The sequence below is a fragment of the Prionailurus viverrinus genome, unplaced genomic scaffold (genome assembly GCF_022837055.1).
Source record: "Prionailurus viverrinus isolate Anna unplaced genomic scaffold, UM_Priviv_1.0 scaffold_49, whole genome shotgun sequence".
NCBI classification, from domain to species: domain Eukaryota; kingdom Metazoa; phylum Chordata; class Mammalia; order Carnivora; family Felidae; genus Prionailurus; species Prionailurus viverrinus.
Window position 1 is genome coordinate 266,161 of NW_025927612.1, and position 71,210 is coordinate 337,370.

At 46.6% G+C, this 71,210-nt stretch overlaps 3 protein-coding genes and 1 long non-coding RNA gene across 9 annotated transcripts in view; 1 reads left to right on the top strand and 3 right to left on the bottom strand.

Annotated features, from left to right (window-relative positions):
* The window catches only part of LOC125159380 (paraneoplastic antigen Ma6F-like), a 3,995-nt gene extending 3,188 nt beyond the window's left edge, over positions 1-807 (bottom strand). The window contains 2 exon segments of the mRNA XM_047847723.1: positions 42-590; positions 730-807. Coding sequence (XP_047703679.1) covers positions 42-590; positions 730-807 — 627 coding nt within the window.
* Positions 808-16,354: 15,547 nt separating this feature from the next.
* Positions 16,355-34,136, top strand: ZNF275 (zinc finger protein 275). Of its 6 annotated transcripts, none has more exons than XM_047847494.1 (6): positions 16,371-16,491; positions 26,192-26,284; positions 26,749-26,857; positions 27,324-27,394; positions 27,615-27,706; positions 28,019-34,136. In XM_047847494.1, exon 6 carries the CDS (start codon positions 28,077-28,079, stop codon positions 29,193-29,195), a length of 1,119 nt encoding a protein of 372 aa, XP_047703450.1. In that variant the 5' UTR covers positions 16,371-16,491; positions 26,192-26,284; positions 26,749-26,857; positions 27,324-27,394; positions 27,615-27,706; positions 28,019-28,076; the 3' UTR covers positions 29,196-34,136. The 6 variants fall into 6 exon arrangements, with proteins under 6 accessions (XP_047703449.1, XP_047703450.1, XP_047703445.1 ...); XM_047847489.1 differs by having other exon boundaries at positions 27,618-27,706; XM_047847492.1 differs by having other exon boundaries at positions 26,210-26,284; positions 27,618-27,706.
* Positions 27,165-52,510, bottom strand: LOC125159307 (uncharacterized). The gene is made up of 3 exons (XR_007149747.1): positions 52,352-52,510; positions 40,689-40,696; positions 27,165-27,175 (listed from the first exon to the last, which is right to left on the bottom strand). It is a non-coding gene; the product is annotated as an uncharacterized LOC125159307 (long non-coding RNA).
* Positions 52,511-66,760: 14,250 nt separating this feature from the next.
* Positions 66,761-71,210, bottom strand: part of LOC125159381 (paraneoplastic antigen Ma6E-like) — a 6,810-nt gene continuing 2,360 nt past the window's right edge. The window contains exons 2-4 of the mRNA XM_047847724.1: positions 69,733-70,183; positions 68,323-69,522; positions 66,761-67,318 (exon numbers count right to left, since the gene is read on the bottom strand). Coding sequence (XP_047703680.1) covers positions 67,127-67,318; positions 68,323-69,522; positions 69,733-70,173 — 1,833 coding nt within the window. The 5' untranslated portion in view covers positions 70,174-70,183 and the 3' untranslated portion in view covers positions 66,761-67,126. The remainder of the gene's footprint in view (positions 67,319-68,322; positions 69,523-69,732; positions 70,184-71,210) is intronic.

Consider the following 71,210-nt stretch of genomic DNA (forward strand, 5'->3'; position numbering starts at 1 on the left):
GCTGCCCCGCCTCCAGACGCTGCCCCGCCTCCAGACGCTGCCCCGCCTCCAGCTCCCTCCTGGCCTCCAGCTCCTGCCCCGCCTCCAGCCCCTTCCTTGCCTCCAGAAGCTGCCTTGCCTCCAGCTCCTGCCCCATCCCCAGCTCCTGCCTCGCCTGCCAAGGCAACCCCTGCTTGCCTCTGGGTCTGTGCAAGGAAATTGGGTGTATCCTGTGACTCTGATTCTGGGGCCTGGGGCAGGAAGACCACAGTCCAGGGTCCTCCCATGCCTGGTATTTGTCGGGGGATCACACTTCGGTTTAAATACTGAGCCATCTCCACCAAGGCGACCTTGGATCTGAACTCCTTTCTGAACACCTTGCCCAGTACTCGGTATCTTCCCAGGGGCTGGAGGGCAGCCTGCGCGGCCTCCTGGAATTCCTGGTCCTCACAGTCGTGGGGAGTGCCCAGGATGAGCAGCGAGCGCTGAGCATCCATGCCCATCCACCTGCACCAGCCACGAAGCATAGCCAGTGCCATCGCGGATACCTGCGGGGGAGGGGCACGATCGCACAGGGGCGCGCCGACTGTCGCAGGCTCTGCAGTGGAGGCCTGTGGGTGCAAAGGGGAGAGAGGGACACTGGTGCCAGACAGCCCACCGCACCGCCCCCCACACCGACCTGGATCTCCTCCCTGGCCAGTTCACGTCTTCCAGGCCACGACTCAGAACCCCCACCATGCAGCCCTTCACCTCTGCAAGGAGAAGGTCCCCTTTCGCCTTGTCCGACACCCCTGCTGGGGCCACTGCAGCCGGAGCCCCTCCCACCATCGTCTGCAACCCCGCAGCAGCCGGGAGCCCTCTCTTCCTGATCCCCACAGCCAGGAGCCCTCCCATCCTCTCTTTCTTAGGGCTGGACCCAGGGCACCCCTGCTCTGCCTGGGCAACCTAGACACCGGGTCCCGCCCTCTCCCACCAGCACCTGCCCCTCTGCAACTGGAGCCGCCCTCCGCTCTTCCCACCCCTCCCCTCCAGCGCCGACTGGGTTCCGCCTCCTGCCCCCACTGCCTGCCTTGGCAGAGATCCAGCCCTTACCCAAGGCGCTCGGTACTTCCAGGGTCCCGTTGGAGCAAAGCCCCTGGTCTCCGGCTCACTTTCTCTGACTCTGCAGGCGCTGCTGGGCAGGGACACGCCACCTGCGAGCTGTGGGGCGACTCTGGAGGCCACCTCAAAGCCCTGGAGCGACAGGATCAGAAGAATGCACCTCAGCTGCACTGCCCAGGACTGCACAGTCCAGCAGGTCTCCCAAGTCCTCGGTACTAAGGCCACGTGGGCTTCCCGGTGTTCCCAGAATCCCCAGGTGGATGAGGGAACAAGATCTCGGTATCTCAGTGCAGGGCAAATGCCAGGATCAGGAGAGCAGGAGAAGAGGCATCCGTGTTGCCGTGACAACGGGACCTGCTTGGTTAGGGCTTGATGTGACAAGCCTTGGAGCCTCCAGAAGCAACAGGCACACCCTTTGGCCCTCCAGCTACAAAATAGACCCATCAATAATTGTGGCCAATGTGTGGGGGCTGCAAACTAAGGGTAGGGGACAGAGGAAACTAAGAACAGGTCCCCATTACCACTCTGTACTCACAGCCTTCCCTCATTAAGCCTGGAATTTCCACAGCAGACACAGGTCATGTGTTCCAGGTTAGGAGCCCCGCCACAACTTTTTGCATTGTAAAGCCAGCTCTCAACCACCCAGGCTGCCATTCTGTAGGAAAGTGTGTGGGCATTGTGTCATGTAAATTATAGATTCACCTAACAGCTGAGTGGCGAGTCACTGAACACCTGTGCCATGAATCCATAAATAGGCAATAGAAAAACTCCTTTTATATAGTGCTGGATTTGATTTGTTGATAGTAAAAGATTTTTGCTATATTGTTCTTGAGGGTTGTTTTTCTGTACTTCTTTTTACATAATATTTTATCAAGATTTATCACAGCTTCACAAAAATGACTTGGGAAGTGTTCCCTGCTCTTCTATCTTCTGAAAGTGGTTGTGTGAGATTGATGATGTTCATTCCTTAAGTATTTGCTAGAATTCACCATGAAATCATCTGGGCCTGGATTGTTCCTTTGTCGTGTTTGTTATGCTTTTAGGGAAGTTTTTGATAGAAAATTAAATGTATTTATAAGAAATTGAGCTATTCCTATTTCCTATGCAATCTGTCGTCACTTTCAGTAAATTGTTTGGTTCCAAGGAATGTGTCACTTTTGTCAAAGTTATCAAAGTTATTGGCATAAGGACCATCCTAATAGTTGCTCATTATTCTTTTAATACCTATATGATCTATTTGCTATCCCTATTTCGTTCCCGATATTGACTAGTATTCGTTCTCTTTTTTCTTAATTAATCTTGCTAAGGGTTATATAATTCATTCTTCTTTTAAAAATGTATGGCTTTATTCTTATTCAACATAGTATTGGAAGTCTTATCCTCAGCAATCAGACAACACAAAGAAATAAAAGGCATCCAAATCGGCCAGGAGGAGATCAAACTTTCACTCTTCGCAGATGACATGATACCCTATATGGAAAACCCAAAAGATTCCACCAAAAAACTGCTAGAACTGACCCATGAATTCAGCAAAGTTGCAGCATATAAAATCAATGCACAGAAATCGGTTGCATTCCTATACACCAACAATAGAGCAACAGAAAGAGAAATCAAGGAATTGATCCCATTTACAATTGCACCAAAAACCATAAAATACCTAGGAATAAATCTAACCAAATAGGTGAAAAATCTATACACTGAAAACTATAGAAAGCTTATGAAAGAAATTGAAGAAGACACAAAAAAAATGGAAAAGAATTCCATGCTCCTGGATAGGAAGAACAAATATTGTTAAAATGTCAATACTACCCAGAGCAATCTACATATTCAGTGCAATCCCTATCAAAATAACACCAGCATTCTTCACAGAACTAGAACAAATAATCCTAAAATTTGTATGAAACCACAAAAGACCCTGAATAGCCAAAGCAATCTTGAAAAAGAAAACCAAAGCAGGAAGCATCACAATCCCAGGCATCAAGCTACACTACAAAGCTGTAATCATCAAGACAGTATGGTACTCGCACAAGAACAGACACTAGGTCAATGGAACAGAATAGAGAACTCAGAAATGTACCCACAAATGTATGGCCAACTAATCTTTGACAAAGCAGGAAAGAATATCCAGTGGAATAAAGACAGCCTCTTCAGAAAGTGGTGCTGGGAAAACTAGACAGCGACATGCAGAAGAATGAACCTGGACCACTTTCTTACACCATACACAAAAATAAACTCAAAATGGATGAAAGACCTCAATGTAAGACAGGAAGCCATCGAAATCCCCCAGAAGAAAGCAGGCAAAAACCTCTTTGCTCTTGGCCACAGCAATTTCTTACTCAACACATCTCCAGAGGCAAGGGAAAGAAAAGCAAAAATGAACTACTGGGACCTCACTGACAGAATGGGAGAATGTATTTGCAAATGACATATCTGATAAAGGGTTAGTATCCAAAATCTATAAAGAACTTATAAAACTCAACACCCAAAAAACAAATAATACAGTGAAGAAATGGGCAAAAGACATGAATACACACTTCTCCAAAGAAGACACCAGCTGGCCAACCGACACATGAAAAAATGCTCAACTTCACTCATCATCAGGGAAATACAAATCAAAACCACAGTGAGATACCACCTCACACATGTCAGAATGACTAACATTAACAACTCAGGCAACAACTGATGTTGGCAAGGATGCAGAGAAAGAGGATCTCCTTTGCACTGCTGGTGGGAAGGCAAACTGGTGCAGCCACTCTGGAAAACAGTATGGAGGTTCCTCAAAATATTAAAAATAGAATTACCCTATGACCCAGCAATTGTACTACTAGGCATTTATCCAAGGGATACAGGTGTGTTGTTTCAAAGAGGCACATGCACCCCAATGTTTATAGCAGCAGTATCAACAATAGCCAAAGTATGGAAAGAGCCCAAATGTCCATTGATGCATGAATGGATAAAGAAGATGTGGTATCCATACACAATGGAGTACTACTCAGCAATCAAAAAGAATGAAATCTTGTCATTTGCAACTACATGGATAGAACTAGAGGATATTATGCTAAGCGAAATTAGTCAGAGAAACAAATATCATATGACTTCACTCATATGAAGACTTTAAGAGACAAAACAGATGAACATAAGGGACGGGAAGCAAAAGTAATATAAAAACAGAGGGGGAAAAACATAAGAGACTCTTAAATATGGAGAACAGAGGATTACTGGAGAGGTTGTGGGAGGGGGAATGGGCTAAATGGGTAAAGGACATTAAGGAATCTACTCCTGAAATCATTGTTGCACTGTATGCTAACTTGTATGTAAATTTAAAAAATAAATTAAATAAAAATTTTTAAATAAATAAATAAATAAATAAATAAGGCTTTGCTAATTTTCATCATAGTTTTTTATTTCATTTATTTCTGCTCTTATCACTATTATTTCCTTTTCTGAAACTTATTTTGGATTTACCTTGCTTCTTTTCTAGCTTCTTTAGATGAAGCATTAAGGCATTGATTTTATGCCTTTCTTCTTTTCTAATATAAACATTTAAAGCAATAAATCATCCTCTAATCACTTTGCTACCTGCCGGCCACTAATTTTGATGTTTTATTTTTATTGTTATTCTATATGAAATATTTTCTATGTTCCTTTGTGTTTCCTTCTTTGACCCATGGGTTTTTGTAGAAATGTAATGTGAAATCCAGATATTTGGAGATATATTATTGCTATTAATTTATAATAGAACTCCATTGGGGACTCAAATAACTTATTTTGTAAAATTTCAGATTTTCAGATTTGAGACTTGTTTTACGGCCCAGCATTTGCTATATCCAGGTGAATGTACAATGTGCCGATGTAAAGAATATATTCTGCCATTGTTGGGTATGATGTTTTATAAATATCAATTAAGTAAAGATGGTTAGTAATGTCATACAGATATTCTATATATTTAATTATTCCTTGTCTATCTATATCAACTGCTGAGGGAAGGGTGTTAAAATCTCCAAATATAATTTGGAAATATCGATTTCTCTCCCTGTTCTGTCAAATTTTACATATTTTGAAGCTCTGTTGTTGGGTGCATACAAATTTATGAATTCTTTGTGGTTCTGATTGACCCTTATATTTTTGCCTTTTATCTCAGGTAATAATCTTTGTCTTTAATTCTACTTTGTCTAGTATTAATATAGTCATTATCACTTTTTATGCTTACTCGTTGCATGATATATCATTTTGCATCATCTTACTATCAACCATCTGTGTCTTATATTAAAATTGCATCTCTTGTAGACAACAATAGCCTTGCCCATTTATCTGTTCTAACAAGTTCTGCTGTTAAGTGTTTAACCCATTTACACTGAATATAATTTTTGTATGGTTGGACCTAAATTGGTCCTTTTACTATATGTGCCCTCTATTTTGTTCCTACGTTCCCTCTTTCCTGCCTGAGTTAATCAAAATCTTTTTAGATTTCCATTCATCTGTTATATTTTTGGCTACACCTTCTTGCATGGTTTTCTAGTTGTTGCTCTAGATATTAATATATATCCTTAATTTTCACTATCTACTTAGAGCTAATATTGTACATAAATGTAAGAATCTTTCTACCAAACAGATTAAATTCCCCTTCTAATGCATCCTTTATGCTATAGTTGCCATATGTATTACATCTAAATATGTTATAAAACCTATAATGCACTATTACAGTTTTATTTTTAAAAGCCATATGTACTATAAAGAAATTAAGAGAAAACATTCCTTAATATTTACTCAAAATTTTGCCATTTCTGGTGTTCTTTATCTCTACCCAAAGATCAAGATTTCCTTCTACTATTATGTTTCTTCAAATTGAAAGACTCCCTTTATCATTGCTGTTAGTGCAGGCTGTTGATTAATTCTCTTAGCTTTCACTTATCTCAAAATATTCTTATTTCACCTTCATTTCTGAAGAATATTTTCTCAGATATAGAGTTCTGGGTTGAAAGTGGTTTTTTTTCTTTATTACTTTAAATATGTTGTTCCAAATAATCCTAAAATTTGTATGGAACCACAGAAGACCTTGAATAGCCAAAGTTATGTTGAAAAAGAAAACCAAGGCGGGAGGCATCACAATCCCAGACTTTAGCCTCTATTACAAAACCAAGAGAATATAGTATTGGCACAAAAACAGACATATAGACCAATGGAATAGAATAGAGAACCCAGAATTGGACCCATAAATGTATGACAAAGCAGGAAAGAGTATCGAATGGAAAAAAGACAGTCTCTTCAACAAATTCTGCTGGAAGAACTGGACAGCAACATGCAGAAGAATGAAACTGGACCACTTTCTTACACCATACACAAAAATAAACTCAAAATGGATGAAATACCTAAATGTGAGACAGGAAACCATCAAAACCCTAGAGGAGAAAGCAGGAAAAAACCTCTTTGACCTCAGCCACAGCAATTTCTTGCTTGACACATCTCCAAAGGGCAGGGAAATAAAAGCAAAAATGAACTATTGGGACCTCATCAATATAAAAAGCTTCTGCACTGCAAAGAAAACAATCAACAAAACTAAAAGGCAACCGACAGAATGGGAAAAGATATTTACAAATGACATATTGGATAAAGTATCCAAAATCTATAAAGATCTCACCAAACTCCACACCCATAAAACAAATAATCCAGTGAAGAAATGGGCAGAAGACATGAATAGACACTTTTCCAAAGAAGACCTCTAGATGGCCAACAGACACACTAAAAGATGCTCAACATCGCTCATCATCAGGGAAATAAAAATCAAAACCACACTGAGATACCACCTCACACCAGTCAGAGTGGTTAAAATTAACAACTCAGGAAACAACAGATGCTGGCATGGCTGGCATGACTGTTGCACTGTTGGTGGGAATGAAAACTGGTGCAGCCACTCTGGAAAATGGTGTGGAGGTTCCTCAAAAAATTAAAAATAAAATTACCCTATGACCCAGCAATAGCACTACTAGGAATTTATCCAAAGAATACCGGAGCGCTGATTCATAGGGGCACATGTACCCCATTGTTTATAGCAGTGCTATCAACAATAGCCAAATTATGAAAAAAGCCTAAATGTCCATCAACTGATGAATGGATAAAGAAGATGTGGTTTATATGCACAATGGAATACTACTTGGCAATGAGGAAGAATGAAATCTTGCCATTTGCAGCAACGTGGATGGAACTGGAAGGTATTATGCTGAGTGAAATAAGTCAGGCAGAGAAAGAGAGATACCATATGTTTTCACTCATATGTGGATCTTGAGAAAGTTAACATAAGACCGTGGGGGGAGGGAAGGAAAAAAATAGTTACAAACAGAGAGGGAGGGAGGCAAACCATAAGATACTCTTAAATACAGAGAACAAACAGAGGGTTGATGTGGGGGCAGGGAAGGGAAAATGAGTGATGGGCATTGAGGAGGGCACTTGTTGGGATGAGCACTGGGTGTTGTATGTAAGCAATGAATTACAGGAATCTACCACCAAAACCAAGAGCACACTGTATGTTAGCCAACTTGACAATAAATTATATTAAAAATTAAAAATAAATAAAAATAAAAATAAAGATGTTGTTCCACTGTTTCCTGGCTTCAACTGTTTCTAAGGGCAGTGCGGAGAAAAGTCTTGTCAATGTACTCCCATATGTAATGCTTCATTTTACTCTGACTTCTATTAAGATATCTGCCCTGGCCACACTGCCATAGTGATGGTCTGGGATTTAAGTCCTCTCACACTGTGACCCAGCTATTAGAAGTTATTAATATACATTGAGCTCTGGCTGTGCATATGCGTTCAGCAATTGAATGTGACCTCAAAACTCAGTTGTGTATGTCTGCCTTCATTGAAATAGAAAAGATTTTTCTGTTGTTTTCTGATGTATGCATGTGACTAGAAAACATGTTCAGACCCTGAGGCTCATGGAACCTGACCTTTCTGGCAGGACGCTTTAATTACTGGTTTTGATTTCTGGCTTAATTTTTAAAATCTTTTTGGCAGTTTATGGCCCTTTTCTGACCCTTTGTAAAGATTTTATCATTTCTAATAAATATCTCATAAATCAATAAAAAAAGGTTTTTCTCATTAACCTTTGTTTTCAGTAGTTTGACTACAGTGTGCCTAGGTGTGGTTTTTCTTTGTATTTATCCTCCTTGGGGTTCATTGAACTTCTTAAACCTATAAATAATCTTTCTCCAAATTTTGGAAATTTTCACCTCTAATTCCTTCAAGTAGCTTTTCTTCTCCATTCTCTCCATCCTCTCCTGGGATTCTAAACACCCACGCGTTAGAACGTTTTTATTACTGCACAGATCACTGCTCTTTTTTTGATCTTTGTTCCTTTTGGTGTATCAGAATGAATCATTTCTATTGATATATCTTCAAGTTTGTGATTCTTCTGTCATCTGCAATCTGTTATTAAGACCATCCAGTGGGGCACCTGGGTGGCTCAGTTGGTTAAGCATCTGACTTAGGCTCAGGTCATGATCTCACTGCTGGTGAGTTCAAGCCCCACGTCAGGCTCTGTGCTGACAGCTCAGAGCCTGGAGCCTGCTTTGGATTCTGTCTCCCTCTCCCTATGCCCCTCCCCTGCTCACCCTCTGTCTCTCTCTCTCTCTCTCTCTCTCTCAAAAATGAAATGTCAGCTGTGTGGCCTTAAAGAGATTGCTTAAACTCTATTTGCCTCAGTTTCTATGATAATAGAATGGGTATAACAACAGTACCTGCCTCAGGGTTGTTTAAGAATAAGATAAGATTTATAAACAGTGCTTGCACATATCAAACAATCTTCAAATAGTAGCTGTTGTTATCAATTCATTAGTAAAATGGATGTGAAAGATAGGAACAAATTTTAATTTCTTTACAACTAGATTGGAACACAGATGCACTCATTTATTTAAGAAATATTTATTGAGTACCTACTGTATTCCAGGCATGGTTTTTTGCTGTACTTGGGAAAAAGAGTATCTGTGACCTTAAGATCTTAACCTGACATTAAGAATTCAAGGGATCTGAAACCTGAATGGGGGAACATGTATTATTTTTACTAAACTAACTAAAATTTAGCATTTCCTTCGATTATGAATGTAGACAACAAACCATAGCATCACAATATATGTTACTTTGTCACCATCAGAAATATTTTCACATCACATTATAGTTATTGCAGATATCTAGAAATACTTACTAGAAATAGCATTACTTCAAAGTTGGGGAGTTGGTAGACCATTTTAGATATTGTTAATTTATCTTGTTAATGATGAAGTACATATATCACTGTAAAAATTTAATAATGAGTATGCTTTATGTCCATAAGTGTATTTATAATAGCTTCTTTGAAAATATTGTCTGTGAATTACAACGTCAGGGTCATTTCAGGGTCAGTTTCCCTTGAACATTTTTTTTCTTAAGTATCACCACATTGTCTTATTTTTTTTTTTCTAGTAATTAAGCATCATATCCCAGACATTGTCAATAATGTTTTCTAGTGGCTCTGGCTTCTTGTTTTCTGCTATATTTCTACAGAGAGGTGTTGTTGTTGCTGCTGCTGCTGCTGCTGCTTTAGCATGCAGTTAACTTCGCTAAACTCAAGCTCCAAACTCTGTCTCTCCAGCGTTGGGCATCAACGGAAATTTCTGCTCCATTCTTTCCTTGGAGTCTGCCCTATTCATACACCCAAGGATCACCAAAGATTTGGGCAAAGCGTATATGCCAAATTTGGGTTCCCTGACTGTGGTTCTCTCCTCTCCAGGATTTTTTCTCTTGCTTTCCCTTTGAAATGGTCACCCTGAACTCTGTCCCCTGGATCTCTGAGTTTTAGCCACCCAGCTTGGCATCCTCTATGGCCTGCCCAGGAAACTCATATTCTACCAATTTTTAAAGGAAGAAATAATGCCAATACCACACAAACTCTTCCAGAAAAGTGAGGAGGAAAGAATACTTCCAACTTATTCAATAAGGTCGGCATTATCTTTACATCAAAACCATACAAAGACATGAAAAGAAAACTACAGACTGATATTCTTTATGAACATACTTGCAAAAATTCTAAACAAACTTTTAGCAAATTGAGTTCAATAAGATACAAAAATGATAATATAATATGACTAAGTAGCCTATCATGTGAAAGCAAGTTTGGTTTAAACATTTGAAATTTTATCAGTGTAATTCAGCATATTAATAAACTAAACAAATTAAAAATTTTTTAAAAACATGATTTATGTCTTAGTCCATTTGGGCTCGATACCACATGCCGGATGCCTTGTAAACAACAGAAATTTATTTCTCACAGTTTTGGAGACTGGAAGTCCAAAATCAAGGTACCAGCATGGTCACATTCTGGCGAGGGCTCTCTTCCTGGTTCATAGCCAGAAACTTCTTTTTATGTTCTCACATGGTGATGGAGCAAGGCATCTCTGGAGCCTCTTTTGTAAGGGCATTAATCCCACTGGGACCTACTTACCTCTCAAAGCCTCCACTTCCTAATACCATCATCTTTGGGGGCTACGATCTCAACATATGAGTTTTGGAAAGATACATTCAGACTATAGCAATCTTCTCAATAGATGCAGAAAAAGGATCTGACAGAATCCAACATCCATTCCTGATTAAAAAAAAAAACTCACAGAAAACTAGAAATAGAAGGGAACTTCCTCAACTTCATAAAGAACATCTACGAGCTGCAGCTAACGTCATCCTTGGTGCTGTTAAGACTGTGCTTTTCCCCCAAAATCAGAAATAAGACAGGATGTCCACTCTTACACTTTCTGTTCAACATCATGTTTGAGGGCTGAGCCTGGGAAATTAGACAAGGAAAAGAAACAAACAGCATCCAGCCTGGAAAGGAAGATGTAAATTGTCTTTTTTCACCAAAGACAAGATTATCTATGTAGAAAATGTAATAGAATTGTCAGGAGTTACTAGAATTAATATTTGAATTTAACAGGTTGCAGGAGATAATATCAAAATACAAAAATCAATTGTATTTCTATATACTAGCAATGAACAGTCAGAAATTTAAAAAATTTTTTTTTATTTTTTTTTTCAACGTTTATTTATTTTTGAGACAGAGAGAGACAGAGCATGAACGGGGGAGGGGCAGAGAGAGAGGGAGACACAGAATCAGAAACAGGCTCCAGGCTCTGAGCCATCAGCCCAGAGCCCGACGCGGGGCTCGAACTCACGGACCGCGAGATCGTGACCTGGCTGAAGTCGGACGCTTAACCGACTGCGCCACCCAGGCGCCCCAGAAATTTAAAAATTTTTAAATAACACTACCTAAAGTAGCATCACAACTATGCAATATTTAGGAATAAATCTGACAAAAGATATAAAAGACCTGAACACTGAAATCCAAGACCAAACTGAGAGAAAGAGACCTTGTTCAGGGATCAAAATATTCAATATTGTTAAGATGTCAATCTTCCCCAGGGTGCCTGGGTGGCTCAGTGAGTTAAGCTTTAGACTTTGGCTCAGGTCATGATCTCACAGCTCATGATTTCGAGCCCTGCATCAGGTTCTGTGCTAATAGCACAGAATCTGGAGCCTGCTTCGGTTTCTGTGTCTCCCTCTCTCTCTGCTCCTCCCCTGCTCACACTCTGTCTCTCTCTGTCTCTCAAAAATAAATAAATATTTAAAAAAAAGATGTCAGTTCTCCCCAAACTAATCTACAGATTAGTCCTAATCCAGTCCTAATTAAAATCCCAGCAGACTTTTTATTTTTTTCTGGAAACTAAGATGATTCTAAAATTTATATGGGAATGCAAAACACCTGGACTAGTTAAAACAACACTGAAAAATACAAAGTTGTAGAACTTAAATTACCTGATTTCAAAGATTATAAAACTATACAAATTGGGATGCCTGGGTGGCTCAGTTGGTTAAGCATCCAGCTTTGGCTCAGGTCATGATCTCACGGTTTGTGGGTTTGAGCCCCGCATAGGCTCTGTGCTGACACCTCAGAGCCTGAGGCCTGCTTTGGATTCTGTGTCTCCTTCTCTCTCTGTCCCTCCCCCACTCACACTCTGTCTCTCTTTCTCTCAAAAATAAATAAACATTAAAAAAACCACACAAATCAAAACTGTATGTCATTGTTGTAAAGATAGAAAATACAGCAACAGAACAGCAAAAAGAGTCTTGAATCCACACATTTACTGATATTTAATACAGGCACCAAAAAAAGACAGTACAGAGAGATAGTCTCTTCAACAAATGATGCTGGAATAATTGAATAACCACAGGCACAAAAATGAACTTTGACTCTTATCTCACACTACATACAAAAATTGACTCAAAATGGATGAGAAACCTAAATAAGTATAAAACCTAAAACCATAAAACTTCTAAAAGAAAACAAGATCTTTATGACCTCGGGTTAAGTAAAGATATCTTAGGGGCACCTGGGATATCTTAGGGGCATCAGGTCAGGTCATGATTTCACAGATTATGAGTTTGAGCCCCACGTAGGTCTCTGTGCTGACAGCTTAGAGACAGGCCTGCTTTGGATTCTGTGTCTCCCTCTCTGCCCCTCCCCCACTTTGTGTGTGTGTGTGTGTGTGTGTGTGTGTGTGTGTGTATGCGCACACGTGTGCATGCATGTGCTCTCTCTCTCCCACTCTCTCTCTCAAAAAAAAAATTAAAATAATTTTAATAATAAATAAATAAATAAATAAATCTTAGATGTGACACCAAAAGCACAATCCATAAAAGAGCAGACTGATAAATTTAACTTCATCAAAATTAGAATTTCTGCTCTTCAAAAGACACTGTTAAGAAAATGAAGAGACAAGCCACAGACTGGGAGAAAAGGCTTGCAAAGCATATACCTGACAAAAGACTTGTATCTAGAATATATAAAGAACTGTTATAACTGAATAGTAAGAAAAGCCACCCAATAATAATAACAGGGCCAAAAGGTTTAAGCAGACATTTCACTAAAGAAGATGTATGATGGCCAATGAGGACATGAAAATATGCTCAACGTCATTAGTCAGGAAAATCTAGATTAAAACCGGAATGAGATTATACTATACAGCTACTGGAATGGCTAAAATTCAGAAGACTGACCATACCAAGTACTGACAAGAATGTGGAACTGGAACTCTCCTACAGTACTAGTGGGAATGTAAAATGGTACAACCACTTTGGAAAACAATTGGTAATTTTTTAAAAAGCTAAGCATACCTCTACTGTATTATCCAGTCATACTATTGTTGGTAGTTATCCAAGGAAATATATGTATGTATAAAGGAATATACACAAACGTTTGTAGCAGCTTTATTTGTAGTTGCCCTAAACTGGAAACAACCCAAATGTCCATCAACCAATGAATGAATAAACCCTTTATGGTACATCCAACAGAACATTGATTTTATGATTCCATTTATATAAAACCCTAGAAAATGCAAACTACCTTATAGTGACAGAAAGCAGATCAGTGGTTGCTTGAAGACAAGAGGGGCAAAGGAGCAAGAAAAGACAGGAGAGAGGGACTACAAGGGACACAGGAAACTGAGAGTAATGGATATGTTTATTGCTTTGATTGTGGTGATGGTTTCATGGAAATATATATGTCAAACCTCATCAGATAGTACAGTTTAAAGACATCTGGTTATCTTATGTCAAATATACCTCAAAAGATCTGTTTAAAAAAAACACCTACAAGAGTAAATAATAAAAAGACAAATGACCCTATAAAAGTGGGAAATCTATTTGAATAGACACTTTACAAAAGAAAATATAGAAATGGCCAGTAAGCACAGAAAAACATCATCCTCAACATGATTAGTCATCAGGGAGATGATAATTAAAATCACAATGAGTTGCCACTTCACACCCACTTAAATAGCTAAAAATAAAGGTTGACATCCCTAAACGTTAAGGAAGATTGGAAAGAAAAGGAACTCTTGTACATTTCTGGTAGGAACATAAATTGTACAACCACTTTACAGAATATTCTGGCAGTTTCTTATAAAACAACTGTCCTATGATGTGGCAATTCCCTTTCTAGGTATTTATCCAAGTAAAATGAAAGCAAATGTCCACACAAACTTGTAGACGAATGTTCAGAGCAGCCTTATTTATCATAGTCCAAAATGGAAACCGCCCAGATCATAAACTGGTGAATGAATAAACCAACTTGGATATATCCAGACAATGGAATACTACTCAGTAATAAATGGAAAGAAGCAATAACACATTCAACAACATAGAAAAATCTCAACATCATACTGAATGAAAGAATCCAGGCACAAAATAGTACATACTGTATGATTCCATCCATATGAAGTCCTCAAATAGCAAAAGTTACCTATGCTGGAGAAAACTTAACACTGTGGTTGCCTTTGTGTGGGATTGTGGTGGTGACTGACTGGAAACGGGCACAAGGGAAATTTCTAGGATGTTGCATCTTCTGTATCTTGACAGGAGCTTGGAGTATGCATTTGTCAAAACTCACCACATGGGGCACTTACGATTTGTGTGTTTTTCTGTAGTAAATTTTACCTCCCCCAAAACAGTAAACAGGTATCCATCTCTAGTTAATGCTATGCATGCTGAGGTGTTTAGAAGTGAAGCATACTGATGTGTGCAGCGTGCTCTGAAATGTATCAGTAAATTAAGGATGACCTTACAATCAAACAAGTAGAGCATAAGGCTAATTGTAGAATATTGGTGATTGGTACTTGGGTACAGATCTTTGAATTGATCCATATGTTGCAAAGATGTCATAATAAAATCTGAAGGAAAATAAGAAAAAAGTTGTTAACATCTAAAATGGTTACAAGAATATTTAAGAAGTTGGTTATCACTGGGGTGCCAGGGTGGCTCACTCGGTTAAGCATTTGACTCTTGATTTTGGCACCTGTCAGGTAAGTTCGAGCCCCGTGTAAGGGCTCTGACGGCACAGAGCCTGCTTGAGATTCTCTCTCTCCCTTTCTCTCTCTGCCCCTCCCCTTCTCTCTCTGTCTCCTTCTTAAAGTAAAAAAAAAAAAATAAACCTTAAAAAGAAGTTGGTTATCATTATCACTAATAAAGCATTAAATGCTTATTAATAAGGAATAAAGAAAAATGTTAAATCGTGTCCTTCAGACTCAATTTCAAGCACCCAGCTTCACCCCACCTGTGTGGCTCTTTCTTTCCCTTGGCTTACTACACTTCAGCATTTTCCTTTTGATCCTAGGATATACCCAATTTGTTCTTGACACATGGTCTTTGCAGTTGCTGTCCCTTTTGCCTGAAGATGTCCTTCCTCTCTTCCCATGGTTGAGTCCTTGTCATTGAAGCCTCATATCAATGGTAGCCTCACCCAATTCCTCCACCCATCACTCCCAAACGTCACCTTAAATGATGCTCTTTACAGTTCTTATCACTCTTATGCATTTTACGTTGATCCTTGTTAATTATAGTCTTCCTTAGGAAACAAGAGTCTTCAAGGAAGCACTAACGGGCTTAGCACACTGCAAGGCAGCAGCAGCTTCCTAGATTTCTAATGACTGGCAGCGAATTCTTCTGGAACTGGCTGTCACTACTTGCAGCGCTTCCCACCCCCCCACCCCCATCGAAGAATCCTGTTGGTTTTTCTTCATAGTATGACCTATTTTGAAATTAACTCAAATGCCTTTCCCCTCTACCCCTATTCCCACATGGGTGCGCGCCTACACACACACACACACACACACACACACACACACACACACGAGCTACGAGCTTTTGGCGCCAAATACGCACCCCCTGAGGGCAGGGATCCGGCCTGGTTTTGCTCACAGCTGTATTCTTACTGCCTGGCACAGTAAGGGCTCACAACGGCATTGGTGACTCAGTAAGGAGCTTTGACCCCTCACGTGAGATCTGGCTTTGCTCTGCTTCGCTTTCGGTTCCCGTCCCCCCACCGTCACTAGCATCCAGAAGGCGTCCGAGGGGGCAGGGTTCTTTCCATTGCTTCGTTCCTTCTTTCATGGGCTGGTTGCTTCGTTCGATCACTCATTCATTCATTCATTCATTCATTCATTCATTCATTCATTCATGCATTCATTCATTCATTCACTCACTCATTACCACATTCATTCCACTCCTCCCTCCTCCACTTAGGAATCAGGCCCGCACGCGCAGATCCCCCGCAGTCGCGCCCGCCCCTCCCCCTGGGTCTCAGCCCCGCCCCCGCCCCGCCCCGCCCCCTCTCCGGGCCAATTGGGGCTGGCTGACCGGGCGGGGCCGGGGCCGGGGCGGGCCTTGCTCCCCCACTACCCCCGGCTGCGCCCGCGGCTCCGGAAACGCGCCGCGGGGCTGCTGGGCTCAGCCGGGCGCGGGCGGCTCCGTGGCGTTTCCTGCCACGCCGGGCCTGCCTGGGCCGCGCCAACGCCGCTCCGCCGAGGTCCGCGCGTCGGCCGCCACGGGGCCAGGGTGAGCGTGAGGGCCACGGGAGGATGTGCGCAGGGCGCGGGAGGGTGTGCAGGATTGGGCTGATCGTTTGGGCCACGGGAGGATTCGCAGGGGGGCGGCCTGGGAGAGTGCGCGAAGCTAGGGTGAGTGTTCCGCAGAGTGTGCGGTGGGGGGCGGCCAAGCGTTTTTTGGGGGGCGCCTCGGGGCCCGCTCGGCCCTGAGGCCATACAGAGTGAAGGACGAGTCTCATATGGCGGGTACGAGGAGGCCCGAAGGCCTTCTCGCGGGGGCCGGCTCTCGGAGCGGGAATCACAGATGTGCCGAGGCCTACGCTGCTTTTGAGGGGACACGAGGAAGTGGGAACTGGTCGTTATGGGAAGGAGGGGACCCCTGCGCCAGCGCAATGGAGGCTAAGGGGGAGGGGGCGTTGGGAAGGTTAAAGGGCTTTTACCCGGTCTGGGGGAGGGGCTGAGACGCAGTCAGGGGCGCTGGATGGATGAGCTGAGGACGGTTCCTGCTGATGGAGTTCCTCCTTTTCTTTTGGGTGGGGGTTGAGCCTCAGGGTGGCGGGGAGGGATGGGGGACTAGCCCAGAATCCAAGAACTGTGAGGGAGCGCAAGGGGGGGCAGCCCTTGCTGTGTGAAGATGAGCTCCAGGCTCTGGGTCTGAACAGGGCTTTTTCTGTCACCCTTCTGGGGGGCCATATCTCCTGCTCCTATGCCCCCCTCCCCTTAAACTCCTTTGCTGCCTCCTCTAGTCTATATTTGGGTGATTAATTACATGTCTTTTTCCATCCTACCCCCACAAACACACGCTTGCCTGCGGCCCAAAGCCCATGGTCCCATTCACCACCGCCCCCCCCCCCAAAATCCTGGCCCTCTTCCCGGAGGTCCCACCCTGTTCCAACTGACGCCCTCCAGCCAGCGTTGGCCTAGCCTGGCTGCCAGCCCCCTCCGGTCTCTTTGGTCAGTGAAATATTTTCTCTTAAACCTCAGGCTCGACATTTTTCCTTTACCAAAGGATTTCAGATGAAATTGCCAGAACAGCACCCCCTCTGGGTACTAATGCTGCCTCACCCCATTCCCCATCCTCCCTCCGCCATTGAGCCTTTAAGTAGAAGCAGCTTGCACCGTGCCTTGCACAGTCCAGTCCATTCCCCAAAAATGTCCCTGGATCTATGTTTAGAATCCTGATGAGCAGTGATTTTCAGCCTTCTTTGGGTGAGAGACCCCTTGGAAAATCACTAGAAAGTGTGAATTCTCTTCCGCGAAGTCTGACAATCAGCAAAGACAGTGGGATCCCATACTGGAGGCTCACAGACCAGAGTCCTGTCTTCTGAGTGCTGGAGGTGAGGAAGACTCCAGATTCTAGACAGGCCCAGCACTAACAAAGCGCAGCTCCACATTCCAGTCCCAAGAGTGCTGGTTGAAAATGCAGATTCCTTGGCCCCACCCACACCTGCTACTCTGCCCTTTGAGTTCTTAGCAAACCCCAAGCCAGGGTTCTAACACCCTGATCTAGCCCTGCTCCTAACCTGCCTGGGCTCCCCAAATGAGCAGCCCCCATACCCATGTAGAATCTCTCATATCCAGGGCAATGTAACCTAAATGAATCTAAACTTCACAATTTATTTTGATTTTTAGTAAGATGCCATGCGTCTTCTTGGGGAAAGCGCAACATAAACCTTTCCTCAGTTAAGTACAACAAACACTACAAAATCCCCTTCTGGTCTACCTTCTGGCTTTTTATAGAAGGAAAAGAAAACAGAAACCTAAACAGAGAGGGACAGGTGCCCAGGCAAAGTGAGAGAGGAAAACTGGAGAAGATGGAGACAGATGCCTCCCACCCACGCACACGGAAAAAGACACACACAGACACAAACATCCCAAGAGAAACAGACTTTCCTGGTGAAACACCCTCTCTTGGCCCTTTAGGATTCTGCCACTTCTAGCAACAGCACGCTTGCACGGTACAGGCTGGGCCCAAACAAGGCCTTCATGGCCACATCCTGACGAGACAAGTTGAGAGCATGTGAAGGCCAGGCTCAGCTCCAGCCCAGAGGCTCGGGTCAGCGTCCTGGCCTTGCCTGGCCGGGGTGGATCAGGATCTCGGCAGTGTGTGTTGTCTCGGTCTGTCCTTTGGTTAAGTACTCATGACCCAAACAGACACGTTCTCGGAAGGTGCATCCAAGTCTGCTTCTGTCCCCCCAAATTATTTCAGTCTAACAGGTGGGACCTTTCCTGCCTGACTTATCGCTCAGAATTGTCCCAAGACACAATGAGCCATCCTGGTATGTCTCTTTTGGGTAAGTCTGGGTGTTTACAGACCACGTCTGCTGTCCTTAAAGCTGGTCATGCTGTTAGGGTGAGGATGCCCACGGTGAGGATGCAAGATGGTGTGAAATATTCTTTGCATTCTAGAAGTGCTTGTATTTTCATGTATGTCAGTGTCACTAAACTGTCTTTGCCCACAGACAATTCTCAGTCTAAGCAACAAGACTCAAAGGAAAACAGATCTCTAATAAGGAGAATTGGGAATCTAGGTAATCATTTGAATGGGACAGAAAGCTGCAGGCACCCATCTGAATTAGATGCTGAAGAGCGAGGTCTCTTGTCTGACCTATAAAGACACCCTCCAGGGCATTTTTGCTCTGGCCCAGAACTGAACTGAACACCATGAGCTACCTATTGTCTTCCAGGGCCTGAGGACATTCTGCTACAGGTCCTTATTTAGATGTTCCAGGGAGTCCAGGTATTTCTGGCACCCCTTAGAAGTTTCTAGAAGCTGCCAGATAGATCTAGTTTGGGTGGCCTTGCTACCTCACCCCTGCTCCACTGCACAGGGAAAAACAGTACCTGCTAGGGAGGTTGCATGGCTGTTTGTGCCACGGACTTGGTCAAACACTGATCTTTTAGGCTCAGAAGCGACCCTTACTAGTAGCCAGACATCCTGAGGAGGGATTCTGAGCTCAAATGCAACCAGAAGACACCTAATTATTCACTACCTTTTTTTTTTTTTTTTTGACATGGGTTATTTTTTGTCTCCATTGAATTCAACTCTTAATTTCTGTTCTTTCATATCAGAGAGGAATGATTATTCTGGTTCTCTGAATGTTGCTGGTTCTATACAGAAAATTCTACATAAGTAAGTTGACTAAAATTTACATTGCCATCTAAAGTACATATCAGGGCTATTTCTGCACTCACATGAGCTCTCATGTTGTAGAATACATTATTCAGATTGTCAGGCACTGGATTAGCATTGAGAGGATTTCCCTGTGCTCATCAAGCAGCTGCATGCAGTGTCTAGGGTGGAATCTGCAGTCAACCTTTGATAGGGCCTTCACTCTCAGGGAGCATATAGTCATTAGACCACACTTCAGATCACACTTAAAGAAGAAAGATAATATTACTTATATTAAGAGGCAGAGATTTGCCCCATGTCAGGCTCAATGCTGACTGCATGGAGACTGCTTGGGATTCTCTCTCTCCATCTGTCCGTCTGCTACAGGTCCTTCATTACATTCAGTAACTGCCTGTTCTCTGGATACAGCCTGGTGTTAGAAGGCTGCCTATTTCTTTTCTCTGGTGTGGCTCAAAAAGTCTTAAATCTTAGGAGCTGGACCTTAGGCAAGTTACTTAAGCTCTTGGATCTATGACTCTCTTCTGTGTAAAATGGAGGTGGTAATAACTATAGGTTGCAATAATGAAATTATGTGAAGGGAAGGAGAAGCACAGTAGCAAACACATACTAGGTGCTCTGTAACTAAAGGTTTGCACCATTTAACATGCCCCTCCCCCCACAGTTTATCCCGTGTCCACTCAGTGCCAGGGGCTCCTAGAGATGCTGGGGATTCCAGGGGTGACCAAGAAAGAGCAGGTCTCTCTCCTGTGGGAGGTGACATTTCTCCTGGGGAGTCAGGTAAAAACAATTTCAGAGGATTTTTAGGTAGTGAAAAGTGTTATGAGTACATCGTGATAGGACTGGAGAGTGAAGACACTTTGAGGAGGTTGACACTTGAATGAGGCCTAAATTCTTAGAAGGAACCTCCTGTGGCATGTTCAGAGCCCTGAGGGGCATCACCTTGGCATATTTAGGACAGAATGAATGCCAGAGTGTCTGGAAAGAATGACTAAGATGCGGGATGAAGGATATGGGCCTGGTGGCCTGGGCCAGGGTCTTTTTTTTTTTAATTTTTTTTTCAACGTTTATTTATTTATTTGGGACAGAGAGAGACAGAGCATGAACAGGGGAGGGGCAGAGAGAGAGGGAGACACAGAATAGGAAACAGGCTCCAGGCTCTGAGCCATCAGCCCAGAGCCTGACGCGGGGCTCGAACTCACGGACCGCGAGATCGTGACCTGGCTGAAGTCAGATGCTTAACCGACTGCGCCACCCAGGCGCCCCTGGGCCAGGGTCTTTTTAAGGAGTTAAGGCCTTAGGTCTTTGGCTTGAGGACAGTGAGACAAGTTTATAACAGGCCATCTTTCTCAGAAGGTAAATGTGAGCTATTCTGTCCATTCCACTTGTGAGCAAAAGCTCAATGTCAATGGAAGTGAACTTTTTCAATGAATTATATAAGTAATCTCTGACCAGTTTGTTTTGTATTGGAAGTCAAAGTCAAACCAGACATCAAATATATACCAGGAAGAATCCAACTGCCCAGAGGGGGCCCTACCCAGGTGACAGTGGGACATGGAGGGCTTGGCTGCTGGGTACCTAGGGCTTCACTCACACACCAAGGAACCACCCGTGCTGGGCAGTGGGTTAAAGATGGGAATGGGGCTTCTGTGGACATTTAGACCATAGGAGGCCTTCTGCTCTCACCTGTGCATGGCACTGAGAACCTGGGGAGATGAGCCCAGGAAGTCCCAATCCCATGGTCCTATCTCTAAGCTTTCTGGAACTGCCCACACATTCCTAGCAGCCCTTTCCCCTGTATCTACCTTGACCATGTCAGTATCTCAGGATGTTGCTCAGCTCCCAGGGCCATTCCCCATTGTCTCTCTGGCCTTAGCCCTGCACTCTTGCATGCTGAGCATCTTTCTTATCTAAAGTCTACCCAAATCTTTTAAAATTGTTATTCTTTTCTGATTACCAAAGAAATAGAGCTTGGTCACTAAAAATTCACATGTTGCAGAAACAGAAAGCAGAAGACCATTCTAAACCCAGACTCTTCTCCAGTGTGGCACATGTTACAGTATAGGTGTGCTCATTTCAGCTACAAGTCACTCTGTTTATTCCTTTTTTTCTCCTAAAATGCAAATATATACTTAGCAAGTCACTCCCCTTCCCCTACGCTCTTTGGAGTTTTTAATAAACAGTTACTGTCGGTCTACATCTTCTATGAAGGATTTGCATTTTTGTAATCTGCATGTCATCCATATTGGCCACCTGTTGATTTTTTTTGCATTTTTTTCTTGTTTTCTACCACTTGTTGATTTTATGTTCAAGATCTCCAGTTTTCTTCCTGCTCTGAGTTCTAGGACCCTTCAGTAAGGTCTCCTGAACACTGCACCACATTCACCATTCACCCTCTCTTCTTATTTTGGTCCTTGGGATTATTTAGACCCATAGTATATTGTTTTCCATTGTTTTATTTTTCACCTATCTATGTCTTTACATTTAAGGCCTTTATATGTAAAGCTTCTTATAGACATCATAAAGTTGAGTATTGTTTTTTTAATGCAGTCTAATAACCTCTGCCTTTCAATTGGGTGTTTAGTCCATTTACATTTAACTTAATTATCCATGTGCTTGGATTTAAGTTTGCCATCCTGTTGTTTGTTTCTTTTTGTCCCATCTGTTCTTTTTCCTTTGTTTCTTTACCTTTCTTCTTTTGGATTTTTTTTTTTAGAATTGTATTTTATCTTCACTACTGGCTTATTAGCATGCATGAGAGTCTTGGAGCGCTTCCTAAAACACACAATCATATGTTTTACTTACACATATGTTATAAAACCCCACACTACCTTAATATTATTATTGTTTTAAATGATCAGTTATTTTTTTTAAAGATTTAAAAATAAAGTAGTGGGGGGTCCCTGGGTGACCCAGTCAGTTAAGCGTCCAACTCTTGGTTTTGGTCAAGTCATGATCTCACAGTTCATGAGTTCAAGCCCTGCACTGGGTTCTGCACCAACAGTGCAGAGCCTGCTGGGAATTCTGTCTCTCCCCTCTCCCTCTGCCCCTGCCCTGCTTGCTTTCTTTCTCAAAATAAATAAACTTTTAAAAAGTAAATAAATATATATAAATAAAAATAAATGAGGTAGAAGTGTTTTCTACTTCCTCACATATTTACATTCCTGTTCTTCTTCATTCCTTTGAGTAGATCCAGGTTTCCATCTGGTATCATTTTCCTTCACCTGAACAACTTTCTTTAATATGTCTCATAGTACAGGGGTGCCTGGGTGGCTCAGTCGGTTTAAGCACCTGACCTCAGCTCAGGTCAAGATCTCATGGTTTGTGAGTTCAAGCCCCACATCAGGGTCTCTGCTGTCAGCGCAGAGCCTGCTTCAGATCCTCTGTCCCCTCCCCACATCCCACACCCCTCACCCCTCACCCTCCACCCCCGCTTCTCTGCCCTTCCCCTGCTCACGTGCGCGCTCTCTCTCTCTCTCTCAAAATTAAATAAAAACATTTTTTAAAAATATGTCTCAGGGGCGCCTGGGTGGCGCAGTCGGTTAAGCGTCCGACTTCAGCCAGGTCACGATCTCGCGGTCCGTGAGTTCGAGCCCCGCATCGGGCTCTGTGCTGGCAGCTCAGAGCCTGAAGCCTGTTTCTGATTCTGTGTCTCCCTCTCTCTCTGCCCCTCCCCCGTTCATGCTCTGTCTCTCTCTGTCCCAAAAATAAATAAACGTTGAAAAAAAAAATTAAAAAAAAAAATATGTCTCATAGTACAGGTCTGCTGGTGACCAATTCTCTCAGCGTTTTGTCTCAAAAGATTTCATTTGCCTTCATTTTTAAAGGGTATTTTCCATGAATATAGGATTCTAGGTTGGCAGGGTTTTTTTTTTTTCCTTTAGCACTTTAAAAATGTCATTCAGTTGTTTGATGGCTTGCAAATTTTCTGATAAGAAGTTACTCTTTGTGCCTCTGTAAAGAACAGGTCGTCCCCACCCCCACCCCCCACAGCTGCTCTAAGATTTTTCTCTTTATCACACTAGTTTTCAGCAATTTCATTATGGTGTGTTTTGGTGTATGTGTGTGGTTTTTTTGGTTTTGTTGTTTGTGTGTTTAGTCTGCATAGGGATTGGTTCTCATCAAATTTGAGGGAAAAATTCCAGCCATCATTTTTTCAACTATATTTTTATCCTTTTCCCTCTTTTCCTCATCTCAGATTCCAATCACATATGTGTTAGGTGCTTTTCTGTTATCCCAGGTCACTGAGACTGTTTTTTAAATATCTTTTTTTTTCTTTCTGATCTTCACTTGGGATAGTTCCTATTGCTATGTCCTCAAGTTTTCTAATATTGGAGGGGAGGGGATTCATTGTCTAATCTGCTGTTAATCACATCCAGTGAAATTTTTATTTTAACTATCATAGTTTTCACCTCCAGAAGTCCCATTTGGATCTTGTTTATATTGCCCATTTTTTTCATTATGTTTCTGTTTTTCTTTCAATACTTATCCATAGTTAAACTAGCTGTTATCCTTGTCTGTAAGTTTCATTTTTGAGTGTTTCCTATTGACATGATTTTCCTTGCCATGGGTCACATTTTCCTGCTTCTTGGCATTTCAGTAATTTTTTTCTTGGATGTTGGACATCATAGAGATTATATTGTTGGGTGTCTAGATTTTGTTGTTTCACTTTGAGAAGTGTTGGACTTCCTTTTTGGGAGGTAGTTATTTATGGAACAGCTTCATCACGTTGAGGCTTATTTCTAAGCTTTTCTAGAGCAGGTTCAGGGTAGCTGTGACTCCAGGGGTCAGTCAGTCATACTACAAGGCCTGGCCCCTCTGATTCTATACTGAATGCCCTCGGTGATCACAGAGGACTCTCTACCCTGGCTGGTTGGATACTGAACATCTCCCTACCTTTGTGTGTCCTGGAAATTGTTCAACTTAAAGCTTCCTGGTCATTCTTTTCCTAGTCTTTGGGAGTTTTTTTTTTTTTTTAATTTTTTTTTCAACGTTTATTTATTTTTGGGACAGAGAGAGAGACAGAGCATGAACGGGGGAGGGGCAGAGAGAGAGGGAGACACAGAATCGGAAACAGGCTCCAGGCTCTGAGCCATCAGCCCAGAGCCCGACGCGGGGCTCGAACTCCCGGACCGCGAGATCGTGACCTGGCTGAAGTCGGACGCTTAACCGACTGCGCCACCCAGGCGCCCCATAGTCTTTGGGAGTTTTATTATGCACGCATGTTAGGAAAAGTTCAAGGGGAGCCTTCTGCTGATTTTTTGGAGCTCGTTTTTCCTGCATAGCTCCCTCCTTTCTGGAACTGTGTTCTGCAGCCTCTAGCTGCATCAGCTGCCCCAAATGCTAGTCTGTGTCTTGATGGAGCCACCAAGCTCTGTTTGAGTCCCCCCCCCTTCCCTACACTCTCAGTCTGGCAGTTGCCTCTAGGCAGAGCCGGGGCAATGATAAGGCTCATCTCCATTGTGTTTCTTCTGTTGGGATCATGATCCAGCACTTCCTGCTGTCCAATCTCTGAAAACTTATTTCACAGCTATTTTGTCCAGTTGTCTACTTGTTTATGGCAGGACATCTTTTGTTCCTTGTTACTCTATCATGACCAGAAGTGGAAGTCTCTGTCTATCCCTTTTAATATAATATCTAATTTTATGCAAAAGTCTTTCTGGAGTATCTGGGTTTTCTACTCCGTGAGCTACTGGAAAAATGCCTCCTTCTCAGTCAGGTCTGGATTGAATTGAATTGACTTGATATCAGAACAGAAACCATAATCCTGTTTCTTTGAAGTCACTGAAATGGGAGGCCTATGATGCATACACATCTGTGGTATCTTAATTACAATATTACACATATTTTGCAATCTGGGAGAAAAAGGTAAATTGTACATATCGTTCAGATCTTTTATTTAGCAGCTTGGTATTTGAAGATCTTTTCTTTGCAGCTTCTTTTTTTCCAGCAATTTTGTTCAACTTTTCATTTTGTCAGACATACCACAGAAATGGTCTGGTCTGCATCTCTCTCGCTGTCACCTGGTTCATTGTTTCAGTTGAATGAGGTATGGCCTCTAAAGGGCCTTGCTTCTGGTCAAGAAGACATAGCTTCTCTTGCCTCCAGTGGCCCAATCTGGTTTTTCTGTTGCCCCTACAAAGTTGGAAAGGTCTCTCACTTCTCACTTAGTTAGTTCTTCTGATATTCTTTTGGGGAAGCTTTGTTCCTGGGCAGTGTGAGCACTGACCTCTTTGAGGCCAGCTGCTAAGGAAACCTGCAGCCGGCCTGTCTCTGAGAGTCAGTCTTGCTACCATTCGTTCTGCATCTGTGTCTATATTCTCTGGGCTGTTCCTGGGCCAACATTCATTCGTTTTGTTTGGGTTCTCTCTGGCCTGCCTGTATTCTCTGCTAGCCTGTTTTCTCCACTGTTTGGGGTCTGTTTTCTTAGGCATACCTGTGGCTCCGGCTTGTCACTCAGCTGCTGTGCAAGAGAAGACTGAATAAGATTTAAAACCAGGGAAAAGGAAATCACTAGTCTTGTCCTAGGCGACCCAGAGACAGGGCTATTGTCACTCATGGCTCTTTTCACTTTCCTTAGCTCTGCCTTCCCCCCCAGGGTCTTGCCCTTCCCCAGGATGGACCCCCAGGAAACCAGGTCCCGGCAGGCCCTCTTGAGATCCTTGAGGCCCAGGTGAGCTGTGCTTCCCCCTGCCTGGCTTGGGAAACTGTCACTGCTCCCTGAGTCTGCCTTAGCCTCTACCTCTTTTCCCAGCATGACACACTACAGGACTTGAACCCCTGCTGCTGCCTTCCATCCCTCTGCTGTCCTCCTCAGAGTCTACCAAGAAACGGGTACCTGCTGGGCCTGTAATTCCCATTATGCTGGTGCAGGAGCTGTGTTTCAATCCAGGAAAGTGATTGAACTCGGGTCTCTTGGGAAGACAGTGGGAGGCCAAAGCGAAGGCCATGGCCCAGGTCTTCTGGTGCTTGGTTAGATTCTCTTTCCAGGATTTCTTGACGCTTGTGCTTAGATCTCCACGCTAGCAATGCACATCTACTCCGGACCCTCACCTCTTATCCCTGCTGTTACTAGTGCTGCCCCTGCCTTATTCTAGAATGCACAGAAGGACTGCTTATCCCTGGGAATTCTTACAGGATTCAGTGACATTTGATGACGTGGCCCAGTACCTCACAAAAAAGGAGTGCCTGAGACTGGACGCTGAGCAGAGGACACTGGCATACTACAGGAATGTGAACTCCGTGGGTAAGGATGTCCCCGGCCCTCCACCAGCTTCCCCACAGCTTCGTGGTCCTGTTCAGCCGAGTGAGGGTTGAGGAGCACCTGGATTGCCCCTGCACAACCTTGCCTTCTGGGGGCTTATGCCCCCCTACCCTAAGGATCAGCTGTAAGAAAACGCAAAGGGTCTGCCAACCCTCACCATTTCAAATTGGCAGGGCCCCCTCCCAACTCCTAAGGGCATGGAAAGAAGCCTCCTCAGGTTTTTACTGGGAAAGAAATTAGAACAAGGTGGCCACTATCATTTGGAAAACTTTTTTTTTTTAATCCTAAATTGCACAAAAACTGAATGGCCATTTTATTACAGTTTGTTGGTGAGAGAGAGATTGGCACGGCAAGGCCCTATGCCCTGTTGAGGGCTGCACATGGTGGGAGGGGCGAGACTGCTGAGTCAGTTTGGGAGTCGTGGAACAGTAGGACTTTCTGTTTGCAGGCACTGAGGAGTGTGAACAGGCAGAAAGGGAGGACCAGCTCTTCACAACAAGTCCCTGGCACTCCACCCAGGTGGGCCCAGACTCTGCCTCATCCAGTCTCTGGCGGGAGCCAGCCCTTGGGAAAGGGCAGGGATGAATGAGTTGCCTGAGGGCACAGCCAAGCTACGTATGCTTGGTGGATTAAAAGAGTTTTGACTTTGAAGGCCATGCGCCCCGCTCCCCGCCCCCCACCCGGCTGTGTTCTGATGGCATCTTTGGCTACCACCAAAACCCTTTTCCTTTTCCGCCAGCAGGAGTTCCTGTTTTGATTGCCGCCTGGCTCCTCACCTGGTACAAGGCCACGTGGTGCTGGCATCTGAGCCATCCCTGAACACAGACTGAGGTAAGCATTCCGCCGAGTGCAAAAGAGCCCTGGAAAGTGCGAAGAAACTGTGGAGGAGGCCCCCGCTGAGCCTTTGGGGAGGGGGTGTGGCTGCTTCTCAGTCACAGGAGGGGAGACCTCCTCAGCACCCCTTTGGTAGGGGGCGTCCAGCAGTGACACCTTTCTGCCCCTTTCCTCTGTAGTCCTTGCTTCTGGTTGGATGGGCACTGGCCACCTTGCTGCGTGGTCTCTGGGCCCTGTGCTCAGCAGCTGTCTCAGGAGGAAGGTGATTGTTGACCAAGGAAAGTAACCTCCTTCCCTCCTCCTCTGCAGAGTACGGTGTCTTGTGGTGCCCGTCTCCAAAAGCATCTTGGTGACACAACAGCAGAGAATGGGTGAAGACGCTCAGCCCCAGGAGATGGCGTCCACCAGCTCCCCGATGGCCGGTGCACCCAGCCCTGAGGTCAAACAGAGCAGAGACTTGGAGGGGAGTGGGGGGAGCCCCCAGAACCTGCCCATAGAACATCACTTTGCATGTAAGGAGTGTGGGGATGCCTTTCGGCTCAAGGTCCTCCTTGTGCAGCACCAGAGAATTCACAGCGAGGAGAAGGGCTGGGAGTGTGGCGATTGCGGGAGGGTCTTCAGGGGCGTCTCTGAGTTCAATGAGCACCGGAAGAGCCACGTGGCTGCAGAGCCCCAGCCGGGGCCCAGCCGAGCGCCGGAAGATGCCATGGAGCAAATGGAGAGGGAGGCGAAGCCCTTCGAGTGTGAGGAATGTGGGAAGAGATTCAAGAAGAACGCAGGCCTCAGTCAGCACCTGCGCGTCCACAGCAGAGAGAAGCCGTTTGACTGCGAGGAGTGTGGGCGGTCCTTCAAGGTGAGCACCCACCTCTTTCGCCATCAGAAGCTCCACACTTCCGAAAAGCCGTTCGCCTGCAAGGCATGCGGCAGGGAGTTCCTGGATCGCCAGGAGCTCCTCAAGCACCAGCGCGTGCACACCGGCCACCTGCCCTTCGACTGTGACGACTGCGGCAAGTCCTTTCGGGGTGTCAACGGCCTGGCCGAACACCAGCGCATCCACAGCGGGGCCAAGCCCTACGGATGTCCCCACTGCGGCAAGCTCTTCCGGAGGAGCTCAGAGCTCACCAAGCACCGCCGGATCCACACTGGCGAGAAGCCCTACGAGTGTGGCCAGTGTGGCAAGGCCTTCCGGCAGAGCTCCAGCCTCCTGGAGCACCAGCGCATCCACACCGGGGAGCGGCCCTACGGCTGTGGCGACTGCGGCAAGGCCTTCCGGGGGCCCTCCGACCTGATCAAGCACCGGCGGATCCACAGCGGACTGAAACCCTACGAGTGTGACAAATGCGGGAAGGCCTTCCGGCGGAGCTCCGGCCTGAGTCGCCACCGGAGGACCCACAGCGGAGCGAGACGCTGCGAGTGCAGCGAGTGTGGCCGCGTGTTCAAGAGGCGGGCGGCACTGCAGAAGCATCAGCCAACCCACCATGACTAGACGAGGCCCCGAGGCCCACGGCCCCACGGCCCCAAGGCCGGCGGCGGCTTCCCGCGGGGGGCGAGTCCCTAGAGGGGAGGGCAGAGTCAAAGGAGATGACCAGTTTTGTAGCACTTATGTCTGTTCTCGTCCGGAAGGTTGAACCCAATTTATACCGTCACCAGCAATTTATAAGTGCACACGTTTCCCATTTTGCCTGTTGAGAGTTGCTTCTACGACATTCTAATTTATTTTGACTCGTTTAACTGGCAGGAAGTACCCTCAAGGTATTTGACACCCACGGGCCTTGAAGCAGGAGAAGGAGAGAAGAGACACCTGCCTGCGGGGGTGAAGGGGCTCGCAGGACCTCTTCTCCAGGCCGCTCCCTCAGGAGCGACTCAATGACGGCCTCCGTGTGACGGGACCCCAGCTCTCCTGGAGAGAACAAAGCCCCAGAGTCGTTTGGCCTACTTGAATTTATAAATTTTTAGGGATGTAAATAGAATACTCAAATGTCTTATAATATTTAATTTATTAATTCAGTTATACATGCATATTGTAAATCACATACTACATAGAATAATATATTAATTTAGAAAAGCCGCCTGTTTTCCCTCACTCCGTTCCACAAGATCATTTTATCCTAAAGCCTCACACGCAACTCTGACCTCACCATCTTCCCCAACCTCGCAGCCCCCTCTTGAGTCATCCAACAGTTTCAAAGCACATCCAATGGCTTCAACTCATCCAAGCTGTGTGCCATGTAGCACTGTGACAATCCCTGCACAAAGCTCTCGCTAGAAGTTTCCTCCCAAGCCATAAGTACCTGTTCACATAACATTAGGACGATTGTTGGTTTCTTCAATTTGTCCTGTAGCCCTACAACATAACCACTTGATGTGTTTGCCTTTTCAAATGACCTTTAAAAGACTTTTTTGAAGCATCTATAACTTGTCATTGTGAGGTCATACTCTTAGGAATAAGTACTGAATCTGGATTACGTTTCTTTTGCATCCATTTTTCTTGAACCAGTTCATTCCAGTGACTTCCACCTGTGTCCAAAACTAGCATCGGTTGGGGTCTGTTCCAGGCTAATAGGTCTTGTCCTCAAGCAGCACTGTTTTCTTCAGAATTAAATAGCTGAGGGCACCCCCATAACAGGGACGTCTCCAGGACTCAAGTATAAGGTGATGCCTCTTGTTTGGGAATGGTAGCCTCTCATACAGAGCCAGCCCTCTGTTTCGAGCTCTGTAAAACAGGGGCGATCCCAGGACTACCCCTAAGGTTATCATGGGAACTGTGATGCCACGCCTGGCCCGAAGGCACACACTCAGTGAAGGTCATCTCCTGTCATCACCATAATTATTGCCGTCATCCTGTGACTCATTAGTACCAGAACTGGGGATGGACCCAGGCCTCCTGACTCCTAGTCTCATCTTCTTTCTCTCGTGCAATGACTTAAATACTGTTCCTGTTTCCTTGCATGCAAACCGTACGTTCATCTCCTTTGACCAGTTATCAAGTTACCTTTGGACATAATGACTTTATACAGCAGTCCTTTCTACATCGATTGTGATGGTCTCTTTTCCAGTTTTATTGCTTTGCTCTTTGGAGCAGTTTTATTACATTTTTGTTGTGCGAGCTCTTAATTTTTACATACCCGGGCATTCACTGTTGTCCGTGAAGCCGTAACTTTCATTGCTTCAGTAGTTAGATATGATGATGTTTTTTTCTAGAATTTTAATTACAAGTGAAAAGTTGAAAGCCCTGCCCCACCAGAAGGTGGATGCACCAGGTGGGCAGGCTGGATGGGAACGGGCCCTAGAAGCAGGCTCTCTCCTCATCCACGATGCGGACTCTGCATGTCTGTGGGCAGTACTTGACTATCCAACCTGGCCACTCAGACACGCGAGAGAAACTTCCATCTCGGATGGCCAGAACATTCTGACTGTTCCTCAGTATAGCCCTACCTGGCAGCAGCAGGGCTGGGCCTCAACTAGATCAATGGGGCGGTCCAAACGTGGTCTTGGCCACAGCTGGCTGTCCTCCACGCTCCTGGGAGCTTTGGCCATGCCCAGCACGGATTCAGTGCCTGAGCAGCAGACCCACCAGAGACACATCTCCTCGAACACAAGAAGACTCACTTGACCGATGCTGTCATGTGGATTGCATCCTCCTCCTAGCGAGTGACTCTGGAACTAGAAAGAGGTCAGTTTGGTGGCTTTTGCTTTGGGCAACTAGGGGGAAATTCACCCACGTGCTCTGATGTTACCTCCCGCAGCCACACCCAAGGAGCAGCAGAGCAAAGGCTCGGAGAGGAACGGCGCCCCTCTGATGCTCAGTGTGGCCTGGTGATAGAAGCTGGCCACCACAGGCCTGGGCTGTGACTTGCAGCAGCCATGCCCGGGAGGGGTGACAAAAGAAGGGTTTGGAGGGCACCGATGCCCTTCTGACGGCCTGTGTGGCATAGAAATAGAAGCTGGTCATCCCAGGGCCAGGCTGTGACTTCGACAGTCTCCCCCAGGGGGAACAGCAGCAAGGGCTGGCCAGAAACCTGGCCCCCGGTGGCCTGCAGAACCCGCAGGTAGAAGCCAGCCATGCTGGGGCTGTGGTGTGACTTCCCAGCAGCCGCGCTTGGGGGGGCCTCTCAAGGGCCCACAGAGGAAGCATACGCTTCTGAGGGGCCCGCCAAGGCTGAGGCCGAGCTTCCTGGCAGGCACATCTGGAAGAGCTCCTCAGGCCCCCATCCTGGGAAGCAGGGTCCCATGGCGACCCCTGTGACCTTAGCCAGAAGGTCCTCTGGAATGGCCCCCCGGGCCACAACGGTGGCTCTCTGTGACGTCTCCAGCCTGACCCTCAGGCTGGAGAGAAGCCAACAGCACCTGTTACATAGCAACTCCTTTTGCTCTGTGGGCTTCAGTTCTCGCAGTAGTTGTGAAACTGTGTCTGCCATCACCGCTTCCTTCGGCATCAGTTTTCTCTTTTCAAGCTGTCAGGACGTGTTTGACACCACTGTCATTCGGGAAAGAATTTGACATTCACAGGGGGCAAGTCTGGCAGCTTTCACTGGGAGCGCTCTGCCATTTCTTGCTTGTTCGCTAGCCATATGTCAGGTTTTATGAAGGATCCAGATACAGTATTAACTCAGAACCTAGCGTTGTCCTCACTTCTCCCTCTCTCCCAAGCCAGGACACGGCATCTTGGCATCCTGGCCGCCTGTCCTGCCCTCCTTGACTTTTTTCCATTCCCCGTTCTATAATTTTCTCCCAAACCCTCTTCTAGAGTTAACACTAAAGACCGCATCTTCTCTGTCACTGTGTTTGCGGGTGAAGTCTGTGCTCTCTCCGGCGCAAGCAGTCTGTGGCTTTAACGTGTGTCCTGTAGTGCCAAGTTCAGTTTTTGCCTCTGGTAACTTGGGGGTGGATTTCCTTGGCTTCTGTAGGTATACTGCTACATCAGATGCAAAATGTGATCAAGCTTCCTATTGTGTGGGCTCGTCTATGCATTTGTGTATCTACCTCATTTCATTTTTTCTTTCTAATCACCCGTATTTCTTTTGCAAGGGAAATGAAGAGCAGTTGGGTTACATAGAATGCCGACTCGCATTAGAAATATATCCTTTTCTTATATTCTGAAAGAAACCTTCCATTGCTTTTATTAAAGTTTTGAATACTTGCTGAAATTTTTAAATGAAAGTTCCTGTTTACCATTTTTGCTGCTTATTAAGATTAACTGTGTTGATTAGTTGTGTCTTACCCACTTCTGCATTTCCAGAATGAGCCCCACCCAATCACAGAGGGTACCTTTGTCTCACAGTGTTGGCATTCCACGTGCTCTGGGCTTCAGCCCTGTTGTATGCCCTGTGACCCTCACTCCCCTTCCAGGCCACACTAATCAAACCAGAACTGAACACTTGACTCAAGGGCAGCACCTGGTCATCAGAGCTGGCTGGCAACGACAGGCTGGGCCTTTCGGGTTCTCTGTGAAGTGCAAACAAGAAAAACGAGAGAGAATCTTCTCGTTGGTATTGGAAAGAAGAGGGAGCCACACAGCATTTAGGGGAGTTGACCCGATAGGTGGCACCAGCTTGAAGATCCTGCTAAGCACTCCAGAGCTATCTCCCTGAGGCAGTCCACGCCCCATCATGTTCTTGGATTTCTGGCAACTGCCCTCACCAGTTCATTTGTGTCCCCACCAGAGACTCCCTTGATCTGAGCCAGCCTGATTGGGTCTCTGCTTTTTGCAATCTGTCAAGAGTCAATTGCCTTTTACCAGTTGGCTGCTTCCTGAGAAGAATCACATGGCTGGTTTCCCTCATGTTCTACCCGACTCGAGTTCGTGGCCCGAGTCCCACCTGACTGTTGTAGACACCTGTTTAAATGTGGTACTCTGTTCACTCAGATGGGGAAAACCTATGCCTTTTAGTCTCAATGAGTTTGACCAATGCCTCTGTCCGGGTGTTCCTGTACGGATCCCATGTGTGCCCCATGAAATGAGTTAAGTCAATACCCACCCTGTTCTTTATTTTGGAAGTGTCTCGCTACTTCCAGAAAATCTGTGAGATTGGGGAATTGAGAATTTCTCTATTACTAGTATACTTACATTCTGTACTTCTCCTCATGGTATCAGTTTAGCTGTTTACTTTGGAAACTAGAAATGGTCTCTTTTAACTTGGCCTTTAATGTTATTTGCATATCTAAGAAGAGTAGCTGTGTCCGCCCCAGTCCACGGTTCATTTGTTGGCGCTTTTTTCTCATCCCTCCCTGATCTCCTTAACTTGTCTGTTTTATGGCACTTACTATAATCAGCCTTGCACTAGAGCTTCGCCCTCCCCACCCTCTCCCACCTGTTAGATTGTGAGCTCTTATAAGACAGGGGTGACCCTTCATGTCTGATTCCCCTACCAGATCTAGCACAGTGCCTTGCATCAAGTAGATTTCAATAAATATATGTTAAATGGCATTGGTCTTCCTTGACTTATTTTGTCAGAGTTTCGGTTAACAGCTCTTCCCTTGCTCCTTTCTCTGCCCTCTAAAGTTCTTGCCCCACCCCCCACCCCCACTTACTGGATGCCTGGAGGGGACAGGAGGTGCCCCCATGAGGAAGGGCTGGTTTCCCTGGACATTTGAGCTGTCCCTTGGCAGAAGAGGCCTGTCATTCAGCCAGGTCCCTTCTCCCACCCTGGCTTGGGCTCTCCTCAGAGTGTGAATTCCGGGCGGGAGCAGAACACCAGGCTGGACCCTGAGCTCCTCCCTTAGGGACCAGAAATAGAGTGACGGAAGTGGCTTGAGGATCGGCCAGCCTCTCTGGTCTAGGTGAGGGTGGGAGTGAGGAGGTCAGTCCTCTTGACCAGTGGCTGGCCCTCTCTCCAATGATCATTGCCTCCAGAAAGGCAGGTAGTGAGGACAGGCCCCTGGCTTCCTGACCCCCCTCACCTGCCAAATACAAACAAGGCTCACCTGTGGAGTCAGCTGCCCAGTCCCAGAAGGGCAAGCACCCAGGAGCCCCACGAGCACTTGGGTTGGGATCTCAAGGGCCATGGTGTGCTGTAACAGCAAGGAGAAACTGTTGGAAAGGAACACGGCTTCCCCCACCATCCCAATCTCCCTGGAGGTGCCCAGGCAAGACCCATGTCATCTTTCCCCCAGGGTCCCATCCTCATCACTCTATCAATTAATTTTCCACCCCAAATGCAGCTTCTTGGCAGGTGGTGGTGATACGACCACACCCCACTGCCATCCCAGCCATCTCTGCTCACAAGCCAGTTGTTTGGAGAGAACCATTCATCTGCTTTGCTGGTTTCATGATGTACTTGCCACTGAGAAGTCCACCTATGTTTCCCTCAAACATGCGCAAGCTCTGTTCAGGCAAACTTCAGTTATGCAAAAGCCAAGGCCACAGATTTGTTTGGACAACTAACACTGGGCCCAGAGGGTAGGGGATATCCTGGGGCTTCTTGTAGGGGGTTGAGAATCTTCCTTTCTGACCCTCTCCTAGGGCCCCCTGACTTCTGGAGCCCTGTAGCCTCTCCAACAACACCCTCCTCTGAGACCCCCAATAACTCTTTTGCTTACCTGAGAGTTGACAGTCCCCAGACGCCCACCTCCCGGGCCAGGCTCCTGCCACGACCATCTGCCCCAACCCACTTCTATCCAGCTCACATCCCACCTGGGAGGGGCTGCTAGCCTTGTTGTAGTCTGTTTAGGCTGCTGTCACCAAAATGCCATCAAGGTGGCTTATAAAACAACACTCATTTATTGCTCACAGTTCTGGATGCTGGGAAATCCAAGACCAAGATGCTGGCAGAGCCAGCATCAGGCGAAGACCTGCTTCCTGCTTCATAGATGGCTGTCATCTGGCTGTCTTCACATGGCGGAAGGGTGAGCAAGGTGCCTAATGCCTCTTTTATAAGAGTGCTAAACCCATTCATGGGGACTCTGCCCTCATGAACTAATCACCTCCTAGAGGCCCCACCAACTGATGGGGTGACATTGGGGGATAGGATCTTAATGTATGAATTTTGGGGGACACAGACATTCAGAGGAGAGGGTACTTGGGCTTCTCATGGTTTCATGCACTTATTAGTTTGATTTATACATTGGTGAGCTGTTTCAATTTCTTCCCACTGAGCCCATAATATTGCTCACATATTTTAAATATTGCTCATATATTTTAAATATATAATAATAAAAAGGACCCATCGGGGCTGGGCCGGCCCCAGCTCCATGGGGCCCCGGCCTCCCAGTACATGGCTATGCCCATGATGCTGCTCAACCTCATGGACCAGCTGGGGGAGGCGGATGAGGAGCTGGCGGGCAACTACGAGGAGCTGGGGGACTGGTGCGCCCAGAGGATCCTGCAGCATGTTCAGGTTGGGGACGTGTCCGGGGGACGGGGAGGCGGATGCTGGCCGCCAGGACGGGTCTCGGGGGGCTGGGGAGCGGGGGACCCCCGCTCCCCACCCCCTGCAGCACCTCCTTGGCTCACGCCCCACCACCGCCACCCCAGCTGGGCGCCGATGGTCCCCTTTATGGATGGGGAGACACGGAGGCCAGGGAAGCGCAGGACCCTACACCCTGGGGAAGGACGAGGGCCCAGGAGAGCTCCGGAGGGAGGGGCCAAGGGCAGGAGGGAGGGTGTCGGAGCCCCTGGCGTGTTAGAGGGAGCAGGAGACCCGGCCAGATCCAAGTCTTTCCAGGCCTCTGTGTGTTCCAGGACAGCCACTTTGGTGGTGGTAGCAGGATATCCTGCTTGGAGATGGTCGGACTTGGCAGGTGCCTGGAGGATGAACTTCAGGAAGGTGTGGGAGATGCATTTGGCCAACTGTCACTATCAGGGAGTGAACTTCTCAAATTCAAGAAGAATTTGGAACTCTGTCTCCGAATGCTACTGTTATTATAATTTTGTCGTCCACTTTCACCCTCCGACTGTCAGGGTCGGCCTTCCTCGACAGGGGCCATGGTCTCAGCTGCCGGCACCTGTTTCTCGGGTTCCCGCGCCATGTGCTCTCAGGCTTTACAACGGCAGCTGCATGATGCCTAACGCTTTTCAAGCAGCCCACTGGACTTCGGAAAAAAAGTTTCAGTAGCATGTCTTCCAGAAGGAACTTGGTACCTAGGATAAACAGTTTGGTCAAATCTCAGAAAATCTTTGTGTTTAGTTACTATAGCAGTCCTTGTGACAGCAACTATTTCCCTAAAGCACGTTATAAAGTCTGGTGTGAAGGGTATTTAGTCGAGATCAAATGTGTTTTAAGAGCCTTGTTTTTCCCTGAAACTTGGTTCCTTTCGTCATGTGGTACATTCTTTATTATTTCAAGATCAGAGATGATTTATCAAAGAAACAGTTGTATACAAGTTGGGAGATAGTTCCTCCTGGAAGTTCTGCTTTATTTCATCCTGGCAAAAATGAGAATTCTCCATAGGACTTTTTCCGAAAACACTCACGGCCTACGTGGAATCAAACAACTGAATGATGCATCCCATTCTGAAAGTCATTCTACTCAGTGCTACGATGGGGTCCTCAGGGAAGTGGAGGGTCCCGGAGCAGCTGAGTGAAACTGAGGGCAGGAGCGAGGGGGCCAGAAACCGAGGGCACGTTAAAAAGCAGGAAACCTGGGGCGCCTGGGTGGCGCAGTCGGTTGGGCGTCCGACTTCAGCCAGGTCACGATCTCGCGGTCCGTGAGTTCGAGCCCCGCGTCGGGCTCTGGGCTGATGGCTCGGAGCCTGGAGCCTGCTTCCGATTCTGTGTCTCCCTCTCTCTCTGCCCCTCCCCCGTTCATGCTCTGTCTCTCTCTGTCCCAAAAATAAATAAACGTTGAAAAAAAATTAAAAAATAAAAAAATAAAAAAAATAAAAAGCAGGAAACCCAAACCACTATGCGAGTCTACCAAACCAGCGAGTGAGGAATTATTCTGTGTCATATTCTTATTAACGACACATAAACACTCTCTATTTTATATGCTTTTAAATTTATTGTTAAATACACAAGCAAAACATGAATATAATTCTCATTTTAAAATATTAAACAAATAGGAATAAAATAAAAGCTCCTTTTAGCCATTCTCTAGGCCCCTCTCAATTCCCCCTTCCCCGGAAGATCCTTCCCGACATTTCCTGCATGTTTACATGCATATATGTACGGACACACTGGAGAGTTTCTCATACTCTATGCTTATTCTGCAACTTGCCCTCTCTCCCAAGTCCCCCTTTCCCAGAAGATCCATAAGGAAGCGTGCCTGGGAGAGAGTTTTTAATTATAGCTCTGTACTCCACAGCATGGATATAGCAGACTTTGTTCCCAGCTTCCCCTCCTCGGTGCACATTTAGGGGTCCTGCGGGGTTTCGCTGATGGGCACAATGCCGCATGGACACTCTTGCCCCATCACACACACACACACACACGCGCGCGCGCGCGCGTGCGAACACTGCTGTAAGATTGAGTCAGGGAGGGCAGCGCTAGATGGCTCCAACCAAGAGACCACCAATGATGCAGCTAGTGGCTTAGAGAAGACTGAACATTGTTACTCGCTCTCATAAGGGTCAGCCGAGCACTCCAGGTTGAAGGGACATCTCTGTTCCACGCCGTCACTCAGGAAGCCCAGTGCTTCTCAAACCATTTGTGGTGAAAGACCAGTTTATGTCCACCCACCCCCCCCCCCAATCCATTTTGCCCAAGGCTTTTGTAAAATGCAATAAAGATATCATGGTGATGTTGAGTTGCTATAAAAGCTTCACAACACTTCCTCCTGATGGACTCGCCTCATCCTGGACCCTAAGGGCACCTTGTGGCTGAGCAGTGGTCCAGGAACCACGCCCAGGAGCTCAGCTCGAGGGCATTGCCTTGACTGCTGGGTCAGCTCCTGCACAGGTGTATCTGTGCTCTGGATCCTGTGAAGTGCAGGGAGGACAACGGTGCGCATCCAGGGTGAGCACTTGTCCCCTGAGCAGGTGAGGGAGAAGTTGGACACATCACCCCTCACTCTTGCATTCCGTTGGTGAATTCTTACTCCCATGGCCACCATACCTGCCCCCAAGGGAGCCTGGGAAACAGTCTAGCTGAGCCACCCAGCACCCGGGAAGAACAGCCTTGCACAGAGACAATGAACAGTCTCCCCCATAGATACCCAGAAGTGGGTTCAAATGGTACAGGCATTTGAAAAATACATACTGTCAAACTTCTCTCCAAAAGGGTGTGTACCAAGCATGTACAAGAGTTCCCATCCCCCCCCACACACACACAGTAGCCAATACTGATTGCCAGAAATTATATCTCCTTGTCATCATTGGCATTTTTCATGATTACTAGTGTAGTCGGGGTGGCCATCTTTTCAAATATTTATCGTTCATTCATACACTTCCGCAAACTGCTTGTTCTTATTCTTTGTCATTTTTCATATTGACTTGTAGGGATTTTTATATGCTTGACCTGAATCCTTCATTTGTTATACATGTTGCATATGCTTTCCTCCACACTGTCACTTATTTTTAACTTAAATTATAGTGCTTTTATTGCGATGCAAACCTTGTAGTTTTCCTCTTCATGCTGTCAAATGTATCGCGTTTTTCTTCTATGGTGTCTGCTCGCTTCAGCATCTTCTTTATCCGAAGACTAGAAAGATAAATTTCTCTAGTTTTTTTTTAAATAATTTTTTATAGTTTTATTGTCACAGTTCTTCTCATGTTTAGATTTTTCAATCACTTAGGAATCTCTTTTCATCTATGGGATCTGTTTAGAATCTACTGTTTTGCCCAACACCATCCTTTCCCCTGTTAACTAAAATGCCAAATTAATTATGTAGAATATAAGCGCCACACTTTTATGAGAACAAAGGCTTTGTTTTATCTACCCCTAAAACAGTATCCGCCACATCATAGACAATCACTGTTTGTCAAATGAATTAAGGGATGGATGGATGGATGGATGGACACTAAAGTGCCAAATTTTCTTCAGTGTATTTCTGGAATTTCTGTCATTCCATCAATTAGTATGCTGACTCTTGCATCAATGCTATTTCAATTACTCTAACATTATAATATGTTTTGATACCTTTCTTTCAAATTTTAGGGCCTATCTTGTGCATTTCTCTTCAGAGTGGATTTACAAACCAGCTTATCAGTTTCCATTAAAATCTTCTTGGGATTTTTATTGGGGTGCATTGAAGTTATAGCTTAATTTCAGAGGAACTGACATCTCTCAAAGTTGAGTCTTTCTTTCCAAGAACATGATATATCTCGTCTTTTATTGAGGCTTGCTTTTATGCCCTATAGTGAGTTTTTGTATTGTTCTTCACATCTGTCTTAGACATTTTAATACATTTTCGTCCAAAGCATTCAATAGTTTGTGTTGCTCATGGGATCAGGAGTTTTTTTTGTTTTTTTGTCTTGTTTTGTTTTGTTTTTGTTTTTGTTTTGTTTTTTATTTTTGTTTTTTTGTTTTTGTTTTTGTATAACATATTTGTCAGTTGCTAGTTGCTGGGAAGGTAGAGCTTGTGAAAAGCTCTCGTATGATTCCCAGGTCCTTCTTTAAGATTCTCTAGACAAATGAGCATAACATCTCTAAATAATTAGGTTTTTCTCCACCAATACATGCATCCTGTATTTCTTTCTTGTTTCACAGTAATCAGGACGACTCCTTTACGGAAGAGTAGCAAGGATACTATGAATTGGTGTTGAATTTTATCAAAAGTTTTTCCTACATCAATTGAGATAATACATTTATGTTTCCTCTTTAACCAGTAATAAGGTGAATTATGTTAACAACTCTGTCAGTATTAATTTAGCATTGCATTCCTGGGGAAAACCCTACTTGGGCATGATAAGGGATATGAGTTAGTGTCTTTTCATAAGAAAGATTGGTCTACACAGAACTTTTACTCTGCTAGCTCCGTCCAATTGGTAGTCAGAGTTATGATAGCCTCAAAGAATGTGTGTGGATGCTTTCCATGTTTTCCAGTGCAGACAAGGGTTTGGGCAATATGGTTACCTGTTCTTTTAGGTTTTACTAGAATTTAACAAAACCACCTGGGCCTGATGACGTTTTAAAGGATAGATCTTTGACTATCTTTAAATTTCTTCTGTGGATATTGGTTTATTCTGATCTCACACCTCTTGACCTATTATTATTATCATTTCTATTTTCCCTCAAGGTACCCATCTTATCTACATTTTCCAGCTCATTTATATGAAGCTGTATGCATATGTGTTCTTTTCCAATTGTTTAGAAAACTTGTATCTGCCTCTAAAGTTATAGCCTACCCTGTTTCTTACGATACTTATTCATTTCTTCACATTCTTTTCTCTTGACCAAAATTACCATAAGTTTGTGCGTTTTTAAATTTTGCTTACTTAACTATTCTCTAGCTTTTTGCAGTGCATTTGTTTCATTAGTCATTATTTTCAGGGTCAGTGGCTTTCCTTTGGTCAAGAACTTCTAACTTTAATGTTTTGGATTCAATTAATATGATTTCTGCTTCTGAACTTGTTGGGATTTTCTTTGTGACTAAATACATAATCACTCTTGGATAATGTTCCATATACCTCTGAGAAGCATCTGTATTCTCTGATTCTAAGGGCGGTTATATATACACCGTATATCTCTTACATGGAGCTCATGACTTCTGTTACTCAAATCTTCCATATTCTTACTTGTATTTCGTCTCCTTGGTCTGTTAATTCCTGATAGGAGTACAGTAAGTCTTTTCTGCTCTGATTACGTCCAGTTCTTTTTGAATTTCTTTCAGTTTTTTGCTTCATATATTATGAAGCCATGTTGGGCACAAACGTTTGTCCCTGTCATAACTTCTTTGGCCTTATGTCTTTTCTTTACAAGAATGTTTGTATTTGTCTATTTGGAAGAATTTTGCTTTGGATTCTATTTTACAGGATAGTATTGCTCTACCTGCTTTTTTCTGTCAGTATTTTTCTAGCATTTTTTAACCTATTTATTTTGACCCTTCTCATGATTTCTTTTTTAACAAGACTCTCAGTTTGTTGGGGGTAACAATGTGCCGAGTTTCCAAACTACATTTCCCAGCCTCCCTTCTAGATAGGGACGACCAATGAAATGAGAGTGGAAGTCATTGGGTAAGGGTTCTAGAAAGTTTCTTACAGTGATCTGAATTAGTGGGAACTTCCCCCTTTTGGTCCTCTTTTGCCCTTTTTGCTTTCCCCAACCTGCATATACATATTCGATGGCTGGAGCTTCAGCAACTCTCTTGTTACAGTACGGAAAATACTGAAAGAATCATAAAGACTTCTTTTGATGCTCTTGAGGAACTAACCAAAGCCAGTCTACTTTCAAACATCTCAATACATGAGAAAAATAAACTCTGTGTTTAAACAACCACTGTTGCGTGTCTGTTATTCCATCATCACTGTTCCTGTGTTTTAATGCCTGTGGAGGTAACCAGTGTTATTAGTTTCTTGTGTACCCTTCTAGAGATATTCTTTTTATTTTTGTTATTCTAAGTGTACTTTTTACTTTACATTATGAAAATTTTCAGACATACACATAAACAGCAAATAGTATAATTTGGTACCTCCATGTACCCATCACCCAGCTTCAACCACTATCCATCAATATTCTATGCATCACCCCGCGTCAACAACTATCCATCAATATTCTATGCATACACACACACACACACACACACACACACACACACATTCTTGTTTTATACAAATGCCAGCACATTATTCACATTCTCCATTGCCTTCTTTTTTATGTTTTTTTTTTCCTTTGTGAGAGAGAAACAGACAGGACGTGAGCAGGGGGAGGGGCAGAGAGAGAGGTAGACACAGAATCCGAAGCAGGCTCCAGTCTCCGAGCTGTCAGCACAGAGCCCGACGCAGGGCTCGAACCCACGAACTGTGAGATTATGACCTGAGCTGAAGTCAGGCATTTGACTGACTGAGCCACCCAGGTGCCCCACCATTGCCTTCCTTTTTAAAATTAACATGTATGATGGAGATGGTTCCATATCAGTACATAGTTTCTTCATTCTCTTTAGTGTCTATCAATATTTCTTTATCGTTTCACATGTATCCAATTATATCTGCAGAATAAATTCCCAGATGTGGAGTTGCTGGGGCCAAAGGTGTATGTATTTGTCATTTTGATGGATGTCGCCAAAGTACCTGCATAGAAGTTGTGCCACAGCTCCAACCCCAATTAGCAGTGCAAGAGAATGCCTGCTCTCTTTGCCCACACCTTTGTCAATCATGTATACGTGCAAACGGCTCTACTTTTGCCAACCTGATAAATGAAAAACGGATATCTCATTGTGGTCTTAATTTTGATTTCTCTTATTTAGAAGTCATTTGTATTTCTTTCCTGTGAGCTGCATTCACAGCTTTTGCCCATTTTTCTCTTGAGTTGTTGGCATTTTTCTTACTATTTTGTAAGAGCTATTTATATCATAGAGAACTTAGCCCCCTTGTCTCTGATATGAGTTGCAAATAAGTTTCCTGATTTATCGTTTTCTTTGGCCTTTGTAACAGCAATCTTTGTATTAAAGAAACTTTTTTGTTTTTGTGTATTGAATGAACCAAGCTTTGCTCTTTTGGTCTTCTGAGGTCTAAACTGTACTTTATTTTTTTTTAATGTTTATTTATTTTGGGGAGGGGGCAGGGGGGAGGGGCAGAGACAGGGAGACACAGAATCCGCGGCAGGCTCCAGGCTCTGAGCTGTCAGCACAGAGCCCGACGCAGGGCTCGAACCCACGAACCGTGAGATCATGACCTGAGCCCAAGTCGGCGCTTAACCGACTGAGGCACCCAGGTGCCCCTAAATTGTACTTTAAAAAGTCTTTCCTCCTCCAACATCATATTTTAAATCTAACATGGTTTCTCCTAGTATTTTTATAGTTTCGCTTTTTTAATCTTTAAGTCTGATTTGTCTGAAACTTAGTGTGCTGTATATCGCGAATAGGGATCCAACTGTATACTTCGCCAGGTGACCACCCACCTGTCCCAACGCCATTTACTGAGAATCCATTTTCCCCCCAGGGAACTGAAATAACATTTTACCATATACTAAATTCCTGTCTGTATTTATGCGTATTTTAGAGTATCTATTTTTTTCTATTTTTCTGTCATGTGATTCCTACACCAGTACCACACTGTTTTCTAATTACTGTCCCTTTATTATGTTTTAATATCTGATTGGACCAGTGCTTCTCTCATAGTCTTCCTTTAAGAACATCTCTGGCTATCTTCACGCCTTTAGTTTTCTATATTAATGTTAGAAGTATCTTGAAAAGTTCCAAACAACTCTGTTGTCATAAAATGTTTTAGATCATATTTCATTTATAGATTGATGTTGGGAGATTTTCCACCTTTATAAAGCTACAATTTTCTAAGAACAGAGTAGACTTTTGCATTAATTTAGGCCTTTTTATGTCTCTGAGGAACATTTTAATGTTTCTGTACGGAGATCCTGCATAGTTCTTTTTTTTTTTTTAATTTTTTTTTTAAATGTTTATTTATTTTTGAGACAGAGAGAGACAGAGCATGAACGGGGGAGGGTCAGAGAGAGAGGGAGACACAGAATCTGAAACAGGCTCCAGGCTCTGAGCAGTCGGCACAGAGCCTGACGCGGGGCTCGAACTCACGGACCGCGAGATCATGACCTGAGCCGAAGTCGGCCGCTTAACCGACTGAGCCACCCAGGCGCCCCATCCTGCATAGTTCTTAAACTTGTTTCTACATACTTTATTTCCTTTTTGTTAAGCGGGGACTTTTCTTTTATTATGTCTTCTAACTTGTCATTTGTCTCAATGATTTTGTCCTGGCCTACTTACTGTATTCCTCTTACAAGTCCTTGTAACATTTTTTAAGAGCAGATTCTCATTGGATTTTCCAGATATAGAAGACATATCATCTGCAAATAGCCATCATTTTAATTCTGCTTTTTCATGTTTTAACCTGTCAGATTGTGAGGTACAGCACAGACGCAGAGACAGGTGTAAATCCTATCTGGTTTGCATGCATTTCCTGTACTTTACATAAAAGAACATACTCTTGTAACCATCCCCAGATCAAGAACTAGAGCCCCACTCTCCAGCCCCAGCGCATCTCCCCACAATCAACTCCCTAACTTCTATGGTAACCCTTTCCTTCTTTTCATCAGAGTTTTGCCACGTAAACATCCATCCATCCATAAATAACATGGTTTACTTTTTGCCTGTTTTTAAACTTTACATAAATGCAATTCTAATACATGTATCCTTCTATGTCTTGTTCCTTTCACTCAGTGGTGTGTGCTTAAAATTTAAACATGCTGTAGTGTATAGGGAGTTTATTCCTTTGTGTTCTAATAGAGTATTCCATGGCATAACTTTACCATAGTGTTATTTATCTATTCTATCCCTGCTGGATATCTGGGCTGTTTTCGGCACACAAATTCTGTGGCAAGCCATTGTATTAGTTTCCTGTGGCTGCCATAACAAAGCACCACAAACATGGTGGTTTACAAGAACAGAAATTCACTGTCTCGGTTCTGGAGGCCAGAAGTCCAAGATCAAAGTGTCAGGAGGGCTGTGCTCCCCCTGAAAGATCTAGGGGAAAATCCCTCCTTGCCTCTTCCAGTTTCTGGTGGCTGTGGGAGTCAGTCCTGGGTGCTGAAGTCACATCACTTCCACCTCTGCCTGTCCGATCACATAGCCTTCTCCTCTTCTGTCTATCTCTAATTTCCCTTTGCCTTTCTCTTGTGAGGTATCCACTTGTCACTGGATTTAGGGCTTACCCACACATCCTAAGATAATCTCAAGATCCTTAAATTAATCGCAACTGCAAAGACCCTTTTTCCAAATAAGATCACATTAACAGGGTCTGGGGGTTAGAATGCGCACATATCTTTTGGGAGGCCACTGGTGAACCCATCGCAACCATTTACACTTGCTTCTTGGTGCCAGGGTACACAAGTTTCTCCAGAATTTGTACACTTGGTATTGAAATGCTGGCTCCTCGAAGAAGCTCGCCTTCATTTTTTCTACAAAATGCCAGCCAGTTTTCCAACACACACTCCCATCAGCAGTATGTGAAAGCTTGCCTGTTCCATGGCCTTGCCAACTCTTAGAATCATCAGACTTTTTAGTTTCCACCAATCTGGTGGGTGTGTACTATCTCCCAGTGGCATTAAGCTCTGTAATGATAAATGAAGTTGAGCGCTTATATTTGTACACCATTTGGGTTTCTTCTACTGTAAAAAAAAAAACAAAAAAACAAAAAAATGTCTGTCCAAGCCTTTGATCCATTTGTTATATCGTGCTATTTGTATTGGTCTTGTTATTTTGTTCCTTCAATCTTCTCTTTATTAGAACGTTCTCAGTTCCATGCATTTCCCTTCTCTTCTCCAAACCTTCCATCAGAATCTCTCCTATGGCCCACCTGAACCGAAACCTAGACGAAAGGGAATTCTGGGAAGCGTAGTTCAGTTGACACATTACAAAGCCATCCCAACCCCTTTATGTGACTCTCCTCAAATTACTTAGCTTGCGTGTGCCGTGTGCTTCCTGTCAGACCGCTTACTGATTCACGTGTGTAGTAATGTTTTAATCATTCAATAAACTATTTCCTAATTTCCATCATGTTGTTGTCTTTGAACCATAGGTTATTTAAACATTTATTTCTTCCTTTCTAAACATGTGAGGGTTTTTCTCGTTATCTTTTTGCTATGAGTGTCAATTCTCTGCTGCCAAAGACCCCTGGGGAACCCGTCCATAGGTGAACAAGTTGGGCCAATTACTCTGCACTGAGGGAGAGCACACCATGCAGAACCGAGGGGTATCTCAGAAAGAGTGTATTAGACAGAACCTACTGTAACATCTGGGCTTTGTGTGATCTTGGGGAGAGTCCAAGGAGGCAAGGGTTTGCTCTAGATGCTGTCAGAAAGCAAAGGCAATTCTGTGATCGAAGCTCTCAATAAATCTCCTTTACCGGGAGGGCAGACTATAGCAAGGCTAAAGCTGTGATTGGGACACCAGCAGCAGGCAGCCATATTAGCCAAGCAGGAGGGAGGTGTTTGGTATTTGTGGGGCGCACATTGACCTTGGCTTTATCTGTGCTGAGAAAAATGTACGAAGTAGCCTTGCTTCATCTCTTTTCATCACGATCTCAGAGCAACCTTGTCTGAGGTTCGGTATTCTGTGAGATTGTTTGTGTCCAGTACGAGAACAACATTGCCTGGCTGTGAGCGCTCGGCCAGCGTGCAAATGTCAGAAGCTGCTGTTTTGTTCTTTTTCCCCCCTTGCTCATGGGTTTCCAGCTCAATTACACTGTGGTCAGAGGTCATGCTCTGAGTAATCTTGATCCTTTGAAACATCTGGGGACTTGCTTTAGGTCCCAGCACATGGTCAGTTTTGTGTAAAGTTTCCATGTGTGCCCAAAAGAATGTGCAGTCTGCAGTTGGGTGCAATGTTCTGTACTTGCTCATTAGATTAAGCTACCAATGGTTCAAACTCACATCCTTACCGACATTTTGTGTGCTTCATCTGCCAATTACTCAGAGAGGTACGTTAAGGTCTCCCAACTCCACATATGAATTGGTATTGCTACCAAAAAATATATATATATATATATATACATATATATATGTATATATATATATATATATATATATATATATATAGAACCCAAATATGGTCAGCCCTCTGATTCCAACTACTAATTTACAAGAAATATGAAGTTCAGAGGAACTCTGCATGCACAGAGATGCATTCAGCAACATTCAGACCGTGGAAACTCTACAGTCCAAACAAAACGACTTTCTCAACAAATAAGTTGCAAGAAAAAAGTAGAGCCAGAAGGAGAACCTGCAGATTAAAAGACACTTAAAATCATCTCGTTCCACATATGGACCCCAATTGGTTCCTCATGCACACAAACAAAGGAGAAAGGGAAAAAATGTGACCACGTGCAGGATATAAAACCAATACACAGATTTCTGTATATTTCTATACGCTAATAAAGAAGAAGCAGAAAAAGAAATTAAGGAAACAATCCATTTACAATTGTGCCAAACATAATAAAATACCTAGGAATAAACTTAAGCAAGGAGGTGAAAGACCTATACTCTGAAAACTGCAAAACACTGATGAAAGAAATTGGAGATGACACAAAGAGATGGAAGGATATTCTAGTCCATGGATTGGAAGAACAAATACTGTTAAAATGGCTGTATTACTCAAAGCAGCCTACAGATTTAACGCAATTTCTATTCAAATACCAATAGCGTTTTTCAGAATAAAGAACTCAGATATAAGCCCACGATTATATGGTCAATTCATCTTTGACAAAGCAGGAAAGAATATCCAATGGACAAAAGACAGTCTTTTCAACAAATGGTGTTGGAAAAACTGGTCAGCTACAGCAAAAGAATGAAACTGGACCACTTTCTATCACCAGCCACAAAAATAAACTCAGAATGGATTAAAGACCTAAATGTGAGACCTGAAACCATAAAGCTCCTAGAAGAGAGCAGCGCAGGCAGTAATTTCTCTGACAGCGGCCACAGCAACTTCTTTCTAGGTGTCTCCTGAGGCAAGGGAAACAAAAGCAAAAATAAGCATTCATTTATTCGTTTATCTCTTGATTATTGGTTTGCACTCAGAAGTTTCCATTTTTCAATGGTTTGTAATTCATTACTGTCCTTTATTATCTGATGCTCAAACTGTCCCAGATTTAGCCAGTGTAAGCTCATTGAAGCTACTTCCAGTGTCCCTTTTACACACCACTATCATTTTTTGAGCCCTTCCGTACTTTCTGCCCCAGTTCTGAGATTAGCCATTTTTCTGAGGATCCCTGGTTTCTTTCAGTGAGGAGTAGTAATAGGGACCAAGATGTGATTGCTTGGGTGGGCCTTTTCAGCGGCAGGAGCTGAGAAATGTATGCATGTACCTCAAAGTATACACACATACATTATTTACATTTACATATACATATGCACATATCCACACATACACGTCTATCCCTTCATTCCAAAGCCCTCCCCACAGGCTTTTTCTTGTTTTCAAGTTTTTCTTTCAATTCTGGTTAGTTAACATATATGTCCACAGGCTTCTTTCTTGTCTTCCGCCATTTCATATTTGTATCTCCATTCTTCCCCCGTGAGAACCCTGGCTCCCAACATTTACTCACTTGCCCAATCCTACAATACATCAGAGATAGTTTCAAAATTGCTTCAAACTCCCCAGTGCCAAAAACAAACCCACTGAGAGCTTGGAATCTCTGGGCAGTCCCCCTTGCCTCTGCGACCTTACCCAAGACTGAGAGTAGGTCATCAAATAAGCTTTAAAAAGAGTTTGGGGTGCCTGGGGGGGGGGCTCAGTCATTTAAGCGTCTGACTCTTGGTTTCGGCTCAGGTCATGATCTCACGGTTCGTGAGTTTGAGCCCTGCATCGGGCTTTTCGCTGTCAGCACAGAGCCCGCTATGGATCCTCTCTCTCTCTCTCTCTCTCTCTCTCTCTGCCCCTCTCCCCTCTCAAAAACAAATACACGTTAAGAAAAGAGTTTTCAAAAATAGCTTTTACGAGTTGCTTGGTGTTTTCTTTCCCTTTCAATGTGATTATAGTTTGCACTCGATAGACAATTAGGTTCATTTGCTTGCAGTTTTAAGCTTTTTCCCCTTCCCATTCCCATTGATTTTTCTGCCTGAATATGAAGAACATTCACATGCTCACAAAAGTCGAAACTAATCAAAAAGGCATACTCGGAGAAATACAACTCCCTCTTGTACTCCTGCTCCATTTTCCCCATCCCTTGTAGGTAACCAACTTCTTTGTTTTCTGGGTTATCCTTTCCGTGTTTCTTTTTGTAATGACTAGCAGATGTGTGTGTTTTTCCTTACTTCCCCGTCTTTATTACACAAAGGACACCACACTATAGATGATCTTTCCACTTTGCCCTTTCCACTCAACGATGACCCCTATAAAACCACTCCATATCAATTCACAGAGAACGTCCTCATTCTTGTTTATAGCTGCTCAGTCTTCTATTGCATGTATATACCATAGCCTGTTCAATCGCTCTTCCGTATTTAGACATGGGGGTAGTTTCCAACTTTCCAATATTTTTCAAGTACAAAGCTGCAATAAGTAACACTGTGTATATGTCTTTTCATATCGCTAAATGCCTATCTTAAGAGTACATCCTTAGAAGTGGGATTGCTGCTTTGAAGGATAAACTTACCACCCTCTGATAATCTATACATACATGTTCATTGTCTGCCTCCTTCCTTCAGAGTATCTGCTCCATGAGGACACAGACTTTATTTTATTCACTGACTGGAATACACTTGAACGAATGGATCTCTGTGCAGCATTTCATCATATAATTAAAACATGTCTTATTCATCTATTCTCTTCCAGACGGATGTTTAGATTGTTTCCAATTTCGCCCTATTATTTTAAAAATGCCTCAGTGCAAATCCATGCATATGTCTCCATGTGTAAATGGACAAGAGTTTCTCAAGTGTGTATCATAGCATTTGCTCTTATCTTACTTTTTATTGTCAAATTGTTCTCCAGAATGGTTCTATCAATTTACATCCTCCCTCAGAAATGTAAGAAAATGCCATCTTCCATGCACTCGGCCAGCATTTGACATTTCTTTCGGCGGGGTACCTGGGTGGCTCAGTTGGTTAAGTGGCAGACTCTTTTTTTTTTTAATTTACATCCAAGTTAGTTAGCATACAGTGCAACGATGATTTCAGGAGTAGATTCCTTAACGCCCATTACCCATTTAGCCCATCCCCCCTCCCACAACCCCTCCCTCCAGTAACCCTCTGTTTGTTCTCCATATTTAAGACTCTTGATTTCAACTCAGGTCCTGATCTCGCAGTCTGTGAAATCAAGCCCTGCATAGGGCTTGGGCTGATAGTGCAAGGAGCCTCCTTCTGATTCTCTCTCTCTCTCTCTCTCTCTCTCTCTCTCTGTCACAATCTGTCTGGCCTTCTCCCACTTGTGCTTGCTCTCTCTCAATATATGTAAATAAACTTAAAATTTGAAAAAAATAAACTTATGTGGTCAACTTAGGGAATACAAATGGTAACTTGTTCATATTTTAACTTATATTCCTATGATATCTAATCATATCTAATATCTTTTCACAGATGTATTGGCTATTTTCATTTCTTCTTCAGTGACTTTTCTGCTTATATCTTAGCCTATTTTTTCCGTTGTATGGTTTGTCACTTTCCTCCTGATCTGTAGGAGTTCTTCATTCAGGCTTGAAGTGAATTCTTTGTCTGGTGTATACTTCAGTAATGTCTTCTTCCAGTCTGTCATTTTGTTATAAGCCATGTTAATGGTGACTTTCATCAATACGATTTTTAATTTTGACGTAGTGAAATGTATCTCTTTGCCTCTGTGCTTCTTATGTCTCATTTAAGAACGTTTCAGAAAATTTCCTACTACAAGGCCATCTGTCTTGTATTTTATTTCAATGGTATTGGAATTTTGGTTTTCACCTTTATATATTTAACTCCTCTGGAAGTGATTTTTGACAATAGAGTAAGATAAGAATGTGTTTTATTTTTCGTCCGTGTGGAGCACTGAATTGTCCCATCATCGTTTATTGAGGACACTCTCCTTCCCTACTTACTCTTGATGCCTCCTCTGTCATATACGAGGTATGGAAACGTCTCTTCCTTTTTCTGAGCCAATACCAGGCTGCTTTAATTACTCGAGCTGAGAAATTTCTTACTATCTGGTAAGGCAAATACTCTTCTTCATTCTTTTGAAAAACATTCTGTACGATCTTTACCACTTTACTCATCCATATAAATTTTAGGATCTGTTTGTTAGCTTCCCACAAATCTATTGAATTTATATTTAATTCAGAGATCAATTTGGATAAAAATTGTCATGTTTGCAATGCCAAGCTTCCTCTTTCATGAGTATAGTATGTCTCTTCAAATATTTACTTAGGCGGACTTTTACATCCTTCACTTAATTTTGATAATTACCTCCATGAAGGTGTTGCACATTTTCTGTTAGGTTGACTCCCAGATACCTTGTCATTGGTATCGCTCTTGTGAATTGTATCTCCTTTGTCTCTGTCTCGTTTTCTACTAGGTGATTGGTAGTATTTAAGAAGATGAATGATTTATCTTATGCTCAATGAAACAACTCAGTCAGAGAAAGACCTCTACCATATGATTTCACTCATATGTGGAATTTAAGAGGCAAAGCAGATGAACACGTGGGAAGGGGAGGGGAAGAAAAGAAATGGAAACAAAGCAAGTAGGGATAGGAGGATCATACCTCGATCATAAAAGCCATATATGAAAGACCCAATGCTAATATCATCCTCAGTGGGGAAAAACTGACAGCTTTCCCCCTAAGGTCAGGAACAAGACAGGGGTGCCCACTCTCACCACAGTTATTCAACATAGTATTGGAAGTCTTAGCCTCTGCAATAAGACAACACAAAGAAATAAAAGGCATCCAAATTGGCCGGGAGGAGGTCAAACTTTCACTCTTCGCAGATGACATGATACTCTATATGGAAAACCCAAAGGATTCCGCCAAAAAACTGCTAGAACTGATTCATGAATTCAGCAGTTCTAGGATATGAAATCGATGTGCAGAAATCGGTTGCATTCCTATACACCCACAATGAAGCAACAGAAAGAGAAATCAAGGAATTGATCCCATGTACAATTGCACCAAAAAACACAGAATACCTAGGAATAAATCTAGCCAAAGAAATCTAACCAAAATCTATCCACTGAAAACTATAGAAAGCGTATGAAAGAAATTGAAGAAGACACCAAAAAATGGAAAAAGATTCCGTGCTCCTGGATAGGAAGAACAAATATTGTTAAAATGTCAATACTACCCAAAGCAATCTACGTACTCAGTGCAATCCCTATCAAAATAACACCGGCATTCTTCACAGAGCTAGAACAAACAATCCTAAAATTTGTATGGAACCACAAAAGACCCCGAATAGCCAAAGATATCTTGAAAAAGAAAAACCAAAGCAGGAGCCAACACAATCCCAGACTTCCAGCTGTATTACAAAGCTGTAATCATCAAGACAGTATGGTACTGGCACAAAAACAGACACTCAGATCGGTGGAACAGAATAGAGAACGCAGAAAGGGACCCACAAACATGTGGCCAGCTCATCTTTGACAAAGCAGGAAAGAATATCCAGTGGAATAAAGACAGTCTCTTCAGCAAGCGGTGCTGGGAAAACTGGACAGCGACATGCAGAAAAAAAATGAACCTGGGCCACTTTCTTACACCAGACACAAAAAATAAACTCAAAATTTTTGATGGCTTCTTGTCTTACATTTAGGTCTTTGAAAGACCTAAATGTAAGACAAGAAGCCATCAAGATTCCTCGAGGAGGAAGCAGGCAAAAACCTCTTTGATCCTGGCCACAACAAGAGACTTTTAATGACAGAGAACAATCTGAGGGTTGATGGAGGGAGGTGGGTGGGAGATCTCGGGCTAGATGGGTGACGGGCATTAAGGAGCACATGTGTTGTGATGAGCCCCAGGTGTTGTATGTAAGTGATGAACCACTGAATTCTACCCCTGAAACCAAATCCAATATTGCTGTATGTTAACTAAGTAAAATTGAAATTTAAAAAAAAAAAAAAAAAGAATACTAATGATGTATATATGCTGATCTTCTATCTGGCTACCTTGGTGCAGTTGTTATTAATTTTAACAAGTTGTTGATTGATTCTCTTCTGTCTTTTTTGTAATATAGACTCCATAATTCAATAGTTTTCAAATGCTGGTAATTTAGTCTCCTTTTGTAAAATCTCCATCCTGCTCATTTCTTTTTCTCATTGCATTGGTACTTCCAGTGCAAAGGCAAACAGCAGCGGTGGTAGCAGACAGAGGGAATTTATTCTCTAACAGATACGATGCTGCGGTCGGCTTTTTGGTAGCTAATCTTTATTAGGTTAAGGAAGGTGTCTCCATTCTTAGTTTGGTAAGACTTTTCATCAGGTATAAGTATTGTTTTATATCGAATCCCTTTTCTGGATCTATTGAGATGATAATATGATTTTTCTCTTTTAATTTGATATTCATTGAATGACGATGATATATTTTTTTCTGACGCTGAACCATCCTTGTGTTCGTGGGATATATCTTATTCAGTTGTAATGTGTGTGTGTGTGTGCGTGTGTGTGTGCAATGTGTGTGGGTGTGTGTGGGTGTGTGTGTGTGCGCACGCGTGTGTGTGCTTAATATACTTCTGGATTCAATGTTTTCATAGCAACTTCATTGAGATATCATTCATACACCAAACAAGTCATCCTTCTAAAATGTACAAACCGGTGGTTGGGGTTGCTGAATTCAAGTTGCTAATAATTTCTTTAGCATTTTTTACCTATAAATTCCTACACTTCCTATACTTTTTATGTTATACTATATTCATCAAAATACATTTTGGGAGGCACCTGGGTGGCTCAGTCCATTAAGCATCCGACTCCGGCTCAGGTCATGATCTCACGGCTCATGGGTTGGAGCCCCGCGTCAGGCTCTGTGCTGACAGCTCCAAGCCTGGAGCTTGCTTCAGATTCTGTTTCTGTCTCTCTGCCCGTCCTGTGCTCTCTCTCACTCTCTCTCTCTCTCTCTCTCTGTGTCTCTCAAATATAAAATAAAACATAAAGAATTGGTAGATTTCCCTCATTTTCTTGTAGCTTGAACAGTTTGTACAAGTTAGGAAATCCTTGAGATCTCGGGGATTTTTTTTTTTTTTTTAATACCTGGAGCCTATTTTTTTCTGGGAAACGTTTGAATACTGCTTTAGGTTCTTTAATGGTGATTTTTTAAAAATTCAGACTTCCTTCCATCCATCCTTACTTAGGGGCTGCTTCCAGGAGCACTGAGCCTGCACATTCAGATGAGAACACGGCCAGCCAGCAGGTGGATCACAGCCTGATGGCATCCTGAGCAGAGGACCAGGTACACCCACACTTATACGCCGGGGAGACTGGGGGGAGATAATGAATGTGTGCTGTTTTAAGCCACTAAGTTTTTGGTCATTTGTTATGCAGATCAGAAAACTCACGGGGCGCCTGGGTGGCGCCGTCGGTTGAGCGTCCCACTTCAGCCAGGTCACGATCTCGCGGTCCGTGGGTTCGAGCCCCGCGTCAGGCTCTGGGCGGATGGCTCAGAGCCTGGAGCCTGTTTCCGATTCTGTGTCTCCCTCTCTCTCTCTGCCCCTCCCCCGTTCATGCTCTGTCTCTCTCTGTCCCAAAAATAAATAAACGTTGAGAAAAAAAAAAAATTAAGAAAAAGAAAACTCACACACCTGTGACAGAGTTGAAGGGTGGTTCCCCCAAAGACGTGTCCACGCGGAAGCTGTGTATGTGAGCTTACTTGAGCATACGGTCTTTACAGATGTGATTAAGTAAAGGATATCAATATGTGGTCACTCTGGATTAGGGTGGACCGTAAACCCAATGACCAGTGTCCACATAAGATGTAGAAGAGGAGAAAGACACACACAGAAACGCAGGAGAAGACCGTGCGAAAGCGGGGGCAAGAGAGTTGAGTTAAATGGCCACAAACCAAAGAATGCCTAGGATTGCTGCTACCACCCAAACAGGGAGAAGCAGACTCTCCCTCAAAGTTCTCAGAAGGAGCCAACCCTGCCCACATGTCAATCTCAGACTTCTGGCCTCCAGAGCTGGGGAGTTGGGGCCAGTCCTACTGCCAGCCTTGGCCTCTCTGCTGGCGGCAGCAAGGGGCTACCGGGCAGCTTTAAGTGTGAGGGCAAGATGCGGCTCACACTTGTCAAGGACCTCTTTGCTCCTGGGCGGCGAGGGCTTTGAGGGAGACTGACCTTGGAGGCTAGGCAAGCCAGAGGAGACCGTCACAGTGGTCCGGGGGACAGAGGGGGGACACGTGAGCAAAGTGAGATGGAGAGGGTGACACACGGGAAAGTCGAATCAGCCAAACAGCAAGAGGAAAGGAGGTAGAAGAAAAGACCCTCGAGCCTTGAACCAGGGTGGCAGAGAGAACCTGAAGCTGACAGGGGGGACAAACTGTAGAGGGTGCACAGAGCCCTTTTGAGATCAAAAAGGGGCCTCCGTTTTGGTACCCAAGTAGACATTGCTTAATGCTTACTAACCCAAGGAAGCAGGAAAAGCAACTTAAACAGGTAATAAGCCGGTTACGAGAGGCCTCCCCCAAGCCTGTCTGAGCCCCTAAGCCGTCCCCAGTGGACTGATCCGTTCACCAACTTCATCCCTGTTAGGTGACTGCGGTGGCCTTTCCTTCCATGGAATGTGATTCTGAGGTCATTGGATTCCAGCTGGGCCAGGGCCTTCCCAATCCTTCCCTATTCCCAAATATGCATAATTAACTTCTAGGTACATGGGGCTCAGCTGTTACAGGGATTAAATCTTCTCGGCCTGTTCCCCGATTCTTACATTCCTTTTGAATTGCGCTGTAAATCCTGGCAGAGAGCAGAATTTTCCAGAGGGGGCAGGCTCTGCCCTGGCCATGCGCCCAAGCTTCCGTCCCTCCTGTACGCTCAGGGCCCATGTGGCCAAGGCCAGTAAACATGTGGTAGCTCCTCCCCTCCGCCCAGCCAGAAATCCTCACGTTCTAATCCCTGGAACCTGTGAATGTGACCTTAGATGGCAACAAAAACAAACAAACAAACAAACAAACAAACAAAAAAGCACTAAAGATGTGATTGAATTAAGGACTTGAGATGGGGAGGTGATCCTGGATCATCTAGGTGGGCCCGAACTGCAACCATGTGGATCACCTTAGAAGACGGTGATTTGAAAGACAGAAGTTAAGAAGGCAACGTGATGGAAGCAGAGAGGGATTTGAATATGCTCTGCTGCTGGCTTTGATAATGGAAGAAGGAGCCACGAGCCAAGGAATGTGGCTCCAGAAGCCGGAAAAGACCGGGAAAATAGATTCTCTCCTAGAGGCTCCAGAGGGAACGTGGCCACGCCAACACCTGGATCTTGGCCTAGTAAGGCTGAACTCCTACTACCTCCACTGCTGACTGTCTAAGCTCCAGGTGCTGAGATGGGCCCTAACAATTTCATCGCTATAATTTTACATTCTTTTTCTTACAGAAGGCCCTCCAAACTGCATAAGCTTTAGACCCCACAGACCATGCATCCACCCATGCCCATGCCTAAACCACCCACTGGCACACCGAATGAGACCCTCACGAGTAGTTTCCTGTGTCAGTGACATTCCAAATGGCCCTGACAGAATGGCTAAAATTAACGACACAGGAAACAACAGATGTTGGCAAGGATGTTGAGAAAGGAGAACCCGTTTGCCCTGTTGGTGGGAATGCAAACCAGTGCAGCCACTCTACAGAACAGTATGGAGGTTTCTCGAAAAAAACTAAACATAGAACTACTCTATGATCCAGCAATTGCACCATTAGGTATGTACCAAAAGGCTACAAAAATACAAAATACAAATCATGATTTGGCCCCTGGCTAGAGACAGCTGAGCACATGGCTCCAGCAGGCTAATACTCAAAAGATGGGGGCGCTTCTCCTCCCCTTTCTGCAGGTTGTAGCACAAAGGTCACTTCCTCAGCATCCCTTTTTCGCCTCCCTCTTCTCCTAGGCTACATTTGGACTCTTTTCTAATCTCAGGTGCCTGGCATTTTCCTACATAGCAGCTATCACCCTTTCTAACCATACATGTAACTGTGGGCTTACTTTTCAATGTCTAGATTATGACATCCACGAGGGCAGGGAGCTGATCGATCCCGGGTCCCCGCTGTATCCCAACAGCGAGCAGAACACCTGGCACACAGTTGGTGCTCAATAACTGGGATGAATGACCAGGCACATGGGAGGCAGAGATGCTGAGGAGGTCGTCAGAGAAGCAACCCTGGAATCCCAGGCAGTGAAGAAAGGGAGCCTGGAAAGGGCTGGGCAAAGGTGGGTGGAGGCAGGGACCGGCACCGGCTCGCATCAAGCTCAAGGGATTGTAGAGGAGCAAGGGTGGGTGGGAGGGTGGAAGGAGGAGGTACGGGCCCAGAGAAGGCACCTAGGCAGAAGAGGTTGGGGTGTGGGGGAAGGGCGGTAGGCCCAGGGCTGTGCCCTTTACAGCAGGGAAGCAAGGCAGCTGTAGGAGGAGAGGCTAGACACAAACAACAGGGACACTCGAGATGGATTTAACTAGATGAGGTGAGCCTAGAAGGGCCAGATTTCACACGTGGGTGGAGGAATGCAGGTACAGGAAGTAACACTGTAGGGCAAAGAGGGTACCAGCCCTTTCTTTTGCCCCCATGGTACGTGGGACAAGAGATGGAGCGTAAGGTGGTGGCCCCTCAGTTGAGGTAGGAGGTGGAGGAGAAGGAAGTACGAAGGCCAAGGGTAATCGGCACAGCAGAAGGCCCGGGGAGGACAAGAGCAAAGGAGGTGATGCAGGTCCAGTGCAGAGAGGGAGTGGGGAAAGGATGGATGCCCAGCATCTCAGTGCCAACCGACGGGAGTCAGGGGGTGAGTCTGATACGGTCAACTGCAGGCAAGATTTCCCAATGGACCTCTGTAGTCGCTGAGAGAGTCCTTCTCTCCCACCAAACTCCGAGCACCACGTCTATGCCCCAAATCCCTAGCCCAGGCTGGCCAAAGCGGATGCCCCACCAATGTCAGTGTCTTTGAACGATACTTACTATGCGAGCCAGCCTGAGGACGCAAACGGCTAGGAGCTGGGGGTGCCTTAGGGAGCCATGTATTCCCTGCCTTCGCCGAGCTTACAGTCGCAAAAGTAAAAGGGGCATCTCTCCAGGAAGACAGTGGGGTCATGAAGTAACGATGCTGGCGACAGAAGCTCTGAGCAGAGCAGGACTCTGTCGCAAAATCCAACACAGCAGAGCCACTCCCTGATGGTGCCGTCTCGGGCACAGCATTCACCGACGTGAGCCTCAGTTTCCTAACATATTCCTCATTTCGGCCCCGCGTATGTAACCCATGAGGCTTTGGCACGCGCATCCCAATTCTACGGGATCCTCTCCTGCCCCTGCTATTCATCCTTCAGGCTTCAGATTCAAGGTCAACTGCTCAGAGGCCTTCTCTAAGCCCCACCCACAGGCAGAATCAGTAAAGGGAGGGCTTGTAAAAGTGAAATGTGGAAAAGTGCTACAAAGTGCCTTTGGTATTTCCTTGAACCGTGAGATCTGAACGGAATGTAACTTTCGGAAAGTTGGTAACCAAAGCAATGGAGTTGAGAGGGTTTCTCAGCAGGGTGGCTTTCATCACTTGACCATGTGGCCACAGAAGCTGCCTCTGGCCCTTCCTGGGCCACCCTGGCCTGAGTCACGGGACTTTCTAGGTTAGAACATATGTTTCCATCAGCCAAGCTGCTGATCAAAGATCTTGTCACCAGTGACCACTCTCCCACCCGCTACCTTTGGAACTGTGCTCACTGACTGAGAGCCAGTTCTCAACCTTGAAGCCTCGGGGTCCTGAAATAGAAACCACCAAGGCAAGGCTTCTGAAGATGGTGCCTCCAGGTGGAAGAGAGATTACCTGGGCTCTGAGGAGCTCCCAAGGAGGTTAAGGACAGCGAGTGAGACACAGGTGGCCCACGATGTTGCAGGCAGTAACAGAGGCAAGGCGGGAGACACTTGGAGAGGGTGTCTGTGGCAGAAGGGGTCCCAAATGTGGGAAAATGACCCAGCCTGAGGAGGCAAGGGCACCGGTGGCCAGTGGGGCTGCCGGCCTGCTGCTGGGCTGTGTGATTATGCTGACAAAATATGCCAGCTACCTCCTCTGGGCCACCTTCTTTCCAGTTGGGGCACTTGGAGATGCAAAGAGAAGGCAGCCACGCCTCTTACCACTTCTCTGCCTCCAAAGGTCCCTCAGATACCCCGTCACCTGCCCTTGCCTGGAGGGGGTACTTAAAACTGGCCTTCAGGGCCCCAGGCAAGACCCAGGGCCCCTGGAGCCCTGAGAAGATAGCCCTCACAATCCCCCTTTCTTGGACGCTGCAGCGTGGGAGCCCTGCTGCCCTCTACATTTCACTTCATCTTCAGGTAGTACAGCTTTGAGAAACATGTCATGCCTTAGGCACCAAAGAAATGGCTTTCCTCCATCCCTCAGATCCTAACTTGAATCAGGGCCAAGGGACACCCACCCTGATATCTGTGGATTGTCATGCGCATGTATTTTTTGAGGGCTCGCTAATTCAACATGGCTACCTGAGCCTTTTCATTGGCCACAATAGATGGGGGTGGGGGGTGGGGGTCTTTAAGAAAATGGCACTGCTGGAGCGCCTGGGTAGCTCAGTCGGTTGAGCATCCGACTTTGGCTCAGGTAATGATCTCGTGGTTCATGAGTTTGAGTCCCGCATCGGGCTCACTGCTGTCAGCACAGAGCTCGCTTTGGATCCTCTGTCGCTCTCTTCTCTCTGCCCTTTCCCCACTCACGCTGTCTCTCTCAAAAATAAATAAACCATTTTGAAAGAAAGAAAGACGGACAGAAAGAAAGATTGAAAGAAAGAAAGAAAGAAAGAAAGAAAGAAAGAAAGAAAGAAAGAAAATGCCACTGCCATAGGACCCCATTATAGTTCAAAAGTCTGGAGTGCCTTGGGACAGACAGGAGAAGTGACGGAGAATTGCTGTCCTTAGTTCTAATATCAGCGACATCGAGAGTACATAAAGCCACTCACTTCCTCCACCAGATTCCCCAACATGCAACACACACATGCACATCAACCATAGTCCCCAAGTCCTCACCTAGCGTGGCCAGCCTCATGCCCAGGTGGCCCGCCTTCCTGCCCATGTTCTCTTTTCAGCCTTTACTCCTAGGGGAGGGGAGGGAGATCTCCTCATTGGGGTGGGGGTGGGTTTGAGGCATATCCACAGGAGACCATTCTAAGTGATATTTGTGACTCCACAGGCCTGTGGGACTCCCCGGCTCGTCCTTGTCTCCCTCATCCAAGCAGGTGGCCCACAGACTGCATAGTGGCCCCAGACCCACACTTACCAAAACAAAGAACACACTGCCAGAGAAGAGAAGTGCGAGCTAGGTGGTGACTGACAATTGGCCTTGGGCCCAGAAATTAGGAGCGAGATCAAATCTTAAGCTACAACGTTTTGTTCTAGAACCACTGTCTGTCAGAACTCATTCGTCTGAGACCCACAAAGGGCGGGTGCCTTTAGTCCCACAGTGAACTGCTGTTAGAGTTGATCAAATGCTTAACTTGACCGGGAGCAGCGCAGGCTTGTTTACAAAGGCCAAGGTGACTTGTATGAATCTTCAGATGGAACTAAACGCCTAAAGCCAGATCAGGTAGGATGGCTCCTGTTGTGACATGTCGGTTACCAGTGGCACCGTCTGCCTGGCTGGCTCTCTCGGGCAAATTACTTCCCGTTGAACTTATAAAGGATTCTGTGCCTTTTAAGGCTGTGGATTCCAGATTCCACCGGAGTAAAGCCTATTGCGTGGCGCAGACTCACTGTACCTAAAGGCGAGATCACTTGGCTGGGAAGCAGCTCTCTGCATGTGGTTTTTCCCTTGCAAATCCCATCACCCATGTCACAGGAGCAGTCTGCTGTTGCCGTGGTGAATTAGTGTTGTACTGCGACCTTGATTCTGAGCAGAAATGTACGTTGCCTTGACCATGATTACACAAAACACGTTGTCTAGGAAACAGAACAGGAAGGGCTAGATCATTCTTGGCTTTGACTAAAAGCCACACAAGGTTACCTTGTACCCAGTGGGGTCTCAGCTTTCCTCCAGGGTCTCTAGGCTCTGTGTTGTGTGTGTGTGTGTGTGTGTGTGTGTGTGTGTGGCAGAGAGAGAGACTGACAGACAGACAGACAGAAAAGGGAAGAGCGCTAGCTTTCCTCTGCACACGTTGGGAAGTTTCAAGCCAAGCCAAGCTTGTGCAGCTGTTGTTTGGAAGCAGAGGGGGCTTGCAGAGCCCTCTCCCCGTCTCTTACTGGGAGGCTGCTGGGGAATGGAGCAATAACAACTCTGGCCTCCTGTGTGTTCTGTCACCCAATGCAGTTCCAGAGCTGATGAGGCGTGACACTGTGGGAGGGCCCCACTGGGCTCTGGAAAGTGCTGGTTTGCCATAGCGAGTGCCTGGATCCATCTATGGGAAGCTCCCACACACTCTCCTCTCTCCCTCTTCTCTCTCCCTCTTCTCTCTCTCTCTCTCTCTCTCTCTCTGTCTTTCTCTGTCTCTCTAACACACACACACACACACACACACACACACACACACACGTATATTTCCTTGCCTAGCTTCTCTCCAAGCCTCTGCTCTCATTTTGTACAAGACAAATATGTCTCCAGGTGGCCATTGTGTATGTGGTCTCCTTGGTTGTATTTACTCCAAGTGTGAATTGCTCTTAGTGTGGCTTTTATCTCAGTAATATTTGTATTTCCCTCTTCCAATTCTTTTCTGAGTACTGCTGCCTTCCTCTCATTTCCTTCTATTTTCTCATCATTTCTTTAAATTCTCTTTTCTGGGGCGGCTGAGTGGCTCAGCTGGCTAAGCGTTACTCTCTTGATTTCGGCTCAGGTCATGATCCCAGGGTCTTGGGATCTAGCCCCACATCAGGGAGCTCTGTGCTGACAGCACGGAGCCTACTTGGGATTCTCTCTCTCCCGCTCTCTCTCTTCCTCTCTCTCTCTCTCTCTCTCTCTCTCTCTCTCCCCTCTCTCTCTCTCAAAATAAGTAAATTGAAAAAATAAATTCTCTTTTCTTTTGAGAAATCATCTTTTCTGGAATTGCTTTGCACCTGTGGAGGTTTTTTGTGTTTTGTTTTGTCTCGAGTCTTCCTGTATGTTTTGTGCAATTTCCCCTTGTGATGTGCCTTTCATCTGCTGTTTGCTTCTGTTCCTTTCCTCCTCTTACTATGTGTGTAACTGTTGCTGTTGCCAGTTCATGTATAGGACCCACGATGGGTTGTGAACACACTTGATTTTGCCAACACGTCCACACCGTCTCTAGCTTCCACATTACCTGACTGGGTCTCCGCAGTGACGCTCCACACTCCTGCGGCCTGTCCCTCAGTTTCATCACTCGAACCAGAGATTCGTTTTCTATTTTTCTATGACTTTGCAGACTGTGATCCCTGACTCGCGAGCAGTCTGATTCTTGCTCCCTTCCTGAGGAGGCATCGCTGACCCAGCTGGCTCCCTACCCCGTCCAGACATAGCAGTGTTTGCCTGGAGAGCGTCCTAATTTGTGGTTTGGAGTTGCTGCGGTTCCCAATGCCATTTTTCTCTTTGAAGCTGTCTTTGAAGCGAAGCCAGCCCATCACTCTTCTGTACGACTAGAGAGGCAAAGAGCCCAAGGCCTTGAAGGAATTGCCTTTCTTAAGTGGGTATCTTTTGCAGGCAGCTGAAACTTAGGCATGAGCGCAGAGCACCCCTGGCTGGTCACCAGGGGGCTCTGTACTGGCTCTGGCCCTTTTGACGGGCAAGATAAGGCTTCTTGGGCAATTCCTGAGTCTGAGCTTTTCTTAAACCAGGACCCAGCAGGGCATCCGATTGTGGACCTTCTCATTCACTTCGGAATAAGTTAACAGAGAAGCAACCCCTGGCAGGCAAAAGTAAGAAGGACAATGAGGCATGAAAGCATGCCCCAGGAGGACACAGTGGAGCAAGGGGCAACAAGGAGCCAGCAGCCATGGGCTGGGGGCAGCCAGGGCAGGGCAGCCCCCAGGCAGGGAGTTCTCCGTGAGCCGGGTGGATGAGGGCCTGGTTCAAGGCCGGGCCTCGGTGTGCCTGCCGGTTGAGGCTCCTTCGAGATCAGAACGCACTCCCTAAGGGATACAGATGATGTAGCACAGGGATTACACCCCTCTCGGTCAGGGGAGCCGCTCCTTTGGGGCCTGATCTCAGCAGAGCTGGCGTGAGGGGAGCAGAGAGGGTGAGCACCGCAGGGGTCAAGAACAAACTGGAAGCCACATCTGTGTCCCACCACTTCACCCCTGGCCCAGCACTTGGAGAAGTGGAAGGAGGCAATTCGGTGGCAGCAGCAGGGCCATAACACCTGGCCTCACTGCTATACTGGCCTCAGGAGTATGTTTGTAAATACCCTTGCTTCATTCATCTCTCCCTTCCAATTCTTGTGCAGATTGCTCCTGGGGTCAACCCTAACCCGGACCGGACCATACGGGGCAGGGAATTCTGGGAGAACTAGTTGCAGCTTAGCCCAGTGGACACGGTAAACCTCATAAATGCTGTCCTCTGTCTGGGGGTGCCTCCCTGCCTCCTCTGCCCCTCCACAACACGCCCCTATGTGGTGAGGGGTCACCCATTTTGTTTCCGAGGGACGTGTGCCTTGGCTCCCTGAGCCTCCCACAGTGCTGTGGGCGCCTGTCTCCTCGGGTGCTGGTGGGCGGGGCTGGGAGAGAGGATCCCTGAGGGGCACCTGCCCAGGGCCAGTCCCATGGAGAGCACAGCTAGGCAGCGCCGCCCCTGCCCCTGCCACACCGCTGGAGCCAGCGGAAGCCTGAGCTCCTGGTGCAGCCCTCTTGGCAAGCTTCCCGAGGCCACCTGGATCCCAGCATATCTGGAACGCACCAGACGGCAAGAGCGGCAACTTAACACGACGATGAGGGAAGCTGGCCACCACGGGAACAGGCGTGCGCTGCATCTCAGCCCTAAACCTTCGAAAACACGGCTCTGGGGCCCGCGACGTGGCCACTGGGCACAGGCTCACCGAGGTCTCCCTCAAGCCATCCTCAGCCCAGATCCCCGCATACCCAGAAGTTGCTGGCTCCCTGGGCACCTGGCTGCCAGGACGGTCTCTGGAGCCCCGCCCCGGTGGACTTGTCCCCTGAAGTCGTGTGGCCACCAGAACGTGTGCGCAGAGCAAGACTCAGCCCCCCACGCCAAGCCGCTGTTGGGGAGCTGCTCAAGGCCAGCTCCTGAGTGCCCTCCAGGGGCACAAAGCCGCGTCCCCCCACCCCCCACTCAAGCAGCCAGCAGGCTTCCCTCTGTTTCATTGCTCAGGGCACTCCATAGTGGGGTCTTACTGGTCCTTTGCTGAATACAGTCACCCCCTGTACAGACAGGAGCTGGGCTGGGACTGGAATAGGCGAGGGGGCCAGGTGGGGGTGTCAGCAGCGTCTGCACTAGGCTTCAGGGAGGGCAGTCCTCTCTCCAAGCTGCCACCCCTTAGCCAACTGTCAGCCATGGATCTGCGCCCCCCCCCCACACACACACACACACCTGGAAAGGGTGTGACCGGTGGGGCAGAGGATCCCTCCCCCCACCCCCCCGCACTCCTCAGGACTCTACCAGCCGCCCCAGAGTACAGGCAGGGACAGGACGGGGCTAGACCGACACGGACTTGCACTGTGGGCCAGACAGAGGGCACGGGAAGGAAACTGAGAAGGAAACGTGGAAGATGTTATCGAGGCCTGTGAGGATGTCCCTGACCACCCCATCTGGGACACGAGTGAAGCACCGGAAGCTCAGGACTTCCCCCCGAGCACCCAGGCTGCTCGGCCCCCTCAGCTGGCTGCTGTCAGCCAATGGAGTCTTCCTCTAATTCACACACAAACTTCACCTGGGCCTGGGAGGGGTTCTCAGGCAGGGACGTGTGCCCTCACCCCAAACCGGGGGCTCCCCGCTCTCCACCAGACTGGCTCCCCCTCGGACGTCAGCTGTAGCACTCAGCCCCAAGGCACAAGAGGCCAAGGCCCACCCACGCTGTCCCATACCCCAGGGGCCAACACCTTGAGCTCCCCCACCCTGCTTACCCCCAACCTGCCCTGGAGGCACGAGACATGGCCCCAACTGCCAGCTGCCCAGCAGGAACTGCAATACAAACACCTACTCCTGTGCGGACACTGGATGCTCTTCTAGCAGGTGTCATCGGGGGCTCCCGTACCACGCGGAGTCTTTAGCAATCGCATCTCACTGCAGCTGATGGCAGCACAAATGAGCTGAAGAGCAGGTGTCTCGCGGCTGTTTGGGGAGGGCTGGAAAGCCAGGCTTGGGGGCTTTGCAGAGAGGAACAAGGGTCTGAATCGCACTGCTGTGCCGCGCTGAGGGCACTCCTATGGCAGTGGGCACAGACACTGTGACTTGCGGCCCTGATGCCGGACGTGGATGCCGCCGTGAGACCTACGGCTGTGGCTGCTCCTCGGGAGACGGGTCTCACTGCCCCTACTGCCACCAGCCCGCCTGGGACCAATCTGGGGGGCCCCGACTCGTTCCCGTCTCTGGCCCCAGATTCATCTGATTGATGGCTCCTGCTCATGTGCCCAGGCCCTAGCTGTAAGGGAGGCTGGAAGAGTGCCAACCTGGCATTTTCTGCTCCTTTCACAGCTGGCACATCCAGTGGCAAATTCCTGGGACACCGGGCTCACCCAAATGGTCTGACGGCTTCCCACTGCCCTTAGTGTGAAACCCAACTACCCGCCCTCCCCCATCCTTGAACATGACCCCTGCAGACAGCAAACCTTCCCCGCCCGCAGCTAGTGTGGGTCCTCCTTCATTGTGCATCCCAGCGGCCCCAACTTTCTTTTTGCCTTGAGAGCAAGTCTTTTTGCAGGTGGAGGGGGTAGGAAAATGTACCCATTTTCCAGAAACCCCACAAGTGTCTAATCGGTTGCTCAGTAAGTATTGTCAATGTTGTTGCATGCTGAGATTTTCACATTTACAATACCTCAAATTAAAATACATTTGGGTTTCTTTTTTTTTTTTTTTCCCCAAAAAAATCCTATCCCGTTTTAACGCTGGCACTCTCACCAAGGATGCTATAGGCTTTGGAAGCACGACAGCTCTTGGTCGCATGGCCCCACTCCATGCATCACACACCTTAAGCAATATTCAATCCCAGGAACTGGATGCCAGTGACCCCTTTAGCATAGTCAAGGGAAGAAAAAGCATGACTACTCCCGCTCAATTTCAAAGGTGACAGGATCATCCCAAGATGAAGACCAATGGGACCGCAAAACTTTGTAATTCACCTGTAAAATAGAACGGCCCTCAAAAACATCCTATTTTTCCTGTCAAAGTGCCTACCCTACCCTGTCACTGGAGAAGCCTCCCATGGGTGCCGAACAAGAATATTTTCTCTGGCTCCCTCTCCCAACCCCAGGTGACCCTTTCCTCGACTGCCCACAGCAGAGGCAGCACTCAGCTGAAACATTCAATGAACTTTATTGAACAGAAACATTTGCTGAAACCATTGAAGAGAAGGAGGGACAACACAGAGAGGAACGCCGAGCAGCCACTACAGCCCACAGGTCACAGCCCCCCTCCTCTTGGGGTCCCAAATGAGGTGCCCCTGTTCCCCCCAACACCGTGGCCCCCCCGCCATAGCCTCCCTTCCTGAGGGCCCCACGATCGGCCTCTGGCCAGGATGATGGACGCTGGCCATGGCCCCTCACTCCAGGGCACTCTCCCCTCTGGCCGACATGCTGGGGCCTGGCCCTGCCCTATGGCCTGCACAGGACAGTCACAGGACGCTGCAAAACGCAGCATGGGGCACTCGGACAAGCCAAAGAAACTCAGTCACAAGTAACAAGAGAGTGGCACATCACAGCACGGTTTCCACGGAGACTCCCGCAGGCCACCTCTGTCCTTGGTCCAGTGCCTCCTTCCTGAGGTCGCGGGGTCAGCACCAGCCGTGCCTTCTTCTGTCCTTCCCGCCATCTCCTGGGACTGGGCTTCGACAGGTCTCCGGGGCGGGGTGGGGGCGGCTGCTCAGATAAGAACACACACACATCTCCACAAGAACAAGCAGCAGTTGGCCTAAACCTACACCGAGGAAGCATGGGCTGAGCTCACGACACCGCACGACAGCGAGCAGAGCCTGGGCTCGCACTGAAGCTCGTGCCACACACCCGGGGCTGAGAGGTGGCTGCTGCGTCAGGCCAGGACACCCGCCGCGGGCTCCTGCACACCTCAGGGCTCTGCACGGGAATGGTAACTAGGGTGCGTGTAGGGGGAGCTGGGGGTGCCACTTGACACGGGGGGGGGGGGTCGTCACTAAGTGGCCTACAGAGGCACAAGTGGGCTTCTCAGAGCGTGGAGTGACGTGCTCCACGGGTCAGTGAATGAGGGTCCCCCTCTTGGGCGGCCCGAGGGGCCGGCACCCTTGAGACGGCCCCTACCATCTCCCAGGCCAGTGTGGGTGGCACACATTTTCAGGTGCCCCTCACCTAGGCTAGGGCCAGCCACTCAGGGGTGCTTCCCAGGCTGGCTGCCTGGACTGGCAGGGTTTCGCGCTGGGGCTGGGGCTGGGGCTGGGGCTGGGGCTGGGGCTGGGGTGGAGCTGCCATGGGAGGGGGCACCTCTCCCTGCCCCACTCTGCATCAAGTATGGTCATCCTGGTCCGTTGGAAGGGCTGATGGTGGTGGCCAGGGTGCCTTGGGAAGATGGGGTCCTGGGAATTTGGGCTGGGTGGGTTGTTGCCTCCATGTGGGGAGAGGCTGCTGCCCTGGCGTGGCCTCCCCCTGCCTCCAGAGCGCTGCTGCCTGAGAGGAGAGGGGGCCCCTGGGCCTTCTGAGCCTATTTGCCCGAGGAGGACTTGGGGGGCCTCACCTCCCCAGCCCCGTCCTCGTTTCCCGACTCCTCTGGGATGGGCTTGGGCCCCTCCTCCAGGGGCTCCCCAGCCTCCTGGTCTCCTGCCTGGGCGAGGCCCTCCGGCTCACAGCCAGGACCTCCCGGGCCCTCCCTGGAAGCGCTGCCCATCAGCCCTTGCCTGAGCTAGGCCCGCAGAGGCGGGAGCATTTTCATCTTCCTGCGTGGCAGGGAAGATCTTGGGGGCCTCCTCAGGGACGAGGGCTGCCCTGGCGGCATCATGGGCTTCAGGAGCAGCCGTATCAGCTTCGGCACTGCCAGGAACGGCCTCACTGGCCCCTAGGTTGGCCGGGGCAGCCTGGGAAGCATCTTCCCTGGCTGGGGAGGCTTCGGCAACCTCTCCACTGGCCCGGGCAGCGGCCAGGCCTCCGGTGCCCACACGGGCCCCCTCTTCCACTTGCAAGTGCTCACTCCTAGCTGCGGTGGCCTCCCATGCCTCGGTCTCCTGAATGAGCCGCAGCATGCCCAGGAAGCCAGGTGGTCTCCTGTCCAGCCGCATCCTCCTCAGCTTGTTCTCGAGCATCTCGTTGGGGCGGGCCCGCATCAGCACCTGCTGGGCGCGCAACTGGTCCGCAACGTTGGGATGGATGGCCCCCTTCTCCACGGCCGACTGCAGCAGGCCTTCCAGGCGAATCACATAGACAAAGAGAGTCTCCTGGGGCCGCTGGCCACAGGTCAGGAACTTCAGCCGTGCGGTCGTGGGGGTGTCCTTCCTCCCAAACACCTGGACCAGCGCGGCCAGGCAATCCTGTGCAGGGACGTCAGGGTTTTCTGCCAGGAGGCCGCACACGAGATCCAGTGCGGGGCCACCCAAGCTCTCCATCAGCCTCCTCCTCCTCTCCCTTTCTGTGATGTGGCACCACAGGTACAGCATGTCGCTGGTGTGATCCAGCCAGCTCTCAAAGGACTCTTCTTCTCGGTGTGGCTCTTCCATTCCAGGAAAGGTTCTCAGTTTCATAGAGGCCCTGTTTTCCAGCACAGGCTGCCAGGCCGGGCTCCAAGGCTGGGTCCAGGATCTTCCCGCACCTATGGCTCCTGCCACACCCACAGCTCCTTCCTCACCTGCAGGTCCCGCCTCACCTGCAGCTCCTGCCACACTCACAGATCCTAACAAACCTGCAATTCCTGCGTCCCCAGCGGCTCCCTCCTCATCTGACTCTCCTGCTTCCTCTTCAGGCCCTGCCTGGCCCACAGCGGCTGCCCTGCCTCCAGTTCCTTCCTCACCTCCAGCCACTGCCCGGCCTCCAGCTCCTGCCTTGCCTCCAGTTCCGTCCTCACCTCCAGCTCCTGCCCCGCCTCCAGATCTTGCCTCACCTCCTGCCTGGCCTCCAGCTTCTGCCTGGCCTCCTTCCTCACCTCCAGCTGCTGCCCCGCCTCCAGCTCCTTCCTGGCCTCCAGCTTCTGCTTGGCCTCCTTCCTCACCTCCAGCTGCTGCCCCGCCTCCAGCTGCTGCCCCGCCTCCAGCTCCTTCCTGGCCTCCAGCTTCTGCCCTGTCTCCAGCTGCTGCCCCGCCTCCAGCCGCTGCCCCGCCTCCAGCTCCTTCCTTGCCTCCAGAAGCTGCCTTGCCTCCAGCTCCTGCCCCATCCCCAGCTCCTGCCTCGCCTGCCAGGGCAACCCCTGCTTGCCTCTGGGTCTGTGCAAGGAAATTGAGTGTATCCTCTGACTCTGATTCCGGGGCCTGGGGCAGGAAGACCACAGTCCAGGGTCCTCCCATGCCTGGTATTTGTCGGGGGATCACACTTCGGTTTAAATACTGAGCCATCTCCACCAAGGCGACCTTGGATCTGAACTCCTTTCTGAACACCTTGCCCAGCACTCGGTATCTGCCCAGGGGGTGGAGGGCAGCCTGCACGGCCTCCTGGAATTCCTGGTCCTCACAGTCGTCGGGAATGCCCAGGATGAGCAGCGAGCGCTGCTCATTCACGCCCATCCACCTGCACCAGTCACGCAGCACTGCCAGTGCCATCGCCATTGCTCACAACCTGAGGGTGGAGAGAAATGACTGGAGAGGGGCACAGACTGTCGCAGCGTGAGCCCCAGCCTGTGAGTGCAAAGGGGCGAAGGGTGTGTCCAGAGCACACAGCGCCCCCCCCCCCGCCACCGCACAGCCAAGCCCATCCTCCTCACACTGGTGGCCCCCTCTGCCTCTCCTCCTGTTTTGTTTGATTTTCCAAAAACTTTTTTAATACTATACTAACTTATTTACTAGATACAGAGCTGAGCTAGTCACCTTTTCTTTTTTTTTTTTCTGGCATCACCTTTAGGAATTGCTGTTTCTCCCGAGTAATATGTCAAGGTTTCAAACTTTTTATGTACATTTTTCCATAATATTCTCTCCCTTCTCTTTCTGATGTCTGTCTGATCTATAGGGATAGCCCTCTTTCATTCCTGATACTGGTAGTGTTCCCTTCCTTCTTTCTTGATTACACTCAACAGGGCTTTACCACTTTTGTTTCTCTTTTAAAAAAAATTTGGGGGGGGGGCACCTGGGTGGCTCAGTCAGTTAAGCCTCCGACTTCGACTCAGGTCATGATCTCATGGTTTATGAGTTCAAGCCCCATATCGGGCTCTGTGCTGACAGATAGCTCAGAGGTGGGAGCCTGCTTCAGATTCTGTGTCTTCCTTGCTCTCTGCCCCTCCCCCATCCCTTCTCTCTCTCTCTCTCTCTCTCTCTCTCTCTCTCTCCCTCTTTCTCTCTCTCAAAAAAAATTTTTTTTTTAATTTTCTTTAGGTTTGGGGCACCTGGGTGGCTCAGTCGGTTAAGCGTCCAACTTCAGCTCAGGTCATGATCTCCTGGTTCACGAGTTTGAGCCTGGCGTCAGGCTGTGTGCTGACAGCTCTGAGCCTGGAGCCTGCTTCAGACTCTGTGTCTCCCTCTCTCTCTGCCTCTTCCCTGCTTGCGGTCAGTTTCCCTCCCTCTCTCTCTCTCTCTGTCTCTCTCTCTCTCTCTCTGTCTCAAATGAAAACATTAAATTATTTTTAAGCTTATTTACTAGTTTTTGAGAAAGA

Coding starts and splice junctions, on each gene's coding strand:
- ZNF275 (XM_047847493.1), top strand. CDS start 28,077: ATGGGTGAAGACGCTCAGCCCCAGGAGATGGCGTCCACCAGCTCCCCG.